At 30.9% G+C, this 72089-nt stretch overlaps 1 long non-coding RNA gene across 1 annotated transcript; it reads left to right on the top strand.

Moving 5' to 3' along the window:
• Nucleotides 1-28259: 28259 nt before the first annotated feature.
• On the top strand, nt 28260-29789 carry LOC110101367. Its single transcript, XR_003701540.1, has 2 exons — nt 28260-28547; nt 28637-29789. It is a non-coding gene; the product is annotated as an uncharacterized LOC110101367 (long non-coding RNA).
• The last annotated feature ends 42300 nt before the right edge of the window (nt 29790-72089 follow it).

The following is a 72089-nucleotide window of genomic DNA, read 5'->3' as shown; positions in this document are numbered from 1 at the left end:
CGAATGGTTGCACTAATAATAATTAAAAAAGACTAAACATAATTTGCAAATCATTGTATTTCTCACTTTGAGAAGTTTCAATTTTTATTGTTTCCATTTCTTCATTTCCTTTCAAGTTCGTTGTTGCTACGCCTTTCGCCTTCATATTCTTCACCTTGTTCGCCATTGAAGAGGTAAACTTATTTGCGCAAATAACTTATCATTTGCTTATTTATACATTAATTTTGCTACAAAGCGGTTCAAGATTAAACATATATTGGTGTCTAATTCAATATGCTAATTTTGCAATTTCGTATGGATTTTTGAACTTCAATTATGTTTATTAAGCTAAAAATTTATGTAAAATAAATATATATTTATTATACAAGTGTGCTAATGAGTCGAACATAAATGTAGTGGAGTTTTATTATAAATATAATTCAGTTTAAACTTAGGGCATCTCCAACCGAACGGCAAACACTTGTTTGCCATTCTTGTTTTGCTCCAACCGATCGCCATTTTTTACGCCATTTGATCGCGGATGAATAGTGCGACGCCAATATTGGCGTCGCACTATTCACTCACGCCATTTTTTGCTCTCAACCGGAAAAACGCGCGAAAGGGAGGGCGATCGTTACCTTCTCAAAAACACCTAAAATGGCGTTCGATTGGAGCATCACCGCGCCATTTTGGAGTTTTGCGTTACTTTGCCGTGAAAAATGAAGTTTTCGGTTGGAGATGCCCTTAAGCATTAAATTTGGATTTATATAAATTACATAATCTAAATATAATTGATATATTTATATATAAATAAGGGTGCTTTTAATTGCAATTTCTTCCCCTATTTTTCTCACTACAGGAAAATAGCCGATTTCCGGCGGTCGTGACCGACGGTTACTGGATCGCCGGTACTACCGGCAGTGTAGCCGGCGGTTTAGCCGCCGGAAATTACCGGCGGGCTAACCGGGGGGTTTGTAACATTAAGCCGTCGGTAATAGCGACGGTCATCAAACCGCCGGATAAACCGCCGGCCGTCAATATGACAGGCGGTGTATCCCGCCGTTGATAAGTGATCCCATTACCAGCGGTCTTGACCGCCGGAAGGCCGCTGGTAATTGCTCTAAAATTAACAGGCCTGGGCCTCACATTTCATTTCTATTCTTTCCTTCTCTCTCGCTTCGGACAACCTCTGCCGTCGCCTCTGCCCGCGTCTCGCTCGATCGACCTCGCTGTCTTGCCGCCAACGACCTCGCTGTCTTTGTATTAGCAAGTCAAGCTATTTAAGTTTGTTTCAGCAAATATCCCAGTGGTCGTAGAGACAAACAAGATTGGCTAGCTGTTATAAAAACAAAAGCACTTTAATTAAAAGAATAAATTTAAATTAATTATTAACTTTAACTTTTATTTAAATTTCTTTTTAATTAATATGTTGTTAAATTAAAAAATAATTAATTTTTAATTTAATAGTTTATTTTACTTATTTTTTTTTTTACCATTTTATTTTATTTTTTAATTTTTTGAATTTGTATAATTTAAATATAAAAGAGAATATTTTATAACAAATTTTATTCCAAAGCAAAGTGGTTGAGTTTTTGAATTCCCAGACACATGCAGGTTTTGGCTCGAATTCCGAGCAACGGGCACTCAATCGGGTAGAATGGGTGGGTGGTTGTCCAGGCAGGTTTTTTTGTTTTTTTAATTAAATTTTCTTTCGGTGGCTTTATTCCTCCAGAAAAGACCACTAGAAATTTTTTTCCTACACTTTAATAATATTCATTGATAAATTTCAAATTCGTCGGAAAATGATCAATTTTCATAAAAAAAAGTTGCTGTTAATAGGAGATTTTTCTAGTGCTAGTTGGCTTGAATGCTCCTTCGCTCTTTTACAGTTGATTTATTTCATTTATTAATGAACTTCATTTTTCCATTTATTTTTGCTTGCTTTTTTTTTCTTACTTACCTAGACTTAATTCAATTTGCTTTATAACTATAATTAATTACCACTACATATCATTGTATCTCAATTCCTGCAACAATATATAGAATTAGCATTCATATAAACATTCAAAAAATTTATATGATCATTCAAGCTACTACTACAAATTAGTGATTATGTTGATCATTCAAGCTACTACAAATTAACTTTGAAGTACAGTAGTTTTGATTCCATTGGAACTCCTCAAATCATTCCAAATTTGTGATAATGTTGATATTTTGGCACTCCATATATAGTGGATACATGGTTTTTTATTGCATAAGTATAACTCAGACAATTTTTGTTCATCAATTTTAGAATGTGAAACTTGTTTTTTCTATTCTTAAAAATTGCAATGTCATTAATTCTGATATTCTCTCCTTATATTGCATTATATCTCTTATCATATAAATTCATTTTTTTATTTAATTCATGATGACAAAACTTCATTTTATTTCTTACTAATGCATGAATTGTTGTTGCATATAAATTTTTTAATATAGAGTTAGTTTCTTTAATTCAACCAGTCTGCTTATCAATTTATAACAAAAAACAAAAGTTATCAAACTGTAGTAGTTGCTATAACCAAAGATTACACATATTATATTCTTGTGGCAAAAATTTAATTCATATCTCATGGTAGAGAATATGTTATGGATCATGCCTTCATGTTACAATATCATCATTGAAAGTTTTATACATATTTCTAACAACCTATACTCATTAATAGAAATATATAACTTTATTCTAATGAATATAAATATATTTATCATTACTTTTAAAGATATCGATGTAATGAATTTCATTTTGTCATTTACTTTTGCTTAATTTTAGATTTTTTTTTTCTTACTTGGCTGCACTTAATTCAATTTGGTTCATAACTATACTTAATTCCTACTACATATCATTGTATTTCAACTCTTGAACCAATACATAGAATTACCGTTCATATAAACATTCAAAATTTGATATGATCATGCAAGTTAGCTTTCAAAATTGAAATTGAAGTTAAAATTATAATGGATATTTTTACAGCAATTTAGATTACAGAAATTTATTATATTTCTTACTAATGCATGAATTATTGATGCATATTATTTTTTTAATCCACTTAGAGTTATTTTTTTAATACAATCAGTCTGCTTATAAATTTATTAAAAAAAAAACAAATAAAAACAGCCCTATATAATTTTGATATTCTCTCCTTATATCACATTATATCTTCTATCATATAAAATTATTTTTTTATTTAATTCATGATAACAAAATTTTATTTTATTTCTTATTAATGCATTAATTGTTGATGCAGATTGCATACTTTTGTGTTTGAACAAAGTGAACGATTATTATCATTTGTGAGTTTGTCTTCTATTCAAATAATTTTACTTATTAAAAAAAAATCTAATTAGGTGGCCGGAATAATTTTGCATGAAAAATAATGAGGGATTTTTTAATTTAATCATTGTTTAGAGCTTACACAATTTTTTGAATTACATACAACATATTTTTTTTCTTTTCCATTTTAAATTTCAATTATTACTCCACTTATTTTTATGTTCATTAAATTTTAATGTATTTTAATTTCTCTTTGGTGAATGCTTATGAGTATTGCTTATTTAATTTGTTTTTCAATTTTTTTAATATCATTTAATCTATTAATATTGATAGAAAATTTTATAAATATATTTAACATGAAGGGTCAAAGGAAAAAAGAAAATCAAAGGCAATAATATGCTAAAATGTCTATTGAAAAAAAATGTGTAGTAATATTACTAGAAAAAGAAAAAAATAGTTCTCTAATTTAGAAATTGCTTGTTTGCAGTCAACATCGAATTCTTCGGGTTTATTTTTACTAAACTAAAATTATTATGTTTTTTTCTATTTTATAATTCTAAATAATTAATATGTTTTATATTTTAATAAACATATATAGAAGCATCAAATATCAACCATGTTAATATTGATTAAGAATCAAGTTTGTCATAATTATATTTTCACAAACAACAATGTTGATGTTGTTATTGCAATGCAAGACTATTTCAATTTGAACCACCAACATTTTATTGTTACAGTGGAGAAGTTGTGCTTGCTCCGACAAATGTTTATGATCAACTATATGAATTATTCACCTCGTGTTCATTTGATTCAAAAGAATTTAGAAGTAAGATTATAGTATATAATATTATTTTTGCATTCACATCTTTCTTAGTCCATACAAATAAAACTTTGACAAATACAAAATAAGGAATTTAAATATTTAGAACTTAATGGCAAATTTATCATAGTCTACCTCTTATTAAAAAAGTTAAAATGTTTCATTCCACTTTCAATTATATATTTATGATACTGATGCTGAAACAAATAATTGAGTGAATGTTATTGAAGATTTAAATCTTTCAAAAAAATTAATAAAGAAATTAATGGATATACTTTCTATAAACTCATATGCAAAATTCTTCAGATATTTGAGTAATAGATCACATATGTTGAAAAACTTCAAATACGCATTATATTTGATGTAAGAATAGATCAAAAAGTTTATAATGCCCCTATAGTGTCACAAGCAGCAGTAATAATGATTGAAGAATAAAGTACATATTTCATTGAACATGATATCATATTAACTTCACATTTTGGGACATATCGTAAAATATTTTAGATGCTATGGCCCTTTGCAATATCCAATTCTATCCACAAATGTAGAAGTTGAATGTCATCAAAATATAAATCAAATTTCCAGATTTGGAAGGAATAAAGAAATAATAATGTCGGTAATAAGATCATCTCTAATAGAAGAAGAATTATTTAGCCAACAAGAAAATGATATATTATTAAATTTTTTATATTGATATATAATAATTAAAACAATTTTTTTAATAATTAACATTAATTATATTTTAATATTACAGGTATCAAGAAGACATCAAAAGAAAGAGTTTCATGCAAAGAATATTATAGTTACAAGCTTTAAATTTGAGAATATAAGAAATCAATTATTTTGTAGACTGGTAGATTATTACATCAATATACTGTTGACATGTACGTGAAGATTGAACTAAATTGGTTAGACTACAAATCAACATACAATACAATTTGATTTGTATAAAGGGATTATTGATAGTGTAGCTACTAAAAAAACATAAAGTAATAATACTGGTAAAAAAATTATACTTTCATCTTTATTTATTGGTGGACCTCATGATATGCGTTAAAGATATTTAGATGTAATAGCTCTTTATCAATGCTTTGGAAAATCAGACATATTCATAGCAATGACATGTAATCCTGATTGGTAAGAAATTCAAAATGAGCTAAAGCCAGATTAATTAGCACAAGACAGACTTGACCTAACAACACATATTTTTATGGCTAAATTATAATATTTAAATGATCAATTATTTAAGAAGTCAATTTTTAGAACTGTAGCTGCTCGTGTATATATTATTGATAAAAAAAGAAGATTTTCACATGCTCATTTTCTCATTATCTTGGATATTTCATCTAAGATAATAATTCTAATACAATTTGATAGAATTATATCTACAGAATTATGAGATCCTTAAAAATATAAGAGTCTACATGAATAAGTTGTAAACTATATGATGCATGATCCATATGAAACTATAAATAAAAATAATGCTTGTATGAAAAATTGATTATGTAAGAATAATGATCTCATATCTTTCTCAAACCAAACTATAATTGGGGATGACTCATATCTAATTTATTTAAGAAGACAAGATGGTCAACAAGTAAAACCAATAAATAGTTTTTAGATAATTGTTGGGTTGTTCCTTATAATCTATTTCTATTATCTAGATATAATTGTCACATAAAAGTTGAGATATATTTCGATATCAAAGTAGTGAAATATATTTATAAGTATATTTACAATGGTCATGATAAAATTTTAGTGGCATTTTCACAAAAAATGGTGAACAAGATTTTGATGAAATTTAATAATATCAAGATGACAGATGAGTATCAACACCAGAATTACTATGGAGAATATTTGAATTTGATTAAAATAAAATATATTCATCAATGTGTAATTTACAACTGTATTTAGAAGACTAGTTATCAGTTTATTATAAAGATAATCAAAATTTACTTGATATATTAAGAACCAACATTAGAAGAAAAAAAACTATGTTGAGTGTGATTTTTAATCTCAATAAAACTGATTTAGAGGCAAAGAAGTACCTGTATAGAGAAATTTCTAAAAAATATGTGTGGGATAAAAAAAAATGTAAGAGGAGAAATAAATATGAGCAGATTAGTCGTGTAAATACAACAAATCCATCAGATAGTGAAAGATATTTTCTCAGAATTTTATAAAATCATGTATATGAACAAGCATCATTTTCTAATTTATTACAAGTTCATGAAACCCAAAGCTCTATTTTTAAAGAAGCTACAAAAATATATGATTTACTAGAAGCATATACTTATATATGAGATTACTTAAATGATGCATCAAATTATCAAATTTCAAATGCGCTCATACAATTATTTTCTATTCTTCTTATCTACTATGAGCCAACTAATATTCTTCAACTATAGAATGATTAATACATGAATTTTTCTCATCATTATCAAACCATTAAGAATATTTCTTATGATAATTGCATGACAAAAATATTATTGGATATTTACTTATTTCTTGAGAGAATGAGAAAGCCTATTGATGATTTTGACTTGCCTAAATTATCATATGTGCAAGAAATATTTCATGATTTAAATGATGAGCTCAATAATAGAGAAATATCTGAAAAGAGAAATGTCATTACTCCAGTTGAAAATATAAATATAATACATACACTCAATTCATATCAGAATAACACATTTGAAGAAATTATCAATAGTGTTAATTAAAAAGGTAATGACATATTTTTCATAGATAGTCCTGGAGGTACATGTAAAACATATCTACATCGTGCTCTTCTTTAAACTTTAAGAAATGATAGTCACATAGCAATTACAATAGCTACCACAGGAGTAGCCGCTTCAATATACTTGGAAGTCAAACAACATATATGGTTCAAAATACATATAAATTCAACATAAATAACTTTATGTGCAATTTCCAAACAAAGTGGACTTGCTCGATCAGTTACATAGACAATCAAGTATTTTACTCTGGATGAAGCTCCTATGATAAAAAAAAAATCTTTAGATAGAATTATAAAAGATATTATGAATGATTCTATTTATTTTGGTGGTAAAGTGATTATATTTGGAGGTGACTTCTAACAAGTATTATCAGTTGTATAATGTGTATCAAGATTAGAAAATATTAGCTATAACATGGTTAAGTCATACTTATGGTCAGATATGAAAGTATTCAAGTTAAAAGAAAATATGCGTGCAGGAACAAATCATTTATTCTTTGATTTTATTTTTAAAATTAGAAATGATGATGAAGAGAAAATCGAAGATGGATTGGTGCATATTTAAAATGAAATGGTGATAGAATATTCAAATTATAAAACTTTAAAAGATTCTTTAATATATACAATTTTTACTTCTCTAAGTGAAAATTTTTCATCATTGGAATACATCATGGAAATATTAATTCTTACTACTAAAAATAAGTATGTTGATAAGCTTAATAAAAAACTTATTAATATTTTTTTAGGGGATGAGTTTACTTATTTAAGCTTTGATAGTATTAATAATGATAGTTGTAATCTTTATTAAGTTGAATTTCTAAATTTATTGACACTAAATAGACTTCCTCCTCATCATCTTGTTCTGAAAATAAATTGTCCAATAATGCTATTAAGAAATTTAGACAATTCAAATGGTTTATGCAATAGAACATGGATGATTAGTAAATCATTTAAAAATAATATGATTATTATACAAATTTCATTGGGATAATTCTAAGGAGAAATAGTTATGACATCTCTATGTATAAATGATGATAAAGCTCTTCCATTTAAACTTCATAAAAAGTAATTTCTAATATGTTTGTGCTTTGTAATGACTATCAATAAAACATAATGTCAAATAATTCCTAATGTTAGCATTTACCTTTCACATAATATTTTTTCACATTGACAATTATATGTAGCATTATCAATAGGCATATTAATGAGCCGAACAAAGTTACTTATTATACCAAATAAATAGAATTCTATTCAAGGTTTATACACAAAAAATATTGTGTATAAAGAGTTTTTACATCTTTTAAATAATCAACAGGTATTTATATACATTTATATTAAATATTATATTATTATCACTTTCATATTATAATAAATTTATATAAAGGTTATTTAATAATTTTTAATGATTAAATGCATAATTCTATTAATATCAGGTAAAGCGTACTGGATCCATCAAATCTTATCAAGAGTTTATCTCTACAACATTAACGTTATTGGAGTATTACTATTATTATAACTCAAATTGATGTTGTCAAAGTGTTCAAACCTAGATAAGGAATGATTCTGAAACTTACTTTAATGGATAAAGAGCTAATTAAATTTTTATAATATTTTATTTCAATGAATGTTACTAATATTATGTTGGATAAAAAATTATTTTTTATATATTTTTTCTTCTTCTAATAAATAATATGAAACATTAATTTTTTTTAGGGTTCAAAAATATATGACATCATGTTTAATGAAATAATTGATATATTTCTTTAAATATTAGAGATTGGAAAGATTTATATTTTTTCGAATTGGCAAATAAAAAAACAAATAAAGATTTTTATAATGTTAATGAATTTTAAGATTATCAGAAATACAACTTGCTATCACCGATAATATATAAACAATATAAAATAGAATTTATCGAAATTGAAGATATTAGCGTAAATCCAACTTTTTTTATTGTATATAATATTTTTAAATATTTAATAGGTGAGAAGTTTGTACTTTTATTTTATGAAAAACACTAGCAATGATAAAAGGAAAACAATTGGAAGAATTAAATAATGAAAAAATAATCATTTTAGCAAAAGTCGTCATTGACAAGTATTTTAATGGTACATTTACCTTTTTTATATATATCATATATATTTCTAATTTTTATTATATGTTCTAATATCAGGTTTCATACTCTCAGCAACGTAATCAATGACTTTATAAATTAATTCAAATATGTCATCATCAAAAGAACTCTTGGATTTATATAAAATTTTTAAATATTTTATTTAATTTTTTAATGTATTTAGTTATTTATTAAATATTTCAAATTGCAGGTCCAATAAAAATATTCATCAACATCATCATATACTTTTGATACATATTTGATAACAAATCTATAAAATATCAATACATTTGAATATTCATTAGGAGAGGTAATGAATATGATCAATTATTATTCTGATTTCCTTTTAACAAATTATTTTTATACATTTCAGATATAGTACTACTTTTATAGAACATGAGTAGTAATAAAATGACTAAATTAAGACGGAAATATATGGCACAATTCATGCAATATGTGTAAATAGAAAGTTTTTATTATTGATGATATTGCAAAATGCTTTTAATGTTCAAATTAAAAAGTTTAATATTTTGAGATAAAATATTTATATATATAATATTATCCTATTTGAATTAAATAATCTAACCTTTATAACATATTTCAAAATTATTTATACATGTATCTTATCAAATTATGTGTTGAGGATAATAATTCAACCGCAATATTTATAATTTTTTATAATGAAGTTGAACAAATTATTGACATGCCAGTTGCAAAGTTAGATAAAATCAAGGTAACTAATTTTTTATGTCGTTCTATTTATATTATAACTTATATATGCATAATCTTATATATTTTTTCCTTTTTAATGTAGACATTTAATATAGAAGATTATAATAACCTCATCACAAATATTTGTGATCGATAAGGAGTTGATATTCTCAGTAAAAGCTCAAGATAAACAATATGGCAATCAAACATTTCATTTAATTATGGTTCAATCTATAAATAAAGATTCTAATCAAGTTATTGAGATTGAACCTAAAATAATCAAATTAGAAGAACTTTAAAAATTCTTCATTATTCATGTTTGACATATACACTACCAAAAAATAACGCTATCGCAATACTATTTTTGAGTTATCCCGGCGATTATAACTGCCACTAAATTTTTCGCGGCGATTTTAAAACTGCCGCATGCCCGTTGTAGTTGTTATGCGCTGCAACAACATTCCACAATGGTTTAATAACAAACGAGTCAAATTTGATGAAGCACTTAATGTACCAGTGGTTATAACCGATGCAAACATAGAGATTTGTAGTGGCCATAACCGCTGCAAATATCATCATAATAAATTGATTCTAGAATTATGGCAATTAACCAACACAATTCTGCTATGTTGTGGCAGTTATAACTGCCACAAAAGCCCAATTTTTTTTTTAAATACAGAACGGGAAATATATACATATACATCCACAACTAATTGATATGTATAAACAAGCACGAATACACGCCAATCATGATCGACTCTTTCAAATATGTAAATTATTAACAAATCAAATAAACATCGATTACGAGATACCCAAATTTCAAATATAAGTAAAATCATCATTCAAACTATTATGATTTTTCACATTTAATAAAGGTATCAGAACAATCAACCTTATTATACTATCCTTAAACGATCATATATTGGAAGACAAAGGCTCTTTGTAACAAATCTATTAGATTTGAGTGCATTACTATAGAAAACTTGCAAATTCTATGAAATTGTTTACACCATTTACATAATCATGACTCTACTTGGCTTTTGTAATCGAACTCTTATCCATGTTAAGTTAAAAATGAGTTTCCAAGACACTGTTAAGAATAAAGATTCATTAGGATTCAACACAACCAATAGAATGATTAATTATTTGATTAATTATTTGATCTACTGTGAATTAAGAATGGTCATTTCCAATATTAATGAGGCCTCAAGTAAGATTAAATATAACCAATAGAATGATTAATTATTTGATTAAAAATGTGCGTGGAGACTCAATCAAATAAACCAATATGATTACGACCTCAATCAAATAAACCAATATGATGCGTGAAGGCCTCTTTTTTATGAATTATAATTTCTATAATTTTTGGCTAAATTTCAAATACACAACAATCTGACTCTATTTCATCACTAGATGTCGGCCCCAATAGGATCCTGACACAACCGGTCACCACCAACATCCACCATTATCGCTCAAGTTATGGAGCTTGTATGAACTCATGTATATGAACTTGTATGTATGTGACTCACGCTTCATCTTTACTCGATGATAACAAAACTAAACAAAATGCATGAGTCATAAATTATATAAAACAATTGATCTAACTCAAATTGTAGACTTTAACATCACCAATTAGAACATAAACAAACTAGAGATCGAAGTTCAACCTAATATATCACTAACTAAACCCATTTTTATCCTAAAAATTGAAGCTATGAGTAAGAGAAAATGATTTAGTATTTTTATAATTATATGCTTTTCATCTAAAAAATGCTTAAAATAATCCTAAAAAATGATTTAAATTATCCTCCAATTATATATGACTAATTATTAGCATATAAGCAAAATAAAAAACATGAAATCAAACTGGTCAAACAAATAGAGATTTTTCATTGTGATACGATTAAAATAGATAGCAATTTTGATATTGTTGATATGAAAAACACGACTTGCAAATCTGTGAAACAATTGTTGATATCAAAATATCTTTTACAAATCTCTTTAGCAATTTTGAACTTCCAATTTAGAAATTTTGAGATTTACACTATCATATATTTTCTATCATGCTGAAAAGACAAACAGTGATTTTCAAAAGAGATTTTCATTGATATTTCTTTTTTATTTAGGGTTAATAGATAACAAGACATAAAATAACATAAAACATGTAAACATAACTAGATCACAAAGAGTATGCTATGTTGATTTATAATGACAACACTCAAGTCTCAACAGAGAATGCTGGTGAGGTGTGCACCAACCGATCGACCTAAAAAAACATCTAGCCCATTTTGATGGGAAATGCCAAAATGAAGTGCAATCTTTTCCATTCAAATGACAAACTAAAGCAGCATCTCATTGACATTTAAAGAGAGACTTGTCAAATGCTTCCATTTAATTTATAATTTTAGGGATTACCGGCCTAAACCCTAAACAAGAAGAAGAATGAGAAGAAGAGGGAGAAGAATATGAAGAAGAAGAATGAGAAGAAAAAAAAAGACAAAGAAGAGGAAGAGACTCACAGTAAGGAAGGGCCGACCGACCAGGATTCGCGTGAGGAGAAGAGTCACGACGTCGCTTGGCCATTCACTCCAAAAGATCGCACGAGCACGGAATGATATAAGAGGGGAATTAGGGATTTAGCTATCTTAAGAGTCACGAGCGGGTTTTACAGGCGAGCGTGCTTTACAGGCAGTTTAAACCGGTGCAAATTGCTCCTTTTAAATATGGTGCAATTTGTATCGGTTAAAATCAATGTAAAAGATGGGTTTAGGCAGCAGTTCCAGAACCGCTACAAACAAACGATGTGAAAAAAGTGGGTTTTTGGTAGTGTTATATATATAATATATATTACTACTCATACTCTACATATGCATTTTTTATCTCTCCCTCTCTCTCTATCTCTATCTCTTTTTTTTTTTTTTCTTTATTGCAGGTTATTGCAGCATTAAGAGTTGATGGCATTCGTTAGATTTGAACATTAAGTTGCATATATTTTTTTAAAATAATTCACTTTTTCTTATACTTGCCACATGTTGCGACTCCTACTAAACTAATTTCTCACTTCGTCTGCTTATGCTTTTAGTTAATAATAAATTTAATTTTTACTATAAGTACACAATAATATACTTATCTTAAACATAATATGATTATTGTATAAAGCTGTATGCTTACGATAGCATGTTTTTTTTTTTTTTTTCATGGTAGCTATATGTTGAGTCTCTCTTCTCTGTTTAGTTAGGAAATTCAATTTTTTTCTAAATTTTGTTCAAAGGGACTTTCAAATGCTAATGTATTACATACTATATAATGATTATTTTGTTGCACAGTCCTCAGAAGTTTTTTTTTGTTATGAACTTGGGAATTGCAAAATTTTTATTTGTGTAAATTGTCTTTGAGATGTTCATGTCAAATTTTCTTTTGCTGTAGGAAAAATGATAAACATTATAAAGCATGGCTCATTTATACTTCCTATTGTTCAATTTATTCTTTAATACATTAAAAGATTCAACTTCTCTCTAAGTTTATTCTTCTAATGTTCTAAATTTTTTTCTTCTTCGCAAGAACAATGCATTTTTTAATGTAAAGGTAATATTATAAAAACATTTTTTTAAAACCGTCAATGCCGGTCCCAAGCTCGGATAAAAAGGGTTGAGGGTAAGATGCTTTACCAATATAGTTGGATTTAAAATTCTTTAAATTTTGTTTTGTAGGTTTTAAGTTGAATTTCCATAAATCTTGCTTAAAATAGGATACCAAAAAACCCATTTAGATTTTGGTTTAATTGGTTTATTCATTTGAGATATTGTTTATTGGCATTATGTGTACGACAGAGCCTAGCAATGATAGGACACTCAACTGGGGGATGATTGTGCGACTCTACATGGAAGAATTTAGATGGTTGTATATCTCTTTGCTGATCACCCTAGGGACCCCTCACATGTATGATTCCATTATGATAGCATGTATGCCTCTCTTCAGTTACACATTAACTGCTTGGCTTTTGACACTGCAAATAACTAACTTGCTACGAAACTTACTAATAATAATTCAAATGGATAAAATTGTATTAAGATGTGTTAACCAAATTTTGTCATTTTTTGTCTCAAAATTGTTGGATTTATTTTGAGGTGATTGCATTATATGAATAAACAATTAAAATATGTATTGCACTCATCTTAAAACAAATTCAATGAATTTTAGAATCTTCTTGACTAAAAAAATTGTCAAAGAATTATGACCCTTTTTTGTTCCTAGTTTAAATGTATTCCTACCAACTGAAATAGAGAGTAGCAGTGATAACTTTTGTTTTTTTATTTAATGCAGCAAATGCTATCCTGCTTAGCATGTGGTCTCTTAGCATCAAATTACTTTAACTTTTTAATACCATATGATAAGATAACTTAAATAATTGAAGGTAATCTCAGTCCACCTTGGTGTTGAGGACCTATTAGTAAGTCAAATTTTACTGTTCATAGCCACCATCCATTATCTTCAAGTTTGCAAGTCAACTACCATGATACCACCTATCTTGCTCCGACTTACTTTAAGATTTGTCTTGCCATATATCTTGCAATCATAATTAATGAAATAAACATGCCCGTTTTGAAGTTATCTTCAGTGACAAGCCATGGATCTTGTGTGTTTGACAAAATGCCTGGTAAGTATTTGGTTAGTTACATGGCACTAAGGATCTATTTTAGATGATGCTTGACTGGGATTTGGTGTTGAAGTGAAGCTTCCAATACGTGCAAGTAAACATACAACAGACAGAAAAACAAAGGAAATAAACTCCATGGAAAAGCTCTGAGTAATGTAGTGAAAGTTCTTTCTCACCGCTCATTTACTGTAGCTCTTACATACATATAGGCAAGAGTATGAAAAGATAGATTAAGACATGAGCAGTTAAGATGAAGCCGTTAGTAGCTAATGGACAGGATTAAGAGTGGCTGTGAGAACGCTTCGGTACAGTCTGCCTGAGTGCCAGTTCTCCTAGCGGGCACATGATATAAAGTATTTGCAGTATTTATTTTATCTCCTTCTCATTACGCCCTCGCAAGCCAACAGCAGGTTCCGAGATGTTGAGCTTGGATCGGAGAAGCAGAAAATGAGGTATGGATAAAGATTTAGTGAAAAAATCTGCTAATTGATCCATAGTATGAACATACGAGACCTGGAGAGTTCCATTTTTGATGCAGTCACGAACAAAATGAACATCAATTTCAATATGCTTGGTTCGTGCATGAAAAATAGGATTATGCGCGAGAGCCATGGCGGAAATGCTGTCACACAGCAAGATCGTTGGTTCAGTACAGGAAATCTAAAATTCCTAAAGCAGTCGCCTTAGCCAGACAATATCAATAGAAGCTGTAGCTAGAGCACGATACGTAGCCTCGGTGGATGAGCGGGCAACAGTCTTATGCTTCCTAACTTGCCAATAAATTAATGTTCTACCGAGAAAGGCACAAAAGCCTGTAGTATATTTTTTATCACTGGGATTGCCAGCCCAGTCTGAATCGGAATAAGCAGAGAGCTTAAGAGAACTAGGAAGAATTGGTAGGCCAAATCGTAGTGTCCCTTGAATGTAACGGAGAAGGAGTTTGAGAAGTTTAAAGTCAGCATCACGCGGTTGATGCATATGCTGACATAATCTATTCACAGTGTAAGCAATACCGGGTCTGGTGAGGGTAAGATATTGTAGAGAGCCAACCAGATGATGAAACATTTGAGCTTGATCCGTCGACAGAGCTGAGGTAGACTCAAATGAAATTTTGGTCGGAGAGGGGGAAGCTATGGGCTTACAATCAGACATACCCGCTTTTTTTAAAATTTGAACTGCATACTGTGATTGAGACATGTGAAATCCATTGAGGACATGTTGAACAGTCATACCGAGAAAGGGGGAAACCTTACCAAGGTTTTTCATGTTGAACCGAACAGATAAAGAAGAAAGTAGATGCTGAAATGTTGGTTCATCACTACCAGTTAGTAGAATGTCATCTATATATACCAAAATATAGATTTGGACAGACTTTTTATGATATAAAAGAAGAGAATGATAAGCCGAACTGTGCTGAAAACCATAAGAAATCATAAAAGTGGAAAATGTTTCAAACCACTTTCTTGGCGACTGCTTTAAGCCATAAATAGATTTCTGAAGCAAACATACATGATCTGGATAGCGGGGATCTTTGAAGCCGGGAGGTTGAGACATAAAGACAATGTCGGTAAGAGATCCATGAAGAAACGCATTTGAAACATCCAATTGTAATACGTTCCATTGAAATGTAACTGCAACGATTAATAGGATTCGAATGGTTTGAAATTTGGCAACGGGACTAAATGTGTCTGTATAATCGATACCAAAGTGCCGATGGCATCCTTGAGCAACAAGACGTGCTCGGTAGCGAGCGACAGAGCCATCCTGATTGAATTTCATTTTGTATATCCATTTAGAACCAACAACATTCTGATCAGGAGTAGGAGGTACCAATCTCCAAGTGCCTTGTTGTTGTAAGGCATCAAATTTTGCAGACATAGCTCGGTGCCAATAAATATCTTTGACAGCTTGTGAATAACACGTAGGGTTCGGTGCCAGTAAAGAGTTACTCATACTAATAATGTGACGAGGCTTCAAATTCCTAGTTTGAAGACGTTTAAGAATTGGATGTTTCAGAGGAAGATATATAGAAGAAGAAGGATCAGGTACTGAGTTTAAAGGAGAATTTGATAATGAAGCTTAAGAGATATTACGAGAAGGGGAATTAGTAGCTTGCTGTATGAAATTTGAAGTAGTGGAAAGAGGTTTATCAGAGGTACGACGATTTGAAGTTGAGAGGGTATTGGTTCGAGCTGGAACAAGTAAAAGAGGTGGAGTATATGTTGGAGGTATATCAGGAGTTGGTACAATTTTGAATGTGGAGAAGGGAAAGACAGTCTCATGAAATTTGACATGGCGGGAAAAAAATATGCGACCAGATTCAATGTGAAAACAGAGATATCCCTTGGTATTCATAGGATATCCTATAAATACACATTGTAGAGATTTATGATGAAACTTTGTATGAAATTGTGATGGCAGAAAAGGATAACAAAGACATCCAAATGTCTTAAAGCTGAAATGATCTGGTTGTTTTTTATAGAGAAGCTGGAATGGGGAGGAAGATTTCCAAGACAAAGAAGGAAGACAGTTAATTAGAGTGACTCCCGTCTGGACAGCATGTACCCAGAAAACGATAGGTAGATTTGCTTCAAACAGCAGAGCTTGAGCGGTTTCTGTTATATGCCTATGTTTTCGTTCGGCAAGTCCATTTTGTTCGGGTGTATGAGGACAAGTTTGTTGATGAATAATTCCAGATTTTTTTAAAAAATAATTGAAACTGATTAGAGTTATATTCTCCTCCACCATCAGAACGTAAGCATTTAATTTTGGCGTCAAATTGGTTTTCAACCAATGTTTTAAAACGAATGAATGTTATGGAAACATCAGACTTAGATTTTAACAGATACAACCAACAGAAACGAGAGAAGTCATCAACGAAAATCACATAGTATTTAAATCCTTGAATTGATAGTTTGGGGGAAGGTCCCCATACATCACTATGTATAAGTTAAAGAACATAACTAGTACGAGATAAAGAAGGAGAGAAGGGAAGCTTGTGCCCTTTTGACGTTGCAGAAGCTTTATAATCTAAAGAAGTAGAAATAGACACGGGTAAAGACGAAATATATTTTCTAAGCTTGAGTAAAACTGGTGACGATGGGTGTCCCAAGCGGCAATGCTAGAGAGTAAATGTTGAAGACGTAGCCACGAGTGCGACAGGAGGAGGCTCGGATGTGAATTTAGAAGGAATTAGGTAGAGACCACGATGAGACGGGCCGCGAAGAAGAGTTTGATTGTTCTTCTGACCCTTAATGGTGTACCCACGAGCGTCAAAAAGAACAGAACAGGAATTGTCACAAGTCAGCTTATTAATAGAAACAAGATTGTGGTGAAGATGAGGAACAAGATGAAGAGAATGAAGATTCAGCTTACGAGTGGGAGTGGGCAATAAGCCTTTACCAGTGTGAGTAATTGGTAGGTGATCACCATTCCCTAGCATTACTTGCTGGTTAACAATGTGGGTTTGAGCTTGCATCTGTTGAGACAGATCACTTATCAGGTGCGAGGTCGCACCAGTGTCTAACAGCCAGTCAGAGGAAGCAGAAGCTATATCTGTCGCATAAGCTTGAACCAGAGGTTGAAAGGAGAAGTCTCCACGATACCAGCATTTAAAGGTGGAATGTCCAGCTTTGTGACATATTTGACATTCGACAGGAGGAGAAGGCACAGAAGATGTGCGTTCGGAGGGGCCGCGTCCTCTTCTAGAACAGGAGGAAAAGCGTCCACGCGATGAGCGACCACGTCCACGACTTCGCTGAGCATACATTGCTGCAATAGTCTCAAGAGTAGAATTTAACGAGAAATCACGAAGTGAATCTGCAGCCAGATTTAGTTCTTCACTGCACAATAGAGAATATCAATCATCCAAGCTAATAGGATTCAAACTTGTCCTGATGGCAGTATTGAACGCCTAGTAAGTATGGGGTAGACCATTCAAGGTATACATTATGATATCTTCGGTCGGTAGTGGAGGTCCAGAAGAGCCTATTGCATCTACTTTACTTTTGATTTCTGATAAATATTGCATCATGGACTTGTCTTTCATTGAAATATGATGCAGTTCGTTCTTCAACTGAAAAATATGCGACCGATTTGTAGACTGCAAACGTCTTTCAATAGTTTTCCAAATGTCGGAGCACGAATCCAGATCCAGCACATATGGTAGAAATGTCGGCGAGATAGTAGAATAAAGAACCGCAACAAGATTCTGATATACTAACAGCTAGACAGAATAATCTGGATTTGATTATAGCTCGCCAATGACGGTGGTGAGCAGTTTCGGAGGTTTAGGATTAGAGCCATCCAAATACCCATCAAAACCGTTTGCCGTAAAAGCTTTTGAATCTGTGACTTCCACAGAGGATAGTTATCTGCAGTGAGTTGAAGATTAAGAATAGACTTAACGTTAGTCATTAGAAATTTCAACTGTGAAGGAATGGTGATATCCGCCATTTTCACTGTAGAACCAGCTGGAGGAGAAGAGGTAGAGGATGAAGCAGAGGACGTCATTCTCAGACCCGTTGGATCAGGCCGTTAGGCACAAAAGAAAGCTCTGATACCATGTTGAAGTGAAGCTTCCAATACCTGCAAGTAAACATACGACAGACAAGAAAACAGAGGAAAGAAACTCCATGGAAAAGCTCAGAGTAATGTAGTAAAAGTTCTTTCTCACCGCTCATTTATTGTAGCTATTACATACATATAGGCAAGAGTATGAAAAGCTAGATTAAGACATGAGCGGTTAAGATGAAGCCGTTAGTAGCTAACGGACAAGATTAAGAGTGACTGTGAGAACGCTTCGGTATAGTATGCTTGAGTGCCAGTTCTCCTAGTGGGCACAAGATATAAAGTATTTGCAGTATTTATTTTATCTCCTTCTCATTATTTGGTGTCCTGTAACAATTTTATTTTTATTTTCATACAATGAAATTTATTGATTTGTAATAATACATCATGTTTGTTACATCCCAGGTTTTCTAATTCTTATAGGTGCAATTAGTTAAAGAACACATTTTAATATTCTTATATATTATATTTAGCTACTTGTTTGATCTATATATCATTGTATTTCGGGGTTTAGGTTTCTTTGTCCGTGTCAATGATGTAGGGCATTTTAATATTCTTAACATGTTTCTTGTTGACTTATCTAAACAAAATTTCTTGAAGTTGTAATGATGTTTATGTTTTTGTTGCAGTGTCTGGCCGAACCTCAAAACTTTGTTGTTGTGTTATACCTAAACTTAAATGTGTAATCTACTCCGATTATATCACTATCTTGGCAAGCTTGTTTTTGGTAGCAGTATAATGCATTAGTATATCTTGAAAGATTTGGAATTCAACCTGAAATGCGATCCAGTGCATTGATGAAACTTTAATAATTGTTTTATTCTTATTATTTTTAACCTTAAAGAATGACACTGATGAAGGTTTTCCTTTCATGTTCTCAATCTAACTCTTTTTTTTTTTTTGGTTTAAAAGTCTTTTACTTCTTAGATTCCCAGAAAGAAATGCGTCTAAGATGAAAGAATATTTTATTTGCTCACATTTTGAGAATTTGAGCCATAAGAAAAATGCTCATTACAATCAGTCATTGCAGTATGCAGTGAACAAGCGAATACTTATTAGTTATTAGAATTATTTTCTGTAGTAATATGCCCTTATTCTCACTATTAAATGGTATTTATTTCTATCTCAATCACATGAATATTATCTTGAATGATTCTTACTGTAATATATTCAGTAAATTTTGTGTTTACTATCTTTCCAAAAAGGAAATCTCATGCAATGCATGGGGAATTTGAAAATACTTTATGTATAATAAATTTAGATATTAAACTTTTCTAAAATAATTATATAAATTTTTTATTCTCTCATTGTTATATGAAGTTTCATTTTCATTGTAATACTAATGATGGTAATGCATATTCTAATTTAGAATAGTAAAATTGATCAATTATATAATTATGATAATACGGCTTTTGCTTTCTTTCATGAATTCACTTATTTAACTATCATCTATCTAAATAAGAGAAAATTATCAAAATGATCCCTCGACTCTTTATGAAGGATCAAAATAGTCCACAATTATATTAATGACCATTTTTGATCCCACAACTCCTTAAAAATGAATCAAAATAGTCTCATGATAGAGCTATTTCGTTCATTTGTCTAAACTTCATACATTAATAATTTGATTTTTTTCATATTCGATTCAATCCCAGCTCATGCATGTAGCATCCTTAGTAATTTAACTCAACACTATTCGTCTCATTTTTTCTTATTTTTAATATTTAACATGTAATGCTCATAGTTTTTCTATTCGTAGTTTTTTTTTGTTCCTAAATTTTCCAAAATGCAATGCTTCATAAGTCATGCAAAATATAATATTTCTTGTTTTTCAAAATTTCAGAAAAAAACTTTGGAACAAATTAAATTTCAGCAAAAAACTTTGGAATAAATTAAATTAATGAGCAAAGAAATTAGTTTTCACAAAATTAGACTTTCTGACGAAAATCAAAATCATTGAATAAACAATAAAAAAATTCTTTAGAAGAAATGGACAAGAAAGAATTTTATAACGAAAGAAAAATTAAACCTCTTGTGAGTATAAGGAGATATGATTTCTCCTGTAATTACATAGTTGCATTTTTATTCATTCAAAGGATATGTATAAATAACTAACACTTGTGAGATCGTACTGAAGCATATAAATTTTATTCTAGTCAATATTTCCTAATTACATGCATGCCGCTGACCATTGGTTGTGAACAAAACCAGGCCAAAAATTTCCATTTACTTTGGCATTATATTTTCATTCTAACAATAGATTATGGCTTCGTTTGAGGCGGCTTTTTTATTGCTTCTTAAAACAGCTTTATAGTACAAAAATTTTAATTTTTATACTAGAAAGCTGCTTTAAGAAGAAGTGAGAAAGCCGTCCCAAATGAAGTCTATATTAATAAGTTATATACAGTCAAACCTTCTTAACGCGGTTTTTGTTATATGTGCAAAATTTTACTTCTTTTTTTATGATCATGAGTTATTCTATCTCTTAAAATGGCGACTATACTATTGTAAATAGTGTATACTATAATGCATTTAAGAACACAATTTAAACACATAGAGATGTGTTTGAGTCTTATTTTGTTCAAAATCAGTCAAAAGATAAAGAAATTTTTTTTTTCATCAGCTTGATATCATTACATATTATTGTTTTGGAAACATATTGCAATTTTTTTAATTATACAGCAATAGTGTCTTAACATCTCCATAATTTTCATCTATGTAATGAGCACTTCAGAGATTTTCTATAGATTTTAGCACTTCAGAGGACTTGAACAATATTAGAAATACTAGAAGAATGGCTCCTAAAAGCTACAATTCACAGAGCCTCCTCAGTAATTGGTTGTTCCTGCAAATATGCACAGATGAGGAAGCAAGTTGTTGTTGTTTAGCGACTAAAATCTCATGCAATGCTTTGTGTGCTTGATAAGACATAGGGGTGTCAATATTTGACATGACATGAAAATCTGACCCGAAAATTACGGGTTGGATTTGACCCGTTTGAAAAACGGGCCGGGTTCGGGTTCTCGGATTCGACCGGTTTGAAAAATGAGTCGGGTTCGGGTTGACCCGACGGGTTGCCCGGTCAACCCGGAAACCCGGTTAGATTGAGCTGCCTGCACTGCCCGAGGCTGCCCGCACCTACTGTAAAGATCATTTTTCTCCCAGTATCATCCGAGACGAAGTTGGATCGTCCCGGGACGATCGGTACAGGTTGTGCTGAAATTTTGGAGACTGAGCAGTTCGTCTTGACGATATTTTGATCGTCTGTACGAAAATCTTACAGAGCCAGATCGTCCAGGGACGATATTTAATTTCGTATGGACGAAATTCGTCCAGAGCCAAATCGTCCTGGGACGAAGTTGCGATCGTCCGGGACGATCCGTCTGGATATATATAGAAATGAGATATTTTGAAGAGAGAGAAAAGCTCAGGAGAGAGAAAATCGAAGGAAAAGAAAGAAAAAGTGATTTTTGGACGACTCCGGTCCGTTTTTGTCCGTTGCTGTAGTTAAAGTAGTTGACCGATTTGAGGTAAGGCACATTCCTCGTTTTTCAATTTTCCGAACTGAGGATTTTGACGAGTTTTCTGTTTTGAATTTTGTTTCCGTTAGCGAATTTCGGGTATTATTTTCTTTTGACAAAGGTTTTACCGCGTAACTTTTGATATGTCTTTGAGATGATAATTGCGCACGTTTTGAGTATTTTTTGAAAGATTTTTACCGGATATTTTGGATTCTGCGGTGTTTTAAGTGAACTGCAAATTATCAGGATGTTGAAAAATGGAGTGGTTTTCAGGTTCTGGGAAAGGGAAGGAAGTCGTGGATTAGCGGTCCAGAGTCTGATCTGTGATTAGGTACTTGATACTTTTGATTTTTGTACAGTCATGGCTTATCTGTTCTGTTCTGCTCTTTCTGTCTGTAAGCCATGCACTATATCTGTATATGATTATTTTGAGAAAAGAAAAGATAGATGAACTGCGCTGTATTTGGATGTTTATAGTAGCTATGTGTTTTTCTGCCTATTTAATCTCTGGAAGAAAGCCGGAAGCAAATTCCAAAACCAGATCCTGGATTTTCAAAGGCTGTGTCGCGACCGATGCCAGCGGGATCCGTCCCGGTCGGGTTGGGTCGTGACACCTACCCCGACTACCCGCGCAGCTGCCCGACCCCTGCCCGAGGCTGCTCGCTCCGCACAGCTGCCTCTCGCGAGTCACACCCGCGGATGTCTGCGCTGCCTGCTTGTGCCCGCACTGCCTGCCTGCTCTCCTGCGTCCGTGTGCCCTAGCTCGAGTCCCCCCTGCGCCCTAGTGTCGGGTCAGGTCAACCCGGCAACTCGACTGGTCGGGTCCGGGTCTGAGTTTCCAACCTTTTTACCTACCCGAGTTGGGTTAGGGTCGACTCGATTGAACCGAGTCAGTTCCGAATTCGACCCAAAACCGACACGTGACCCGAAGTTGACACCTCTAATAAGACGGATGGTATTGGTGAACAAGACTAACAAACCATCTACATCTCAATAACCTCTTGAAAATGGCATATAAAAGGATATGGCCCATCTTTATTCTTCCTGCATTGGTCATCAATCTTGTAATTGAACTCATAATAAAAATACAATATATCAATTCATACTAAATTTATGACATATTTTAAGATGCTCTATTTCAATTAACGGATGACCGAAAAATATCAGATATTCGAATACTATTAAAAGCCTAATTAACATTTTAATTTCCCATAATACTTTAATTACTATCAGTTCAATCATTAATAGTAAAATATTAAAATATCTGTAAATTACTTAATCTTTTAACTTTTATAATTTACCAAGTAATTTTAATTGAACTGTTAATATTAATTTAGTGGTAAATTAACATTAAACTTTAAAATAAGTTTTAAGATATATTTAGTAAATTTTAAAATTTTCATACCTGAAATTTATATTTATATATTTTTTATACAATATTTCTGTGAAAGAAATATAATGTCTCACTAATATATATAATAAATTAAATTTCTTTTATTCATAAAGCACATAAAAACAAATATTTTATCTTTATATGTCATAAAATATTAAATAATTTATGATATTAATTTTTTTTTTCACTCCAAAATAAATATTATACACGTATAAAAAATTATCCATAACTATAAAAAATTATAAATACTATTTTAAGTATTACTTGTGACTCTCATCATACGTTATCCTAATCCTAAAAGGAAAATAATTAAATAAATTTGCACAGTTAATTTTTAACTATTGGTATAATCACATCCCAAACGAAACGAAACTTTGTGTTTTGTTCTGATCTAATATTGTTGACCTAATTATTTGAGGTCAATTTTTTTGGAATCAATCTGTAGTATCTAGGTTTTCGTAACCTAGTGTAGACGCTGCTTTTAGGATTTCCCTTAGGTGGATGCCAACTGAAATAGTATTGACTCGACCCTATTATTCAACCAAAATCAAACTCATTTTAATCTGAATCTAATGTGGATCTGAATATAATAAATCTAATCGAGCATCGTCAAGCCTAATTAAGTTCAATTCGATTGCATTCTGAATTCGACGGGTTCCGCCAACACTATATAATTTTTCTCTATATAATTTGAGAGAATTGGGTATCAATTCAAGCCATTTAAAATCATTATAATAAAATTAAAATAAAATTCAATAAACTTTATATTTAATTCGACAACAACTGTTTTAAATTTGATTAACTCGAACATTTTTAATTCATCATTTAAGTTTGTAATTTTGATTCAAAATTAACCCTTAGATTATTTTTAAGGCATGAGTGATCTTAGCCGTTGATTTGAATTGAGAAGCGGACAGCAGCCCCCACGTTCTCCCATATGCACCCGAAACGATCACCCTCTCCCTCTAATTCGCCAGGCAAATTATTAGGTCAGGTGACCGGAGCCAAAAGATAAGTTCGGACAGCCAATAAAAATTTGCCGCGTCACCTTGCGCTTTAGTTGCGCTTTTTGACTTGCGATTTTTAAGGCATGAGTGATCTTAGCCGTTGATTTGAATTGAGAAGCGGACAGCCCCCACGTTCTCCCCTATGTACCCGAAACGATCACCCTCTCCCTCTAATTCGCGAAACCACCCGAACTCCTCTTCCTCTCATTCGCACTACCCAAAACCGAAGGCCGTCGCCGGATCTCAAGTTCGCAAGAAGCCCCCACTCCTCTCTACCCCAAAATCAACCCAGACGGAGCCTTCGCCGGATCTCCTCCTCATTTTCCCTAACTCTGCCTGTTCTCATTCGCAAGAAGGCCGAACGAAAGCCCTCCCTCCTTCGTCTCTCTTGCCCGACCGAGCCCAGGGAAGTCAAACGAAAGCCCTACCTCTCCGTTTTCCTCTCTGTTCGCAAGAAGTCCAGGTGGAGTCTCCCTTTCCCGTGGACTCTCCATTCGCAAGAACCTTAGCCGACGCTAGCCCTAGCCGAAGCCGACCATAGGTAAATTTTCTTCTTCTTTATATCTTTCCTCTCCATTCTAACCTTCTTCTTCATTATATCAATCATCAAAAGATCAAGAATATATTGATTCCCATTTCTCTTTATGTTTGTAGAAAATGAGGGATTTAGATTATTTCATTCCTTTCGTATGGAAATCTAATGTTGATTTTATAGAAGTTATAAAAGCATTATCTCTAGAATTTCTTCTTGCTTCTAACAGTTATGTGTCTTTGATGTTGTTTCAAGAAAGTTGTTGGTGAAAAATGTGATGAGAATTTGTTGTTGTCTTTAAGAGAAGAGATTAGATATATGCTCTCTTGTTAAAGTGATGAAATTGTAAGTTATTGCATGTGATTTAGTTGTTTTCCTTCATCAATATTGAAGGGTGTAATGTATGCATGCATGTGCAAATTGTTTTAATGACAATCAAACCCTATGTCAAACAAGTTCTTCTTATCAATGATGGTGGCAAATAGGACTTGAAGAAGTATTGTTAAAATGGTTGCTTCATGTGCAAGCATAATATGTGACAAGTGACTAAAGGGTCTTGAGTAAATTAAGGGCTCCATATATACCACTCTTCTCTATGGATGGTTTAAATGTCTTGCTAGTTACTTGAAAGTTCTATGCTAAATCTCAAAGGAAATTTGTGTTAGTTTGCCTGGAGCATGTGATAATTTGGAAAGCCTATCATATAGTGTAACACTATGGGTTCATCACTCAGTTGGGAGCATGCCCCTTAAAGTTCTTTCTTCAATACTATGGTTGTAAACATAATAAAGAGGATGAGTAAGGATTTTAACCATAAATAATCATTGGAGAATTAATCTGTGAATTTACATGGTGATATTATTGTAGCTAGATAAATGCGTGTGTTGTGAAAAAGTAAAATGTGTGTGTCGGGAAGGGTGTCAAGTTTGACTTGAAAGGTTAAATTTGTGTGTATTGAAAGGTGCATTGAATATTGAAGTGTTTAAAAGTATTTTAATAAGGAAATGTGTAGAGTATGCTTTTGGGAAGGGAGAAGTGTGCAAGTGTGAGAGGTAAAATATTTGTTTTGTGGAAATTGTGTGAGTTTTGGAAGAGTCAAAATATATGTTTTGAAAGGAATGTGGAAATTTATTTTGAAAAGTAAAGAGTGCCTTGTGCTTTTGATAATATTAAAAGTGGTTATGTCGAGAGATGAACGTTATGGGTATTGTAGAGTGTGTTGTTGTGTTGAAAAGTGAAAATTATGTGTGAAATTATGTATGTGTATAAAGTAAAGTGTGTGCATATCTAGATGAAAACATATGTGTTTGTGGGAAGTAACTTGTGTGTGTTTTTGAAGGGTGCCATATTTAAATTTGGAAGAGTAAAATGTTTGTTTTTGTGGAAAAGTGTATGTGTGTATATTTTAGAAAGTAAAATAATGGTGAAATGTGTAAATGTGGAATAATGAAATGTATGGAGTAGGAGTGAATTATGGAGTTTATATAATAGGGTAAAGTGTTTTGATAAGTTTATGTTTTGAAAGGTGATTATGCAATCTTTGAAAGGTGGGAATTGTATGTATTTTGACAAAGTGGAAGTGTGTGAGTTTTGGAAAAGGAAGTGAAAGTGGAGTCTATGTGTGGAAAGGTGATTTGTGGTGGAGAGTGATTTAGTTGATGTCTTCTAGAAAATGGAAGCATTGAAAAGCAAAAGTCCTCTCTTTCTCTCTTTACCCCTCTTTTTTTCCCCATATACTCCCCCTTTCTCGTGCCTCAGGATAAATGTTGGAAAAGTATAAATTGTGCTTTCAAAAAGAAAAAGTTCAAAAGACAAGCAACAAATCGATGTCCAAGCTCGAAGAAAGAAACGTTTTTGTTTTTAGTAAATTTCAATTATTTCATTTTTAATTATTAAATGTGCTTCTAATTCATATTTTTTCTTTTTTAGTTGCATGAATCGCAAAGAATGGTATCGGTTGAGTGAACAAAAGGACAAGGGACTAAAGACGTCAGTCGCCTCCATCCAACCAGGTGGAGGTGTTACGGGCGGAACCATCGGGTCGTAGCCACCGATGACTTTAAGTATTCTAAAACTTAGAATGCCCCTAGGAGACCCTTGGTGTGGTTTGTGCGAACCCTTCTCCCTTAGGTCCCTATAATAAATTCAATTTTATTAGGATCATTTTTATTTTATTTTAGATCCTTAAACCCATTTACATGTGCGCAATGTCTTAGGAGTTAGTGATAATAAACTTTTTCATCACATATAACATTAGTGACATTTAAGGATAAAAATTAAGGACTGAGTCTTAGAAAACTTAGACTTATGATGCATGCATATTTTAGGGTAGAAATACAGAATATAGAAAACTTAGTGACACATTATTTTAGGTTTAGTGAATATCTTTAACTTAAATGCAATCAACTCTAAATAATAACTGCTATATTTCATATGCATATTTTTAATGAAAATACTGTATTTTTCCTTTCATCTTCACTTAACAATTGCTATATTTCGTGATTGTTTTATAGTTTTATGGTTTTTGTGCACTTAACCTATTTTTTAATAATATAATTGGTTTAAGGTTTACATTACCTTCGTTCTTCTGTAATTGCTTCAAACATTTGAAAATGGAGAAATGATCTGATGGCTATGCTTCAAACTTGATTAACTTCAATAAAATTCCTTTAACCATTAATAAGAAAACATATTGGTTGGAAATTTTTTTTCAATCCTTTAAAACTTGATTTTTTTTTCTAATAGGAAATTTATTAGCTTTTTTAGCAAAGAAAAATGAAATAAATCTAAATTGGATATTATTATATATAATATCTTATTTAAATTTATCTTAATTCTAGTATAATAAAAATATAAATAATCTATATTTATACAAATTTAATATTTCACATTGATATAAAATTTCTCAGCGGCCGCTCGTCGATCTTTGTCCACAACCTCTAGCGAGAATATCCAACATCAAGAAACTCAAAATCTGTGCTGACTTCGATCTTGTTATGTCCGATGCTGATACTGGCAAAGATTGGTTCGGTCACACGCTCCTTGTATCAATTCCTTCTCCTTACTCTTTTTTCTGAGTATGATTGTTTTTACCTCATATTTCAATATAGTATTTTAAAACGAGGACTTCCATATTCCTTTAGGTTTTAGCGTAGTCATCAAGCGAGTGCCAACGGGAAGAGAGGCGACTAATGATCGGTTAGTTTGTTTTTGTTCGTCATTGCTTCATTGTATTATTTTTCCTACTGTCATACTTTGGGGCATTATAGATGTTCTTTGTTGCATAGGGATGTGATTGCTAGTACTGTTGAAAAATTGGGAGGATGTGTTGGTAGGCTGTAATCTCGACTTCTGAGGTAATGCTTTTCACATTAGTTTTGTAAAAGCAAAGTAAGGTCCTTATATGCCCACCATTTCTTTTATTTTTTAATGGAAAAAATCCCATTTCTTTGTTCTGTATGCATCACTAGATTGGCTGATGGATTCTTTCTTGCATCGTTGAACATTCTCATCATTGACTACATTTAATGATCTTATTGGATTGCATATAAATACATTGTCTACATATTGTTTTCTTGAGTATACTTAGTACTAGAAAGTGGGGATGCTCTATAGTTGGATTGAAATTTAGTCAAATCAAATTATTGAGGAAGGCCTCATCGTATTCACTCTCCTCTATATTAGTCATATCATTAAGATACGTTCAATCATTACTGTCAACTACATTTTCTCAGATTACTTCATTCAAATGCTAAGTAGCTAAATAAGAAAAAATAAAATCGAATTCCTTTGTATAAAAAAATCCTTTAAAGAGTAATCACAATTTATCATATTTTACATCAGAGTTTTTTAAAATTATAATACTAGCCATATAAAACATAAAAGAAACTCTGTTCTAATTTGAATAATATATACGACAAGTGCAGAATTATCAATTCTACAGGAAATTTTTTTTTCTTTTCACAATAAGAAATGCAAAGACAGAACGTTAGCACAACTCTAAAAGATTGAACTTTTTTTAAAAATTAAAACCTGAAGTGATAAACTTTAAATAATCAATAAACAAGCACTAAAATAAAGTAGAAATTCTCTTAATGCTTTTTGAAAATAACTACATATTGTAATATTGCAGCATGATGTATATGATCTTAATTATTGTGGGAGCCAAGAATAGTAAATATCTGAGTAGTGAGGTGAAGGTCTAAGGATTCTTAAGATATGTTTCAAAAAAATTTGTTCTCCGCTGACGCATTCTCTTTTTATAATAGGTATTGAGTTTGCTATTCACACCAACTATGTCATTCATGAGACCCGCCAATGTCGCTTCCTTGATAATCTTATTAAATATTTTAGAAATATTTTCATCATTTCCAACTAGGCCTTTAATAATGTCATCATTTCTCAACAGAGCTACATTATCCACATTATTGATGAAGCCTTTAAAAAAAATATAAGCTGTCACTTCGTTACATGTAGTTGCATGTAAGAGATCAAAGGCCATGAGATTGAGTAACGATGGCTCAGTGATATTATCAACTTTAACCCGAGGAAGAGATAAATTGCTTCCATTGAAATTAATATCTCTGAAGGAATTAATTTCTCTTATAGAATGCTACTCCGACATTTCTGAGTTATGTGGATGACTATACATTCTCCTCGTAGCTTGGCAGGTAGTCTCTCTCATATGTTAATATTTTTCTGTATATATCTAAGATGTGAAAGCATTTGTTGATTATTCGATCTTCTAAGAGATTGTAGAAAGCTTTGATTATAGTATTCATATCTCCAATTTGATTTGGTAAAATTAAGAAAATTATTGATTTGTCTAATATAAATGAATATTAATTAAGATAATTAATTAGAATGTTACTCCTGATCCATCAATGACTACCATTATAGTGAGCAATAAAATTGGGATCTGGTTCTCGAGGAGAAGCATATTTTGCTTCAGATCAGGAATGACATGGATCATTCTCGCAACTTTAAATATCGGATCGTGAGAGTCGTATTCGCTTTGTAACCATGCAGTAAATCTCTTATCAGCGAGCATGATTTTTAAGGCGAAACAGTCGTTGACAATAATAATCTTGAGTAACTCATCATTCTCCTTAAGCCAATCACGACACTAGAATTAGCCACATTTTAAGCACTGCTCGTCGTCCTTCTCGACTTAAAGGAAATCATAAGAAGCGATAAGAAAGGTGGAGCCCTACCTCATCACTTCCAACGATAACCTTTAATTCGAGGAGGATGACGAGAATTGCTTAAAACGTGGTTGATTCTGCCGCCATGATTGACTTAACGAGAAGGACGAGTTCCTCAATATTAGTATCGTGGACGGCTGCTTCGTCTTAAAAATTATGCTTGCTGATAAGAGATCCACTGTCGAGAAGCATCACGATCTAATATTTGGAGTTGTGAGAATGATCTATATCGTTCTCGATATGAAGCGAGATTTGCTTCTCCTTGAGAACCAGCTCTCGTTTTTTAGTGCTCACTATATTGCTAGTCATCGATGGATCAGGAGTAACATTCTAATTAATTATGTTATTTAATATTCATTTTTTAATGGACCAATCAATCATTTCTATTAAATTTACCGAATCCGATTGGAGATATGAATACTCTAATCATAGTTTTTTATAACATCTCTTTAGCTTCACCAAAAGATCAGATAATATATGAATGCTTTCACGTCTTAGACCTATACAAAAAGATATTGACATCTGAGAGAGTATCTGCCAAGCTACGAGGAGAACATATAGTCAGTCACAGAGCTCAGAAATGCTGGAGTATCGTTCTGTAAGAGCAAAACTATTTCCTTTAGAGATATTAGTTTCAACGAAGACATTCATCTCTTCCCAAACTAAAAGCTGATAATACCACTGAGTCATTATTATTCAATCTCACGATCTTCGAGTGTTTACATGAGATTGCATGTAATAAAATGACAGTCTATACTTTCTTTTTGGATGACCTCATTAATGCTATGGATTATATAGTTCTATTGGGAATTGAGAAAATTATTAAGGGTTTGATAGACAGTGATAGAAATATTTTTAAAATATTTAACAAAATTAACAAGGAAACAACATTGGCGGGTTTCATGAATGGTATAATTGGTGTGAATAGTAAGCTAAAAAACTATTGTAAGAAAAGGATGTGCTGTTGGAGAGTAAATTTTATTGAGACACATCTTAAGAATTATTGGATCTTTACCTTATAATTCGAAAGTTTGCTTCTCTTGGCTCTCATAATAATTAAGACTGTAGACCATGCTGTAATATTATAACGCGTAGTTATTATTAAGAAAGTATTGATAGAATTTCTATTTAATTTTAATATTTATTTATTGATTACCTAAAGTTTATCACTTCAGTTTCTAGTTATTGAAAAAAAGTTTGATATTGTAGATTAGTACTAACGTTCTTTCTTTGTATTTTCTTTTGTGAAAAGATGAAAAGTTTTTTCTTGGAGAATTGATAATTCTGTACTTGCCACAGATAGTATTCATATTGGAAAAAATTCATTTTATGTTTATGTGGCTAGTGTTATAATTTTAAGAAATGCTACAAAATTGTGTAAGTTATGGTTACTCTTTGGAGGTTTTTTTTTATAGAAAGGAATTCAATTTTGTTTTTCCTTTTTTAGCTATTCAACAATTGGTGGAAGTAATATGAGGAAAGTTGGCTGACAGTAATTAATTTCTATCAATTTACAAATAAGTTAACATCAAGGTGTACTGGTCAGTGGGAACCATTTTAATTGGTCTATTGTTTTATTATGTTATACTGATCAACAAGGATTTAAAAATTGGATTGTATAGATCGATTGAACCAGTTTAATCATGGATTGGTTCTTTAACTAGTTCGGTCTAGTCCTAAAGCTAATTTTTTTATGTAATTGGTTCAAATTGATTAGATCTGATAGTTGAAATGATGAATTGGTGAATTTGTCAGGTTTTTAATGAATCACTCACTTAGAATTCATGTTAGAAATATTAATTTAGAAAATATTATGAAAATATGGTACTCATCCAGTAAAGAATCCTATCCATTATCTCTCAAAATTATCTCTCAAAATTTACAATTATCTGTATACATACAATAATTTCATTCCATTCAAAATATTTGATCTTTTCCTTATAAGACTTGTTACAATTTATTTATAATCCTTTAAATATCAATTATTATGTGCAATATCAAGACAAATTAAAAACATTTCCAAGCATTTATCAAAACACCAACTTCAATTGATTGTTAATCATGTACCTCATCTTTTCCTTAATAATTTCAAGCAATTCTATCATAGATGCATATATTTTCATTAGACTAATCAAGTTATGAAAATGTAAAATTCACTGGGTGTGACAAGTTCATTATAAAGTAATCTCTTAGTTCAAACCTCAAGCATTACTCAGATCCCTAGTCGTAAGATATAAAGTTATTATTATGCTTAATGGTTTTAAGGTTATCACTTCTTTTACATAAAACTTCAATAGTATTTATAGTTCTTGATGTGATCTCTATAAGTTACTTCACCTACAAATTATTCTTTGCTACAACCACTAAGCACAATTAGAGTTGGTGAGCATGATAATAAACGTAAAATATTTCAGGATTATCAATAAGTGTTGGTGCTTCAAATCATGAAATTCTCCTCAAATAATATATGTCCTATTATATCCTGATTATGTATCATATGTATGCTTTACAAGTATTATTACAATGGATGATTTAAGTGCAACTATATTAGTCGAGAAGACATTTATAATACCTTTAAATCTCTCAATAACTTGGCCTAAGCTATTTTCATATCTCACTGCAAGCTTTGATTTCTTGAATCATAGGATGAAGGGATTTTATTTTATTCGTCCTTGAATGTTTAGGTTATTTGAAATATGAGTATAATGATTCTCTTTGTATTTTCTGGATCATAGGTTAAAGGGCATCAGTTTAATTATATTTCCAAGATTATAGGATACGTTTTTAGAATTTATTTCTAAGGTAATTTAAGTGTTGATGGATAGCTAGCTAGAACTGGGGATGTTTGAGAGACTGTTTGATTAAGTCGAGCATATTTTTTACACTCTACTTATTTAATTTTTTTTTTTAAAATAGTTTAGATTCAGAAAATCTTTAAAATAACATTTAACTATTTTGAAATATATTATAAATAATTTAAGTTTAAAAGATTTAACATATCTTAAACCCATTTAAAATCATTAATTTGATTTTGGAGCCTATGGTGGCATAATTCACCTCAAAGTGAATCATGCACATCAATCATTTTATCTATTTAAAAATATTTAATCATTTAAAATTATAAAATTTGTTAAAACCATTTAAATCCCCTAATTAATTTTCTTAAGTGCTTTGGTGTGTTACCCTGACTTATTGTGTACTAAATGCATCATCAAGACCCTAGGACTTTGGGGTAGATATGATCCACCATAGAATGAATTATATTCATCTACTAGGCTTTATATAATGCCATCAAATCATTTATCTCCTTTTGAATTGTAAAGTTCCTAAAAATTTATCAAACTCATCAACCTTTTTTGGATACTTCATAATGCTACCCCATGTTAGGATAGAGTCCACATATCATTAAGATCTTAGGACCCATGGATGACATAAGTTATCATAGGGTGGATTATGCTTATCCTTTAAGTTCCTGAAAGTGGATTAGTTTATCAATTTTGATGCCTTTAAAAACCTTGATAACATGTTAAATATGAAGTGATCAAGAAAGTAAAATATTCTAGCAGGTACCCCCAAAAAAAAATCCAAGTTTCTTATAACATACTTAACATGTTATATTGGCATAATATAGAGAAATGAATATGACAAAATTTTAACATCATATCCATGTAAAATATTACTTTGAAAATTAACAATGATATACTTATCATCATGAATATAAAATATTTCTCCTTTTGAAATGTAAAGTTCCTAAAAATTTATAAAACTCATCAACCTTTTTTGGATACTTCATAATGCTACCCCATGTTAGGATAGAGTCCACATATCATTAAGATCTTAGGACCCATGGATGACATAAGTTATCATAGGGTGGATTATGCTTATCCTTTAAGTTCCTGAAAGTGGATTAGTTTATCAATTTTGATGCCTTTAAAAACCTTGATAACATGTTAAATATGAAGTGATCAAGAAAGTAAAATATTCTAGCAGGTACCCCCAAAAAAAAATCCAAGTTTCTTATAACATACTTAACATGTTATATTGGCATAATATAGAGAAATGAATATGACAAAATTTTAACATCATATCCATGTAAAATATTACTTTGAAAATTAACAATGATATACTTATCATCATGAATATAAAATAGCTTAAACATTAGTATTTGAAAATTAAAAAAATTGAGTGCAAGTGATATTAAATACTATGCTAAAGTTCGCTCTTATCAACTTATATTCTGATACCAACTGCTATCCATACATACCATCACAATAATTTGCTTAACTCTCTATTTGGCAAATGGAAATGGAAGTGAATATTTAGTTAAAATCTCAATTGGTTTGTAATAAGCTTGTAAATTGCTTACATGTTATTTCATTTTTTACCTTTTCCTCCAATCCAAAAAGAAACTAAAGATAGCAAGAGTTAGAAATTAAAGATTGTAAATCTTACATTGTTGTATGTTGGTATGTCTACCATTGTTGTCATCTCTTTATGTATGATTGCTTATTCTAGCGTGTTGTTAATTGTACAGAAATGTAGATATAGCTGATGATTGTGTATGCGCAGTCTTCTATTGTCAAAAATTTCCAAAGGAGTTGGCAAAGAAATAAAAATCTTCTGATATTGTTTGTGTTGATTTTAATTTTAGTTTATTTTTATTTTGCTGGGGCTGGCTGTACTGGCATTGTACAAGCAAGGCATTCTCATGCTTTCTATGGAGAGCTTTTCTGTATGCATGTTCTGTCTCGAGAAATTTCTTTCTTTTTTTTTTCTCATACGAAGGCATCAGACAAACAGGAAGACAAACAAGTTAAAAAAAATTGCGGTGAGAAAGCCTTTACCTTAAGACAGGTTAATCCTTTATTCTCCAAGTGAATTCACATTGAAAATGGTGTTTGCTTTATTCTTGTGGAAAAAAATTGTGTTTGTATAAGAATTATTTTTGTAGGCCACAAGTTGTGACATGAAAATCATTAAAAAACATTTTAATTCTGAATTTATTTGGGATATATAGCATTTGTAGTATTACTGTAACGTATATTGAAATATCATACTCCTATAACTGTTGCTTCCTCATTATGTCTTCATTTGAGAGGGCTTAATTTTGCATTTTTCTGTTTCAAAACGGTAAAGTTAGGGTTGTTGTTTGTATGTCCCACTTTTATAAAACTGCTTTTATGGAATTTCTTTTTTCTATTGTTTTCAAAAATTTTTTAGTATTGACTTCTCATGTAGAAACTTCCATTCTCTCAAACAAAATTTTTAATACTACCTTTTAAAAAAGACACAAAGGAGAAAAAGGATTCATGTAGCCGACCTCACGTAGTGGGATAAAGGCTTGATGTTGTTGTTGTCGTACCTTTTAAAAAAGACATCGGGTAACTAAATGAAGCCTTGGTATCGTTGTGATTGCCCTTAAGAGCAATGCATCAAATAGTTCGCCACATCTGTCTTACTGATCTGTTTTTGACAATTTTTCTAGAGAATGACATTCTTTGATTGATATGGTTTGTATCAGTGAACTGAAGCACCTTTATGTAGAAATCAAGTTGGCCTACCGATTTAATTGGCCATTGGTGAAATGTTTATAGAAATTCAGCAACAAGCTATGTTTTTTTATGATATGTTTCCTACGATATGATATACGAGAGAAGCTTCCATACTATAAACAGCCTTTTATGCAATGTATAACTCCGAGGATTTATGAGATTATTTTTTAATTTTCTTACAAGTGTAAAAGAATTTATTTTTGCTTAGCGGAATAGAACATTTGTATAGTTGTGCATTAAGAATTGATGATGGATTCGATGAAAGGTTTATAGGTGTATTTTGACCAATGGATTTGATAAACATTCAGGTTTGTATATTAACTTTGTTCTTGTTTGTCGTTGGAGAGTAGTGGATAATGTTAGATTCTGTACTTTTGTCTTAGATTTTCATAGCTGGACATTGCATTTCCTCCACAATGTTGTGCCTCTCAAAACAGAAATGATATTAAGATATAGGTTTCTTTTGAGACGATTCTCTTACTGTTTTCTAAAGCAATTTTTCAAAAGCAGCTTATCAGTACAAATTTTTTTAGTTTAATAAGTTTTTATACTAAACAGTTGCTTTAAAAAATAATAAGAAAACTGTTTCAAATGAAGCCGCCATGGTATGCATGCCAATCAAAATATTATTATTCTCAATAAGGATATGATTTCTAAATACCTAACATAGAAGGACTCAATCATATTAATGAAGTAATCACAAGTTCTAATTAAGGATATCCAAAATCATCACAAGAACTAAAAGATGTCTCATATCATCATAAGAACTAACTAAATATTGACCATCAATCATGAGATGAAGTGGCATATACTTCTAGGTAGGCTTATTTGGTTAACATGGGATATTTGGTTTGACTAGAAAAAAGTTTGAGCCTTCTTCTTATGATTAAATATATAATAAATGACATTCATGTCACACAACTAAGGTTTATTTGTAAGAATTTGATTTGTATTTATTGACAAATCACAACAAGTGTTATCTCACTATTGGTAGGCGAATATGTCAGAAAATAGAAAAAAACCTGCCACTAAATTTGCTTTGCGAAAAAATATAATTTGATGATAAAAGTAGTGTTGGAAAAACATGTGTGTCCGACACAATCCGTCGCAAATATTTTGTAATGAATTCATGGCAGATTTACGATGGATTTTTAACTCCAATAACGACGTGTTTGTTATAGTTATCTGCAACAAAATTGGATGTTATTTGTCGAGGAATTAATCTGCCAGAACAATTTTGGGCCGAAATTGTTGCTAGAGAAAAAAAAAATACTCGAATTATGTTTAAGCATGCCAACCCGTAGCCTTTCGTATTGCTTGGTCGTCCATTCCAACCCTTACAACTCTTCGCCACTATCTGCTAGTACTGGTCAGCCCATCCGCCAACACCTGCACAGCTCATCGAACAATTTGATCCAGCTCACCAGCCAACCTGTGCCCGTTGCACTTATAGTGGGATTCCAATCTCGCCCCCTTTAAAAGGCTACTCTTTTTTATTTATATTTATTTATATTTAACTTATAGAATATTAAAATTAATTTTATTTTTTTTTTAAATCAAATTAGTTTATTAATTTGATAATAAATTATTAAATAAGTTAATTTAATTTAACAATATTTATTTTCAAAATAATTGTAACAGCAGGGGTTGAAAGAGTAAACATTAAAAATTATAATTTTGTTAAAATAAATATTCGCACAAAATATTCACAAATATTTGTGGCAGAAAGTACGGTGCAAAAGTCATATAAAATTTTTCGCAAAATTTTCGTTGCAAACCTGTTCATATTTTTGAAAAAATTAGTCCTTCGTAAAATCTGTTGGAAACAACTAACTTTCTTGTAGTGTCTTCATAAATTCAATGTTGAATTGGCACTATAACCTAGTGTTAGCATAAGTGATGTTGACCAACTTAAAATGATAAAGTTGAGGATATGACTAAATAGTAAATTAGTTAGACCTAATCATCTTACTTATAGCAACCACATTCAAATAACTACCATTATCAATTGTAAGTCAACACTTTTTATACTTATATATACATGGTATACAAGTGAAAAGTATTATTGCTTCCTCAATCACTAAATCATCACTTGAAACATTCATGCTCCTAATATATGATTTATTCTTTTTATTAATGGATGTGCTAGTTTATTTGGAGTGTCATTCAAACTAAACATAAGGGTTGCCATATATCCTAGCTTATGTATATTAATGGCATGTGTGCTGTAAGAATTATTTAATTACCAATTTATTTATTGTTGTATGAAGCCTAGTAGACACTTTTTTTTTTTGAAAAAGAAACATATATTAATAATAATAATAAACGGTTACAATAAGAAAGAACACAAAAATGAAAAGAAAATTACAAAGAAACCGCGGCTCAGTTAGTGGTTGAGGCTTCCAGCACCACCACACCCCACCAGGACCGTCCAAAAGGTGGAGAATAAAAGCCGACCCGAAGCAACCCGAAACTTCCACAGCAATGGTTGCCACCAGCGAAATACAAAATGAAATAAGTTATATCTTCTGTTTTCCTAAGAATATGCAACTATGATAAATAAAATTTCAAATAAACTAATAATAAAATATTGAGCTATAAGGATTGACAATAAGTAAAAAAATAAAGGTTATCCCTTGATGAGCAACACTTTATTAATGTGCCATTGCTAAAGTTCTCAAACCTTCTAGCCTATCCCAAATTTGAGCTCTAATATCAAATGCCATGGTGAGTGGTAAACTTAGGAGTAAGGATTTGATGTGAGTAATTTTATTTGGTTTGAGAGAGTGTAAGGAAACTTAATGCAAGTTATTTGGGGCTATCGGACAGGATTTGGAAAGATGGAGATCCTAGCAGGGTCAAAATCTTCCAAGGGGTAAGAAGTTTTGGGCTAGTTTTTAGTGGAATAATTTTATATGGAGTTTAATGTAGAGTTAATAAGAGAAATATAAAGGGTGTAAGTACATTGATGGATTAATAAAACAAGATTGATGAATTATTTGTGGTTATTATTTGATAATTTTGATGTTTTGAGTTAAAGAAAGGATGAGTGATTGGATTGGAATAAATTTTGGCTAATTTACTTAACTTGGGAAGAATAAAGGGAAGGAAGTATTGGAATATAAAGGAAAAACTATATTCCACTAATGAATGGTGTATGAAAGTAAACCATTCAGATAGATCACACAAAATAGAAGTAAAATATAAATGAGGGCTAATATTTTCTAAAATTGTCAACCCTCTAAAATTAAATCAAAGTAAAAAATTCAGCTTTTTGGTCAATTGTAGTTCAAAATTTGGTCAAAACTTATAAATTTATAACTTAATATAGAAAAATCCAAATCTAACAAACTTAGTGTCTATTACTCATCATAGGGTCTAATATCTAATAAAAGCGTTAAATTTTTAGAAATCATTTTAATTTAAAAAAAGTCAAAATTTGACCCCTTAATTTAATGTATTAAATAATTAAAAAAAATTTAAAAATTCAATAATTAAATCAAATTTCAAAAGATATAAATTTATTATTAAAATCAATAATTGTTGGCCATTAAAAGAGAAGCATAATACTAAGTTAAGTGTGACAGAGATGAGGATGCTTAAGTGGTTGAGTGGCTTAACCCTTGGAGATAGGATACGAAATGAGCATATACGTGAAAAGGTTGGAGTAGCTCCAGTAGAAGATAAGATTAGAGAGAGTCGCCTTAGATGGTTTGGTTACATAAAACGACAGCCTTCCGCCCGGTTAGGAGAGTAGAGGTATTAGATTTGACTTATGTTAAAAAAGGTAGAGGCATACCTTAAAAAACTTTATTAGGAAATATTAGGAATGACCTTTCTTTATTAGATTTAAACAATAATTTGACTTTTAATAGGGCACAATAGAGAAAAAGGTTTCATATAGCCGACCCCACGTAGTGGGTTAAAGGCTTGATATTGTTATTTTTGTTGCATTAAAATCAATAAATAACTAAATTAATTAAAAAATTTTAACTATTAACCTATAATCAACTAAATCAACAAAATAGAATTGATTACTCTTGAGTAACCTAGGGCCTATGAGACTATTAACTTAGCCTTAAAGAAGGTGAAATAAACTTCATGGCTCTTGTGTAAACAAAGGCGATACTCAATTAACCTTTAAAAAATACTATAAAATTAATATTAAAATATTAATACTTAAACTCAAGCTAAAATTTTCCTTCGACCTTTAACAAATCAAAGACATTAGATAACTTTAACAAACTGCCCAGCCTAGGACATATCCAAGCCACACAGCCTATTTCATACACTTTAGATGATTTGCTAGGACAACTAACTCTAGTATTAGGCTAAGTTAGTGTTTTACTTTCCTTATATTATGTGTCGAGGTTTTTCGTTATTTTCATTATATGCTATTTGTAAAATTGATTGATTGATCTTTTTATTTACTTATGTAATATGTGGATTGATGTGATGGGTATTAGAGTACCCATAGGTTAGGAAAAATCTGGATGCTCACAGACTTTTTTGTAGGTGGCAATGCTCATCTACGTCTAAAATAAAGGGGGCAAAAGCAATGCTTTAATTAACATATTTTCTATAAGTGCAAAAAATATTAAGCCCCCTTGAAATTAAAAGAGCATGGCTAAGTGTGTTATTTATTTTTAAATTTGAGTAATGTAAATATATAAATTCTTGGAATGATTTCAATGTTAATTTCTTAGGATAGATGTGTAGGTGTCTAGATTTATATTTTAAATTTAATGTAATTTAATTTAAGTGTCGAGTTATAAGTGTGAAAGCGAGTCTTTGAGTTGGGATACTAGCTTCCAAATTAGAATCCAAAGAGGAGAAAATATCCCGTAGGTAAGAGTTCCCTTCCATTTGAAGATCCAAGTTAGGATGATTTTAATATTTAAGAGAAAAGAAAATACCGCTTTGGGGAGGAGTTTCTTTTATTTGGATATTTGAACCCGATGAATCCTAGGAGCTCAGAGAAGGATGAAAAAGCGAAGAAAAACAGTACCCCACTAAAAGTCACTTTTGTTAGTCATACGATTAGAATTCGGGTTATTGTTAATGGTACCCAACAATTTTTAATTTTTGCAGACCTTGAATTATAAATTAAGTGATACTTATCACATGAAAAATTAATTTATTTAATTAATTTGATTTGATTGATGTATTTAATTTCTTGCATTAGAAATTGACTATTTTTCTATATTTTTTTTCTTGCATGCCGAGTTTATTTGAATTAGATATAATTGGAGGCTCATGAGGGTACGATAAATCTTTTTTACTTAGATTTTAATAAAAATCTTAGGCTCACATAGTAGTTTTAACGATTTAAAAAGTAAGCTCAGGATCGCCGAGCATCACCATTTATGCATATTTTTACTTTATCTTCCTTTTTAGGCACTTCCCTCCTTGCAGGTTCTGGTAGACCACCTAGAATATTATAATGCAGTTCTATTAAAGGGATGTTTTATAATCTCTAGGAAAATAGATCTATTTTCTAAGTTTTTTTTAAACTACTTCATTCATTTTATGCATTCAAGTCAATGATCATACATTACATTAGAAATAAATTAAAAGAGTTTAAAATTTTAATTGCATTCTTTCAAATATAATCACCCTACATGTCAAGGGGCAAATTAGGATATTCTCTACATTGGCTCCAATTTCCCATAACTTAATTAACAGCCCATCAATCTATCATAAATAAATTTGACGCATGAATTTTAAGCTCCTATGTAGTTAAATGGCTCTCCAATCTAGGTAAGGGTAAGTCTAGATTTTAAATCGCATTAATTAGGTTCCGGCCACTTCTTGAATCTTGATTAGGTTGTTAAGCCTAAGATATTGTCCCAAGGCTAACTAAGAGGGGGGGGAGGGAATTGGTAATTTTAAAAATTAACTCTTGGATTTAAAATTTAAAATTTTTTGATTCAATTAGCAAGTTAATTGAGAATTTTAAAAAATAAAATTTTCAACAACAGAATATAACTTGTAGTAAATAAAATGCAAAAACTTAAACGACACAGATTTATAGTAGTTCGGTCAAACATGACCTACATCGACTCCCTAAAGACTCCCTCTTCATGTATTGTATTATTACCAAAGTGTCTCTCCTTTTTCCCCCCACAACAAGGAGGAGAAGCCTTTATAAATCCTCTCTTCCACCAATCCCCAGTGCGGTAGAGAACCATTGTCCTTTCAAACTCTCCAAGTGTCGGCAGAGAACCGTCATCTGTTCACATCCTCTTGAAAGTTCGTTAGGGATGTTAAGCCCGTGAGAACTAGCCCGAGGCTAACCAAGAGGGGGGGGGGTGAATTGGTATTTTTAAAAAAATCTTTTTTAGATCAAATCATAATAAGCACAAACCAAAATCACCACAGATAAATAAGTGCGGAAAATTCAAAATGCGGAAGCAGTAAAAAGAACACAAGGATTTATAGTGGTTCGGTCAACTTAACCTACGTCCACTCCCTGGAGGCGCCCTCCAGGTATTGCACTAAGTAAGTGTCTCTCCTTTAGCTCCCACAGCTAGGCGGAGAAGCCTTTACACCCGACTCCTTTTCACCAACCCTGAGGCGGCAGAGAACCGACTCCTTTTGCTTCCTCCTGAAGTGGGAAGATAACTGACTCCTTTTGCTTCCTCCTGAAGCGGGCAGAGAACTCGAAACTTTTGCTGAAGTAGACCTCCCAAGAACGAAGGATGAAGACCAGAGAAGATGACTTGGAACCTTGCTTGGAGTAACCCTTGTGAACCCTCTCATAAACTCCCCCTCACAATTTCCTCTGTCTCTCTCTGTCTCTCTCTCTCTCCCTCTCCTAAGGCTCTCTTAGGTCAAGACAACATCACTCAAGGTCTCATATATGAGAAAAATTGGATCCTTTAAATAGAATTTCAAGAACTGACATTATCGTTCAAGACGATATGGATATCGTCCTGATCGAACAGTACAAATCGTGGACTATCGTACTGAACATCACCCTGGATGGGGGTCTAGGCGATTCAAAATTAGCTTGATCGTCCCGGAGGATCTCACGATCGTCCCGGACGATTAGTTCAAATCAGAGGTAAATCATCCAGAACATCGCCCTGAATATGATCTGGGAGATGTTGATCGTTAGAAGCAACTAAGGTTTTTTGAACTGATCGTCCAGGACGATATTGAGATCGTCCCGGACGATGTGATCGTATCAATCATCCTTAATTGCTTTCCTTAGTTGTCTGATCAATTTAGGCATAATTGTATCAAATCGTCCAGGACGATACACGATCGTCCTAGCCGATATCCAAAAATAAAGAATGCCTAAATAGATCATGTCGGCAAAATCTTTCTATTTTGAGCATATCGTCCTGGCCGATACATGTATCTTCAGTCCGATATCCTAATGATGGCTTCTTTGACTAAGAGTCCTGATTAGGGTTTCTATTTTAAATCCGATCGTCTAGGATGATATAAATATCATTCGGGACGATGTGAGTAAAAATAAAAATTCTAAATCAGTAAGAAAAGAATCACTCAAGTGTGTGTGTAGGGTTATTGAGCATCAGACACTTCCAAGATTATAATTGACTCAAGAAAGGGAAAAGAAAGTTATAGACTTGACTCAACCCTAATCTACCAAATCTTGAGCTGGTTCCATTTGTCGTTTGATCTCTTGGTCCTGAAATGTTAGTAGAAAAAGACAGTCGTATTGTTTACTATCATCAAAATCATAATTCATGAAATCAAATATGCAACACCTCTAAGTATCAGCATAATACCATCATCCTTTCACACTCTCCAAGTATCGATAGAGAATCATCTTCTATTGAAAAAGATACATAGAGATATGTGGTATCTGATGTATAGTAGAAGTATGGGTTTAGTTTTGGGATTTAATATTTAAAATTGAAAATTTCACCATCTTGCACTTAAAGTAGATGGTAGGGGGAATGATGATGGACCCGATCAAGATCCTATGGTTCTGTCATCCCAGATTATTATAGTCCCTGGTCTATATAATTAGAGGAGCTGAGGATGTAATCGACCCATGAGTTGCGCTGTCTAAGGGAATCTTATAGACATAATAGAAGGATCCTTGTTGGATTCCATGGGTTGCGCTGTCTAAGGGAATCTTATAGACATGGGGTGAATATTTATCTAAGAGGATAAATTTGAATCTACCTTAGCAAGCAGAGGAATTTGTGCCATATCGATTATATCCTATTGATTCATATCTCAAGGATTTAAAGTCATTGAGAAACATATGTGCTATAACTGTAACCGTAATACAGTGGAGTTTTTGGACCAAGCCACTAAGTTAGAGGAACATCATCTATTGACCCCTATACATTAAACCATGCAAAAAAGGATAAAATAAGGGAATCAAGATGCACGTATCGATTTGACACACCACTTGAAGGAGAATTTAGTGGACTACAACTAGAACTTGTCTAGTAAAATAAGCCTTCGTGCTTCTTATAGTTCCTATTGACAGGTTAACAAAATGGGAGTTTTTTTGCTACGACTTTTCTTATGGCGTATTGAATAGACGAAGCTGCCATCGACTCAACCAAGTCTGGGTTTGTTGAATCGGATCTCTTACGCCCATTCAACTCTAATGCCATCAACTAATCTAGTTGGCCTAGTATACCCTTCTTGAATTAGGATCCACTTGCGATAATCCAGTGAATGCAAAAATTTAGACATTCGTGTTTTTCAAAAATCAAAAAGGATGTTGTAAAATAAAGGAGGTCTAGTGATCGAGTAACTTTTTGGTCGGTTTTCAAAAGTAGTCATTATCATTTTTCAAAAAGTAGTCTAAAGTTATAGTTTTGAAACAAAGCTCTGATACCACTTGTTAAATCTTAATTAGGTTGTTAATCTTAAGCTATTGTCCCAAGGCTAACCAAGGGAGGGGGGGAGGTGAATTAGTAATTTTAAAATTTAACTCTTGGATTTAAAATTTGAAAACCTTTGATTCAGTTAGCAAGTTAATTGAGAATTTTTAAAGACAAAATTTTCAATAACAGAATATAACTTGCAGTAAATAAAATGCAAAAATTTAAACGACACAAAGATTTATAGAGGTTCAGTCAAACACGACCTATATCCACTCCTTGAATACTCCATATTCAGATATTGCACTATTACCAAATTATCACTCCTTTTGCCCCCACAACAAGACTGAGAAGCCTTTATAAATCCTCTCTTCCACCAATCCCTGGTGCGGCAGAGAACTGTCGTCCTTTCACACTCTCCAAGTGTCGGTAGAGAACCATCATATGTTCACACCCTGAAAGTGTCGGCAGAGTATGGTCGTCCTTTCACACTCTCCAACTATCGGCTTAGAACCATCGCCTGTTCACACTATCTAAGTGTCAACAGAGAATTGGATCTTCTTCAAAGATCTTCTCACGAGCAATCTAGAAAGATAAGAGGAAGAGTGAAAACAAAAATCATAAATAGATCCTTACCTTTGAGTAATCTTAGGAACCTTTCACACTCAACATGCAAGAAATCTATCTCAAATACTCTCTCACACTCTCTCTTTCAATTTCCCTTAAAAAATCAGGAAGATAAAGATTTTTTACATCAATTTTTTGTGGACCTTTTATACCAAAGACATGAAAAATCATCCAAAAATTTAAAATATTCAATTTTGAGCGTACTCGATTGTATAGTATGATCGTATGTACGAATAGTTCAAAACTGCTATATACGAACATGTTGTGAATTGGTACGAAATGATTTCGTACACGATCATCGTCCGGGATGAACCAAGTTAGTCCGATATGAACAATTAGAATATTTTTCATCTTTGTCGGGACGAAGAGGAACCCTGCAATTTCATACTCTGGACAACGTACGTACGATGAAGACACCATACGGTATAATTAGTTACGAAAATTTTTAAATTTATCGAGAAGAAAAGGGACTCATCCATTTCATACTCTGAACGACGTACGTACGATGACAACATCATACAATACAAATAGTTCTAAAAATTTTCAAATTCGTATGGACAAAAAGTTGGGATGAAGAGGGACCTCACAATTTTGTAGTTTGGAAGGCATGCACGAATTGGATCATACATTACGATTCATACTTAGAAAAAAAGCTTTTTGAACAAAATGGGATCTGTCCATTTCATACTCTGGAAGGTATGTATGAATGGTGATCATACAATATGATTAATACTTAGAAAAATTTTCATTTTTATTCATTTGACTGCTCATCGGGGAAACTAACTAAACAAATCGTCCTGTGTGAAGTGCATTCGTATAGTACGATCAGTTTAAAAAATTTCAAATTTTAAACTCTCTCCCCTGTGTGTGTACACAGTTACTCAATTACAATTATACTCTCTCAGACTCAATAAAATAAAAAACTACAGATTTTATTTACAATAATCTCCAAACTGATATAAATTGAAGTCTTCAACAATCGGGAGTATGATTTTCCTGAAATATTAATACACATGAATAGAAAAATAATGCATCCAAAGTATGTTAGGAGAAATAATAATTAAAGCAATAATATTTGGAATCAACAAAAATAAACATGTTGCAAGAATATCAACAATCAAGAATAAGTTGTAACTATCTCAACAATCTTCCCCTTTTTGATGATGACAAAATAATTATTGTTTGAGTGAACTTATATATCCTAAATTTCTCCTTAGCTCCCCCTAAGGGAATAAACATGTAAATAAAAAGAATTCCTTGAATAACACATTTTTTAATACTCCACAAATAAAAAAAACACTAAACACAAAACACAAAAAAAATGAAAACAAAAATAATCACCAAGCAAACAATATAAAAAATAATCACCAATAAAAATGATAAACAAACAATATTACTCCCCCTTTTGACAACAACAAAAAAGGAAGAAAGAAGTTTGAAATGGAAGAAGTCATATGAGAAATCTTAATAATTGATCTTGAAAGAGATTGAACTATAATTGTAATAACAAAGTTAATGTTCATTAGATGAAAAAGAAAGATTCTAAATATTTAAATTAAAGTATAACATAGATAAGAAAAAGTAATCGAGGTCATGAAGTATTCTAAATAATTAGATAAGGAGAATTATTACAAAAGTGACAAAATGAAGATTAGATAATTTCAATTTTTAACACAAATTATAATTGATCATTAGATTGATTTGAATTTGAAGATTAGATGATAGAGGAAAGAACATATTCAATTGGCGACATTGCATATATTTTCAAATATTTGTGGCACAGTTTATGCATCTTTTTTGAATTTAGACTAATTTTGTGCCTCTTTTCAATTTGCGAATCATTGTGCAATCTCTCGATTTTTATACACATTATATATTTATTTTTTTTATAACATTTTTTTAATTGATATTTTCAAAATAAATAATCTAAAAAGTCAAATGTATCTAATTATAAACATAATTATATTAAAAAGAGAAATAAAAAAATAATAAGTCATCAAAATAATAATAATAATATTGTAAATTATGTTTGCCTAAAAAGAATATGGGATTAAGAGCCTTAACTTGATCAAGTTATAATTTAACTTAAAATTTTTGAAAAATTAGATTTCATAATGAAATTAGTTTTTGTATTGCAGTATAATTTATAACACTTTTTAGATCAATTTAAACATGATTAATGTATAGGCAAACTTATATTTCAAATAACAAGAAAAATCAATTGAGTAAAAAAAAGATAGTTTTTATTAATATCAATAAAGAGTCTAACACATCGAAGCACATTTGATATCAAAAATTTCCCAAATAAAAACATGAAACATCAACAATAATAAGCAATCAATTACACTAAACAAACACAAGTATATAAACATCGAGATCATCACATCTGGATAGGATAGACAAAGACAACACAAAAGAAGTGCATCTAGAACTCTAAAGGGCCCTAGTCTGGAGGAGGAGGCTGGTTGAATACAGAGAAATAGCTATTCATCACAGCTAAATTGGTGTTCACCGAGTTAAACTAACCTCGGGTCCAACCCATGTCTTGCTAGTACTGTGCAGCGTTGGACCACCTTCTAAAAGTCAGGTCCATGAGCAGGTGCAGGTGCTCTCCCCTCTTCCTCAGTATCCTCACTTTAATTATCATTCTTTCCAAAAAGTGCTCAAAATAAAGCATCAGTGAAGTATATTAGCATTTCAAGTGGAACATCAGGATAAATAATATTGTATTTCTTTTCTAAAACATAAGTCATAAGATGTCCTAAGGCAATATTCTTCTTCCTCCTATGAGAAACATGCCCAATTTCAGAAAGTCTATGAATATAACCAAGAATAAATTGAGATTCATCTATTGGTTGTCCAGTCATGATAAGATAGGTAATAATGGATAGAAGAGGAGTAATGTTAATACGATCATCAACCTTAGAAATTATTGAAGTTCTAAGGACATGTTGAATGATCCTTGCATTTTGGTGTAAGGTATAAACCCTAGACAAATGACTTACTTATGCAACCCCTCTAAGAACTTTGTTTATTTCTGACCAGTCAAAATCAGATTTGGAAGTCATTGTGTGTGCTCTGGAAGTCATTGTGTATCCCTTGAGTTCTTAAATGTAGAAAGGTTCTCAAATATTCCTTTGTGATTTCTACCCTTTTCTTTAGGATATAAGATCTTATCCTACTCTCATCAGAATTAAAAGACATAATTTTTTGAAAATAGTGAAAGGTTTCTTTGTTGTAGGCATGAATCAAAGTCAGAATGAAAGCAAATTGGGTGGTCGCAAAAAGAGGCATTAATTGAAAGTGAATGTTATCTTGGATCAAAAGTCTAGATGGATGATTTTAGCAGAGATAAACCTAAAGTAAGAATCATCATTTTCTTTGGATAGAAAAATTTCATCTACACCCCTTGTAACCCTTAGTGACTCTACCTTGCTTACTTGAACTGGCCATTACAAAGATGAAAAGGATTGAAAGAGGCTATTAAAGTGAATGAAAATGAATTCTAACTCCCTCTTATTAAAAAAAAATGATATTTCGTACGTACAAAAAAGGGTTTGTACAATACGATAATTATTTGATACATGAAGAAAATAATTTCATATATACGAATGAATGCTTTCAAAATGAAACGGCTTTTCATAATCATGCAAGTTACGAAGCATGCTTTCGTACAAGTTTTTTTACTACACGATTGTATAGACGAACAGGTGTTTATCCGGGATGATCAGTTATTTAAGATCATTTTAATGACGGTTATGTTCGCCCCCCACATCGAATGACACGTGGTTCATACATACAAAATAAAGTTTCGTACGTACGATCAGTTATAATAACTGATTCTGCCTGGATAACCGTCTATATGCGTACAGATGAATTAATACAAATCATCGAGGACTATTAATATCATACAGTATGATATGTATTGGAAAAAAAACTTTACGGATTCAGTCCAAAATAATGATTGACATGCTACAGAATTCATACAGGATGAAAATAATTTTGTACAGTAGGAATAGAACACTTAGAAAATCAGCACAATCGTTCAAAAATAGGAATTTCCATGTGTGAAAAATATGTTCAAAACACACAAAAATATAAAACAAAATAAATAACAAGAAAATACACACAAAAACAAAGCAGAAACAAACAAAAACATAAAAGACAAACAAAAAATATATCAAGTTTACAGAATATTTTTGTTTAAGCAATAAGATCGATCACACCTAGCTTTATTCTTAATGTGCTAAAAGTATCAAAAGCTAGTGGTTATGTAAAAATATCTGCAAGTTGATTTTTAATTGAAATATGGTTCAATTCAATTTCTCTTTTTTATATGTGATCCCTAATGAAATGATACCTTATGTCTATATGTTTGGTTCTAGAATATTGAATATGATTTTTTAAAATGCAAATGACATTAGTGTTATCATAATAAATTGAAATTGTGCCTATTATAAATCTTAAATTAATTAAATATTATTTCAACGAAAAAAATTTTGCTGCACAACTTCCTAAGGCAATATATTCACCTTTAGTAGTAAATAGGGCTGCGAAATTCTGTTTTCTACTAATAAAGAAACTAAAGAATTTTTTATAAATTGACAAGTTTTAAATGTATTTTTTTGATCAACCCTACAACCTGTAAAGTTTGAATCTGAATATCGAATAATTTCAAATGAAGAGCTGTACTTAAGATACAAAATTCATAAGTTATGAGTTCCAAAGAGATTTCTTAAAATTCTTTTTTGTGCTATTAAATATGATTCTTTTGGATCTGATTGAAATCTAACGCACAAATAAATACTAAACATAATATCAGGTCTGCTAGTAGTCAAATAAAGCAAAGATCAATAATTCCTCTAATTTTTTTTTGATCAGTAGATTTTTCCTTTGGGTCCTTATCCAGCTGAACTAAGGAACTCATAGGTGTACTAGCTAGTTTAACATTATCCATTTCATACTTCTTGAGGATGTCCTTAACATACTTTGACTGACTAAGAAATATTTTTTCCTTAATTTTCTTAATGCTAAAACTTAGAAAGTAACTAAGATCTCTCACTAGACTCATCTCAAATTCACTACTCATTATTTTAAAAAAATCATCACAAAGATTTTTATTAGTAGATCTAAAAATGATATCATCCACATAAATATGAATAATGAGTATATCGCTTCCCAATTTTTTTTAAAAAAGATAGTAGTATTCACACTTCCTTTTTCGAAAAATCTCTCAAGTAGAAAAATCCTCAACCTCTCATACCAAGTCCTAGGGGTATGTTTCAAATCATATAATGTATTTTTCAATTTAAAAATTGATTTGTGTATTTTGATTTTTTAAAACTAGGAGGTTGTTCAACATAAACATCCTCTTGTATCACCCATTCAAATAAACACTTTTAACATTCATTTGATACAATTTAAATCCTCTAAAACAGGTAAAGGCTAATAAAATCCTAAATGCTTTAAGTCTCGTTACAAGGAAAAAAGTCTCTTCAAAATTAATCCCTTCAATTTTATTATACCTCTTAGCCACCAATCTAGTCTTATTTTTAACAATAACACCTGAGTCAATTATTTTATTTTTAAATACCCACTTAGTTTCAACTACACTTTGATCCTTTGGCCTTACAATTAATTCCCAAATATCATTCCTTATAAATTGATTTAATTCTTCTTGCATTGCCAAAATCCAAAATTCATTCAAAAGTGCTTGATTTACATTTGTGGGTTCTATTGTAGAAATAAATGCAGAATGATTGACTTCTTTACTTAGTCCACACCTAGTCCTAACACCCTCACTTGGTTCACCTAAAATCAATTCCTTAGGTTAGTTTTTAAAAAATTTCAAATCTCTAGGCAAAGAGTTTTCTTTCTTCAAAAATTCATCCAAATTAATTTTCTTAATTTTTTGGGAGTTATTTTCTATTTCATCCTCTTCCAAATTTGGCTCTTTCAAAATTCTAGATTTATCAAATATAACATGTGTGGTCTCCTCAACTATCAAAGTTCTTTTGTTAAATACTTTATATGAATTTCCAATATTAGAGTATTCAAGAAAAATTCCTTCATCTGATTTTGAACCAAATTTTCATAAGGTAGATTTTTTATTATTATGTATAAACACATTACATTCAAAAACATGCAAATATGATAAATTAGGTGTTCTACCCTTAAGAAGCTCATAGGGTGTTTTGTTCAATTTTGACCTAATGTTCACCCTATTCAGAACATAACATGCAATACTGACCGCTTCAGCCCAAAAATATTTAGCAAGTGAATATTCTGCCAATATGGCTCTAGCAACTTTAATTAATGTTATATTCTTTCTTTCAATAATCCCATTTTGCTGAGGGGTTCTAGGTGCAGAAAAATTATGATCAATTCTTTTTTCTTTACAAAAATCCTCAAATCTCTCATTTTCAAATTCTCCTGCGTGATCACTTTGAATTGTTAAAATCTCACACCTTAGTTTCCTCTGAATCCAAGTCAAAAAATCTCTAAACTCCTGAAATGATTCACTCTTATAAAATAAGAATTTAACCTATGTGAATCTAGATAAATTATCAATCAATCATAAATTCATATACCTTCCCTCCTAGACTTACAGTGCTAACCGGTCCAAAAATATTCATATGTAAAATTTTCAAAGGTTTACTAGTTCCAAGACCCTTATTGGAATGAATAGAGGACTTCACATTTTTTTTAATTGACATGCATCGCAAAGGTGATCCTTGGTAAAGTCTAATTTTTGTATACCTCTAACTAAATCCTTTTCAATATTTTTTAAAAGATTTTTTATACTAGAGTGATAGAGTCTCCTATGCCATAACCATGATTCTTCAAAAATACTTTTCAAACAAAAAGCATTAGGAGATTTTATACAATTCAAATCTAGAATATAAATATTATTTACCTTTATTCCATGCAAAATATCATTTTTATTTAGGCTTCATATGCAGTTAGTGAAAAAAAAATTTACACTATACCCTTTATCATATAGCTAGCTAATACTTAATAAATTATACTTTAAGCCTTCGACAAGTAACACATTTTCTATGAAAAATTTTTATAAGTTTTCGATCATACCTGTGCCAACCACTTTCCTAGTGGTGTTATATCCTAATGTAATCCTGCCTCCATTCTTGGCTTCCAGTAATATAAAGTGTGTAGTGTCTCCAGTCATATGCTTGGAGCAACCGCTGTCCAGGTCCTAAATGCTCTCACGAGGCATTATAAGAGAGCGTTCCTACAAAATAATCAAATGTTTGACTTGGGAACCCAAACAAGTTTGGGTTCTCCTTTTGGCAAAATAAAACTAGATGCATATATGATATGATTAGGTTTATGCATCTTTGGTCTCTACACAAAATGAGTTTTTTTATGTAAAGTACAAGTGTGTGCAATATGTCCAATCGTCCCACAAGAATAACATTTAACTCCAAGAAATGGCTTTCTCAATTTTCTATAATAACTTTGACTCTTCCTGGGTTTTAAAAATTTTGATCTCAAAATAGGATTAGTAAAATCTTCAAGTGTTGGGGGTTTTCTTTTTTCCTCAAGAGCTTGTACTTTTAATTTAAGAAATATGTTTAAGTCTTCTAACACATTCTTGTCAAAATTTAAATAATGCTCTATACTCTCAGATCCATTCTTAAAATCTTTGAATTCTTTTTTCTAATTGAGCATAAGATGATTTTAAAAGATCATTCTTTTAATTCTAGTCATCGAATTCATCAAGTAATCTCATGTGGTTTTTATCTATCAAAGTGTGATCTTTCCTAAGGATTTCATGTTCTTTTTATAATTCTTGCATTTTTAGGTTTAGATTAGCATGTATTTTCTTAAATTTTCTATATGCATCATGAATTCTTTTAGAAACTTCTAACAATTTAGCATAGGTGAAGTCACATAACTTTTATTGATTTGACCAATAAAATTATATTCCATTAAACACAGGTTGATGACTTCCTCCTTTTTTATTTCTGATGAATCCGAAGTTGAGTCCACCCAAAAAGCTCTCTAAAATCTCTTCTTCCCATTCTTCACATTTACTTTCTCTTCTACCTTCTCCTTGCTAGGAGTGGCTTTTAGATTTAGACAGTCTAATTTTATATGTCCAGGTTTCCTACATTCGTAGCAAATCACATCATTAAAAATCTTAACATTTTTATTAAACTTACCTCTATTCCACTGTTGGCGTCTCCGCTGCTTCCTTTTAAGAAAATTTCTAAATTGCATAGTCATTAGAGCAATGTCATCCTCAACCTCAGGTTGTGACTGATCACACTCCGACTCCTCCACTTTTAGTGCAATGTTCTTCTCCTTTCATTGTTCACCTGTATCATTCTTCCTTTGACTCACTCCTTACTCGTAAGAAATTAGTGATCCAAGAAGATTATCAATAGAGTAAACATTTAAATCTTTAGACTCTATAATAATAGTTATTTTAGCATCATAAGCAGTAGGCAATCAATGAAGAATTTTATTAACCATTTCAGTGTTCATTAGTTCCCTAGCTAATGCATGTAAAAAAGTGACTATTTGAGTAAATCTTGTATACATTTCATAAATGGATTCATTTGATTTCATGCAAAATAATTTATAGTCATGTAACAATATATTTAGTCTAGATTGCTTTACTTCATTAGTCTCTTTATAAGTAATACAAAATCTAACCCATATGCCCTTTCCACTTTTATAAGTAAAAACTCGCATGTAATCTTCTATCTTAAGTGCACAAAAGAAACTATTTAAATATTTTGTATTTAGTTATACTAAGTCACGTTCTTCTATAGTCTAGTCAATAAAGGGTGTTTCAAATCTAATGCCATCAACTAATCTAGTCGGCCTAGTATACCCTTCTTAAACTAGGATCCACATGCGATAATCAAGTGATTGCAAAAATGTAGACATGAGTGTTTTCCAAAAATCAAAAGGTATATTATCAAATAAAGGAGGTCTAATGATTGAGTAACCTTCTGGTGTGTTTCAATTTTTAAAAATAGCCATTCTCAATTTTCAAAAACTAGTCCAAATATATTATTTTGAAACAAAGCTTTGATACCACTTGTTGAAATTAACTCTTGGATGTAAAATTTGAAAATCTTTGATTCAGTTAGCAAGTTAATTTAGAATTTTTAAAAACAAAATTTTTAACCACAAAATATAACTTGCAGTAAAAAAATACAAAAATTTAAACAACACAAAGATTTATAGTAGTTCGGTCAAACACGACCTATATTTACTCCTTGAAGACTCCCTCTTCAGATATTGCACTATTACTAAAGTATCTCTCCTTTTGCCCCCATAACAAAATGGAGAAACCTTTACAAATCCTTTCTTCCACCAATCCCCAGTGCGATAGAGAACTATCATCCTTTCACACTCTCCATGTGTTGGCATAGAACCGTCGTCTGTTCACACCCTTCAAGTGTCGGTAGAGTACCATCATCCTTACATACTCTCCAAGTGTATGTAGAGAACCGTCATCGGTTCACACTCTCTAAGTATCGACAGAGAATCGGATCTTCTTCAAAGATCTTCTCACTAGTAATCTATAAAGATAAGAGAAAGAGTGAAAACAAAAATCACAAAGAGATCCTTACCTTGGAGTAACCTTGTGAACCCTTCACACTCCACTTGTAAGAAATCTCTCTCAAACACTCTCTCACACTCTCTCTTTCAATTGCCCTTGAAAAATCACGAAAACAAAGATTTTTACGTCAATTTTTAGTGGACCTTTTATACCAAAGACACAAAAAATCATCCAGAAAATTAAAATTTTTAATTTTGAGCGTTCTCGATTGTACAGTACGATTGTATGTTCATACATACAAATAGTTCAAAATTGTTGTGTAAGAATATGTTGTGAATTGGTATAAAATTATTTCGTACACGATCATCATCTAGGACGAACCAAGCTCGTTTAGTATGAACAATTAGAAAAATTTTCATCTTCGTTGGGACGAAGAGGGACCTTGCAATTTCGTACTCTAAACGGTGTACGTACGATGAAGACATCGTATGGTACGATCAATTACAAAAAATTTTAAGTTCGTCGGGACGAAAAGGGACTCATCTATTTCATATTCTAAATGACTTACGTACTATAATGACATCGTACAGTATGAATAGTTCAGAAAATTTTCAAATTCATCTTGATGAAAAGTTGGGACAAAGAGGGACCTCGCAATTTCGTACTCTGGTAGGCATGTATGAATTATCATAGTACAGTACAATCCATACTTAGAAAAAATCTTTTTGAATGAAACGGGATCCGTCCATTTCATACTCTGGAAGGTATGTACTAAGGGTGATTGTACATTACAATTAATACTTTGAAAATTTTTTATTTATGTTCGTTTGAACAAATCATCCCGTACGAAGTGTATTCGTACAATACGATCAGTTTAAAAAAATTTCAAATTTTAAATTCTCCCCCGAGTGTGTGTTCATAGTTACTCAATTATAATGACACTCTTAGATTCAATAAAATAAAAAACTACATACTTTATTTACAATAATATCTAAATTGATATGATTTTTAGTCTTCAACAATTGAAAGTATGATTTCCCCTAAATGTTAGTACATACGAACAACAAAATAATGGATCCAAAGTATGTTAGGAGAAATCGTAATCAAAGTAATAATATTTGGAATCATAAAAAATAAACATGTTGCAAGAATATCAATAATAAAAAACTAAGTTACAACTATCTTAACACCACTATGGTTCAGTGCCCAATTTAAACTTAGGATTTGGGGTAGACTCAAAATCATAAGTCTTCAACATCTGAGAATATAATCCCAATTTTTTAATAAATTGATAACTTGAACTAAAATTCTCTTCGATCCAAAACTTAAAGCCTAACACATAGGATAGGTTAAGGCATTTCTGAATTGTTTTAAAATCTCAAAATACCTCCTACTCTTCTTTCTTTAACTTCCAAAAATAAGTGTTTAACTTTAATCTAATCTTGATTGATAATTCTTACCTCACTCCTTTGATATCAATATTTTAAAAAGTCTAAATACAATTTCTTCCATTAGTTTAATCGAGAGATTTCATGGGAAACTCTAGTTTCTTATGACATAATTAACTATGATGGCTTGTGCTCATATGAGATTTAGAACCAACATCATATTTTTAAAGTTCAATTAATTCTTCTTGGGAAAATCAAAATCAATGATGATCATTATCTTCATATTCAAATAATTAATAAGGAATGATATTTTCCTCCTTTGGGGAGATATATCATTTGTTAGTATGAATTCGAATATGAAAGTAATGATAATACACTTGATTATCATAGCTAAATATTTAATAGAGCTTCATTTTAACCATCCGAGGTTATATGCAGTTCCTTCTTAAATTTAGTTACGATATTCCAGAGAAAATTTACAATTCTTAGTTTGAACCCATTAGGAGATTTTTTTTCTCCTTCAGAGGTAATATATTATCTCTAATGGTATGATCGATTTCAAAATTAAAATTAAATGTCAAAATTAAAAATTTCCCAATAAAATTGAATTTTCAAATTGCTTTGTCCCTTTTCAAAGCAATTCCTTTTTTTCAACTGCAAACACCCTTTTCATCATTCATCAAAAAACTCCTTCCTTATTTTGCTTCTCATTAGGCTCTCTAACATTTTAAGACTTGGAGAAAAGTCACCAATGTAACAATCCAAATTTTCTAAAGAATGATTTTAAGTGAATGATGAAAATTTAGGGCTAGAGCGTTGCAGTGATGTGCTTGTGAGCAAAACACCACCGGGAAGCTCCAAGGAAGTGTTGCCACCATGCTGGAGTAACTCTAGGAGTAACATGCAATGTAGGAGCACTAAGCCTTGGGTGCCATAGTGCAAGGTAATAAATCATACGATGCTTTGCAAAAATTACTCTGATAGTAATAAGTGACCTCTACTCTGATATCGGATTTAAATGGTTTTCGGTTGTATATGTTTCTCTCTTCTAAAAATGATAAAAATTATAATATCTCTTATTCTAGCAAACTTTTATTGTGTAACTTTTGATATGTGGTAGATATGGTCATTATAAATGTTTGATTAGCTGTTGTTGAAGTTTCATTAGGTGGTTTGACTTATATGACATTTTATATGAAATGAGTAGGGAAATGTTAGCTGTAAAATAATCTGGGGCTAATGTATTGAATCTGAATATGAGATACAAAACATGCATTTGATTATTCTTCTTTTATCCTGACTGGCATGAAATACATTTTAGGCATAATACATGCATATTGATGTGCATATTAGATAAATCTAAATGTACTAATAATTTCATATGATTTGCACAAGATGTTTATTATTATGATATACATGATATGAAATGTACGTGCAAGTTATCCTATATGAAAGTGTGGATCGATAATCTTTCTTTAAAATAAAAGGGGATGTTAGGTTGTAATCAATTGGCCTAATTATGTCGACGGACATATTGTGACGACTCTTTATTTACTAGTTAATTGATGATATATTTTGATTGATTGATAGATGTGACCAATGATAGATAAGATTGCTGATAAATGAAATATAATATATATGAAAATTATTAGATGTGATCGATTCTAGGTGACATGTAAGATAGAAGATATATGATAAATGATATATAAGAAAGATGATAGATATGATAGATGATTAATTGGTATGATGATTGAATATATGATATACTCTACTTTATTTTGATTATTAATGAACTATATGCTATTAACACTATACTCTATTTTGGTACAATTTTGATTAAATGATCAAATGATATCACATATATGACTTATAATTTATATGTAACAAGATTAATATCATACTGATGCAAATATGATATACGATTCGTATGAAATAATTGATGTCGTGTATTGATTTTAGTTGTAGATATTGGTGGTTTTCTTGGCTTTTTAGTTCATTATGTGATTTCTATATGTTTTCAAGAAAGGGTAAGGGACTAGGGGAGTGAAGAGGATCTGAGTCTGTTAGCTTAAGTTTCTTTTTGCATCTATTGGTTTCTTCTCTTTTGTTGTAGTCATGTTGAATTATCAGTTATAGATTATTTTTAAGTGATCATCATGTTAATTGTATATGTTATTTTAGGTTTGGATTAAGTTGTAAATATTACATGAATATAAATGTATTTATGTTTTTTGTTATTTTATAAAAATCGGCCAGCTTTGATTGATGATGAGATGTTCAGAGTGATGCAATTTTTCCGACTTAGACCAAGACATAGGCACTAAATAATCTCTCAACAAATTTTTATTACATGAGACTACTATCACCAAGTTGTATGATAAAAATGACTATTTAGATATAGAAGTTAGACGAGATAGAGGCTGATAAGGTTGATCACATGCGGCTCATTTAAATCACGTAGGAGTGGATCCATCCCAAGATTAGAGCTCTTTAAGAATATGAAAATATATTTATTTTTAAAAATTAAAGTTAAAATTTATTTTTATTTTATAGTAGTTTTTCTACACTAGAACCTTAGTATGTTTAAATCCTAAATTCCATGTTTGTTGAATGTAAAGTTTTTTTATTACATGTGTTGGATGATTGATGCATCAATGTTATCATGATTGTGTAGGATAATTTGAATTATTATGGTTAGTATTTAAGATGTATTATATGCAACTATAATAAATGAATTGTGGTTAAATTATAGGTGTGTTAAATAGTAAGTTGAGGATACAATATTATCTTTTTTAATTCTTCATTAGATGAACATGTTATAATGTTAAAATGGATTAATACAAACGTGTTTGATTTGAAATGGATTAGTAATGAAATAATTTGAATGTACATACATTAAAATAAAATGATAATAATTTTGTAATGGAACATCAAGTTTGCATATTAGTTAAGTCAACAAAGCCTTGATGATTTTGATCATCACATTTCTTTCAGAAGTTTGTAACAATTTTTTGTGCAAAGTTTTTGATGCAAATGGTTCAGAAACCATGACATGGATTTGATTTAATCTAGCCACAAAATTTGTAATGGAGGTTTTAATCAATTTCAAAATTAATTTATAATGATAGTTTTCTTAGGTGGATTACTTACAATGAAAAATTAGTTGCAATAGGCAAATATGTTGCCCATATATTTAATGCTAGTAAATGTGTCATGACATATGTTATTTTGATAATAAATTTGTCACAATGTATGTTTTATGATGGAAAATTCATTTTTATATATATTTTACTAAATTGTTCTATGTTTTCAACAAATTTTCTTCCTCATAGTTTTAATATTGTTATATTATAAAAAATATACTTAATTGAGCATTTGTTTTGATTCGTAGTTGAAATATATATATATTTTTTAAATTAAACTTAGGATCATCCAAATTCTGATTTTAACAAACTTATAGTCAAAATGAATGCCACGATGGGATGAATCAAATGAAACCAAAAGTGATCCTATCTGACTCCAAATGTGCTAAAATTTAGCACTTTTAAGTGTAATTGGAAACTTTGAAACATCAATTGGAGGATCATCTAATATCCTTTACAACAGAGTTCTGTCCTGGTCTGGTAAGATTAGTGTAAGGGAAGTTCTTCATTTTTCATTTTGCATGAGTCTGTGAGTATCTAAGAGTGTATAAATGTGTGACATTTGTTCTGAAGCGGGGCACTAGAGTCTTTATGCATGAAAACCAAAACTTGTAAATTTTCCCTTGGGAGCGTTGTTGAGGTAGATTAGGGCATTGTGACGCTAAGCTCTCGGGGTTTTGGTGTAGTAATGTCACTGTTTGGAGCAATGTGCCGCTATGCCACTATTTTAAAAAAAATATCAATTTCCAATAATTTTCTTTTTAGTAAAATAAAAAATCCCTCAGCTATATTTTAGAGAGAGGGAGGGAGTGGTTTAAGAGAGAGAAAGTTCATTATGGGTGGCTTTTATCTATTTTCTTATGTTCGTTCAATTTAGGAAGTTTCCCAAATCGAGGTAGATTTCATTCTACTTATGTAAATTTTTAATAATGTCAATATTTGGTAATTTTTTAAAATTTAAATTATAAATATGTAGTGTATAAATGGGGATAACTTTGTATCAGCTAAATTTTTTTTTGTATAACATTTTGTACATTATAGATATGAGTATTTTAGATAGTTTTTTCTTTTAAAAATTTTGTTGGGTAAATTGAATAGCCCGCAATTTCAAATAAATTTAAAAAATAATTTTGACCTCATGAAATAAGGCTATAAAACATTTAAAAGTTCAAAATAGTATTCTTAATCTTTCTAATAATCTTGTGAAATTCTATTTAATCATTGAATTTGTTGGCTACTAATAGAGCACACATTTTGAGAATTTCTACCAATGGGTCATTTTTATTTATTTCATTGAAATATAATTATATTTGTGCTTATCTTCTTGAAATGTATGATTTTGAGAAGTTTTGATGTTCGAGAAAGATTTGCTGTATTAAATGCACTATGAGATATAATGGTTCAGATTTTAAAATATCTAGTGTGTTAAGCATTTTGGATTCATAAGGATTTATTTTCTGATTTACTAGGACAGAGAGTCATAAGGGCTTGAATTCTAATATATATATATATTTGACGGAAGGTATAAGGGCCCAAACAAAACTCTATTATTTCTACTATGATAGAAGAAATTATTATTTATTTATTTTCAATATAAAATTTGGTTAATGTTTATTATTTGTTAGCATTGCTCTTTTCCATAACATAGCATGCTATTAACTATTTTAATTATGTAAATGTATAACAAGTTAATTATTAAAATTAACATCAGTCGGTGTGACCTGCTGAGTCGTGTTTGTTCGCACCTACTATGTATTCTATTTCAAGTTAGGAAATGAGTAAGGATTTAGTTGAGTAGCTAAGATTATAGGTTTTGATCTTCTAAGTTTGTATATATGTATTTTTTTTTTTGTTTTAGATTTTATGCGGTCATGGTTACTCTCTATACTATTTTCTTTTGATTTGTAGTAAAGTATTGTAGTGTAAAGATTTTCTTATTTATACATTTTGAAGGTAAATGAAATTAAAAAGAGTTCGTAGGTGAGTTTAAATCCTATTCTGTGCATGTCAATTAGTAGCTTTTTTTTCTCATTATTTAAAAGAAATATGAATAGTTATTCAAAACTAGATCTTAAGCTTGGTTTGTCACCATCAAACATGATGTGACCTGTTATATATGTGGGTTAAAATAGGTTGGGTTGTGACACATCCAATGACCACCAAATCTCACATTCCTATAATTAAAAATATATTCTCAACAAGTTGAATCCAATAAGCCTAAATTCTCTAAATTCTAATAATGTAAAGCCACCAAATGCAAAGGAAATTATTTACGATCAAGAGAAGCAATATAGGCCATCCAATGGAGGATTCCAAATTTTGGTTGTATTTATAGTCATACCATACTCAATATTATATAAATATGCTCCCACTCTTTACATGAGTGGAGAATAAAACCCTTAGCTTGAGATTCAAGAAAGCTCAGAGGCTTGAAGAATCCATGGGATTCATTAGAATATTGCTCGACTGCCACAATTAGATCAGTGCCTCCACCAACATCAAATCACCATCACTCAACTATGGACCACTTACCACCGTCACCCTACTAAGGACCAATTAGTAGCATCGCTTGATTATAGTTCTTTGAGCTTTTCCACTTGACTATAATCCTCCAAACAACATCGATAGACTACGATCCTCCAACCACCATTGATCTATTATGATCCTTTGACCACTATTTTCCAAATATATACCTCCAATTATCATTCCCAAGTACAATCCTTTAACCACCATCACTTCGCTATGGTCCTACAACTACCATTGCTTATTTACTATCCTTCAACCATTGTTTACCGATTATGACCATCCATCCATCACCAACCACCTATTAGTCCTTCATTTATATTTACTCAATTATGTTCCTTTTACTATCAATGCTTGAATATTATATCATCATCACTTGAATATAATATGACTATCTTCGTCCAATTACGAGCCTTTAATCATTGTCCCTTGAAAACAGTTCTTCAAACACTACCACTTGACTACAATCTTGTGATATTTGTTGGTTAAATATGATCCTCCAATCATTGTTGCCTTGTTATAATCTTCTATCAATCATCACCCAACCATGATTCTTCATCTATAATTTATTGATTATGGTACTTCGAACATTATTACTTGACAACGATCCTTGAACCATCGTTGCCTAACTATGCTACTTCAAACATTACCTGATTATAGTCTTCTGACCTCCATCAACCCACTTACAATTCTTTATTAATAATCAACCTACTATGATCCTCTGACTATTATAACCCTATTATAGTCCTACGACCATTATCACTCACTATAGTCCTTGATCGCCATCGCCAAACTATAATCCTATGACCAATTTCTCCCAAATATGATGATCCAACCATTATCACTAGACTCTGAACCTATAACCACCATCATCCAACTACAATCCTATGACCATAGTTTCCCAATGATTATCCTTTGATTACCTTTATTTGATTATGATCCTCCATCCATTATTACTAAACTACAATTCTTCCATCCATTTCTTGACTACCACCATAGTCCATCTATGATCATTTGACCATCAATGCTCGAGCACAGTCTTCATACCACTAGTACCCAACTATGATCCTTCTGCCACTATCATTTGATAATAATCATCTAACCACCAAAGCCTAAAAATGGTCCTTCAACAACTATGATTTGGCTTGGAGCCTTTAACCATTGGCACCTAGCTTTAGTAACATCATCTAACTTCATCATCTGTTTCCACAAATAACATTAACATACTAAGTGCTCATAAGTTTGATGAACTTCATAAACACCAACACTGACTCTAGTGTTAATACAAAATTTATATTAGAAATCTTTGTATTTGGTTTCCCCTCCTCAAATGAGAATGAATAAATAAACAATAAATGATTTATTGAAGATAACTCCATGCCATAATTGGATGTTCTATACATTATATATCTACTTTATTATATCAAAAAATTTTCCAATCATGGGAAAGGGCATCATTGAATTCATTTTAATTTGGCCAAGTATTTTTTTCCCTTTCTAAAAAATTTTTAAGTAAAAATTTATGTTGCTTGTAACCCTCTTTTATCCTTATATGTATAAGATCTTCGCACAATGCTAAGATGTGAACATTTTCTTTTTATCACGTGATTATTATAGGATGTAATTATTTGGTGCTATTTTTGAGAAATGATTGTATGCTGGGGCAACCCTTATTTGAACCTTAAAAGTTCATTCAAGTCAATGTCTCAAGCATGATTATCATCTCAAATGTCTCAAAAATTCTTAGTGAATTTCTTTGAAGCTTTTCCACAATAGTTAATACACTTTGAAAAATATGCTTAGATATGATAAATATTATTGGTGGATTTCTTTTAACTTCTTTCATACATATTAATATCATTAAATAATACTCTAATAAATAACCTCGAATGGTTAAAAAATCCTTAATGGATTTTTTATTTTTTTCACACACATTAATATTATTGAGTGATATTTTGAAAAATAGCCTCATACAACTTAAAAATATTTGTGGATATCGTTAGATGTTTCCCATCACATGTTAAGGTTTAAGATGGTATTCCATTCTAGCAACCAAAGCAAGGTACAATTATTCATTATCCTCAGCACATATAAGGAGCTTGGTTAAAATAGTTTCATTAATAAAGCTTATCATTATAATAAAAAAATTTCAATCGAGCTCAAAGAAATAGGCATCCAAAAGGGTTCAGTCTTCTATAGGGTGCAAGATCCTAAAAATTTGGATTACTATTACACAAAAAATTGAGATTTCATTAGCTATTACCATTAGTTCTAGCCCCTTGCTTGTAAACAATAATTAAACTTGCATAATATAGGAAGAAATATATATTTATGGGTTATATAGTAATAACTCTTATTTCATGAACACATATAGAATTAAATATATATGATATCAACACATTCTTTATCAACATCATAAGTGATTTTAAGAAGTTTTCTGCGCTCTTCAAGTTCTTATCCTAGTTTTCAAGGTGGCCTCTTCTCCCATAAAATTTGTTGTAGCTTTGAAAAAAGTGTGCTTTATCCATAATATGTCTAAAATGATTCCAATAGTATTAAATCTAACACTAATACTTGGTATCATTAGTGTTAACATTTTTCTTTTCAATAAAAGATCAAATCATTACATTGGAAATTATGATCCATAAGACCTTTAAACCCTATTCATCCAATGATGACAATTAAAACCTTTTGCAAGGAAATAAAAGAGCCTCATCGTAGTGATTGCAAGCCTTGACTGCCTCTAAACTTGATTTGTTTAATGAAGCCTATCAACACATTTTTAAAGGGATCCTAAAGTGTATATTTATGTACTATATGCCTGGATCACTTCTAAATTTTATTTATCTGATAATGAGGAAAAGGCCATTTTCAAGCGAAGGCTAGGGTCTCACCAAAGGGACTATGGGACCGCCTCCACACCCTATTCATTCAATGAGGACAGTTGGCATCCTTTTTAAGGGATGATAGCCTTTATGTAGTATCTACTATCCTTGTCCACATCAAAACCTAATTTGTCTGATGAGGATAATAAAAACCTTTTTTAAAGGAAAATCAGATCCTCATAATAAGGATTATTGACATTGATCACTTCTAAACTCTAATTTTCTAAGGATAACTATCAGCACATTTTTAAAAGGAAGAGTAGAGTCTAACCATAAGGATTATGAGCATTGGTCACCTCTGGTAGCTTTTAAACTTTGTAGGATAATTTTCCCTTCATAAAGAAAAAAAATAGGGCTTACTAAGAGAGCCAAGGCTCTTATCTAGCCCTAAGTGGGATATCTATAAACTCAAGAGGGGGGAAATTAGAATTTTTTTAATAATTTTTTAGATTTTTAAAATGCTTTTGAAGTAAGAAATAATATTCTTATCTTTTTTTTTTTTATGTAATTTTAAAATAATTAAATTAAGAATCTTTTTTTCATGTGCTTGAAGATGTGCACTACGCTTGTGAATATGCCTATAAAAGGAGTAGGAAAAAAAAAACTAGCACTGATTTGGTGATGTACAAATGCCTTATGAGCACAATTTTGATGCTACGGGACCCAAATGAGCCTCTATAACCAATTTTATGTAACTTTTAATAATTTGGTAGAGACATTTTACCAATCTTTGCTCCTATCAATGCATCAACATCAACAAATGCTAAGTTTATATATAGTTTGAGATATTTTACTTAGTTCATTCCTCTAAGTGGGGGTCTACACCAACATTTAATGAGTGGTCGTGCCTCTTAATTTTTCTTAAAATTATAATTTCATGCAATGGATTTTTCAAAGTCTAAACTTATATTTTCAGATGACATAAGCTTTAACTTTCAGATATTGGGGGCAATTCATATATCATAAAATTTATTTTTGATTAGGCATGAATTTCGATGACTATTTGAGTTAGAAACTTTTGAAATTAAAAATTGATGACTCTTTGAACTCTAATTTGAGCAAACTTATTGTCAAACTAAACTTCTCGATGCGATGAATCTCTTGACACTAAAAGCTGTTTGACTTAATTCCAAATGAATATAAATAAACTATTTTTAGCATATTCAAAACTTTAGAAAATAAATTAAAGGACCTAACTACCTCCAAATCTCACATGCATATGATCAAATTGAACATCTCAATGAGATAAATCCAATAAGTTTAAAATTGCTTAATATTGTCGATATTAAAACACTTAACTATTGATGGAATAATCTATGATCGAGGGAATTAATATGGACTATTTGATGGGTGTTTGGGATTTTGGATATATTTATGGGACATGATACTCAAAAAAATTATAAATAGGAATCTACTGTATACCTAAATCAAGCATGTTACTTTAATCTCCTAAACAAGGACCTTTGATTGTCATCTCTTAATTACGATCCTCTAAGTAACCTTTCCCGAATATACTTATCTGACAATTATTGCTTGACTAAGGTCCTTGGACCTCCATCGTCTGATTACTGCTCTTTAAGCTCTATCACTAGATTATAACTCTCTGATAATTATCACATAACTACGAACCTCTAACCATCTTATCCTGAATATGTTCCTTTGATCACCACCACCCAGATATGTTCCTCTAATTATCGTTACTTGGCTATGATCCTTTTACCACTACTCCCAAATACGATTCTCCAATTGTTGTTGCTATACTAAAATCCACCCACTATGTTTTTCATTTTTTAGCTATTCAATAATTGGTGAAAATAATCTGAGAAAAGATAGTTGACAATAATTAATTTCTATCAATTTATAAAAATGTTGACATGAAGGTGTACTGGTTAGTGGTAACCACTTTAATTGGTCTATTGTTTTATTATGTTATACTGATCGACGAGTTTTTAAAAATTGGATTGTATAGATCAATTGAATCAGTTTAATCGTGGGTCGGTTCTTTAACTATTTCGGTCTAGTAGTAAAGCTAATTTTTTATGTAATTGGTTCAAATTGGTTAGATCTGATAGTTGAAATGGTGAATTGATGAATTTGTCAGGTTTTTGATGAATCACCCACTTCTAATATCGCTTAATTTGTCCATTTTCTTTTGATCAGATAAGTAGAAATGAAAGGTTTAAATTAAAAAAACTACTAAAATCTATATATATCCAAATTTTGTAAACTCTCAACTCTTTAAAGTTAATAGTAACTTTAAGTAGAGGAAGACGTGGTGAAATTTTGTCTAAATTTTACTGTTATTGAGATTATATTTTAATGTTAATGATTTACACAATTTTACAAATATTTGTATAAGTGTATAACTATATATAGAGTATCATGAAAATAATTAAAATATTATATATAGATTCATGTTTGGAATATTAATTTAGAAAATATTATGAAAATATGGTACTCTTCTAGTAAGGAATCTTATCCATTATCTCTCAAAATTTACAATCGTTATCTGGATACATACACTAATTTTATTCTATTCAAAATATTTTGATCTTTTCCTTATAAGACTTGTTACAATTTATTTTAATCCTTTAAATCAATTATTATGTGCATTATCAAGACAAAATTAAAAGATTTCCAAGCATTTATCAAACACCAACTTTAATTAATTGTTAAACATGTACCTCATCTTCCTTAATAATTTCAAGCAATTCTATCATAGATACATATATTTTCATTAGACTAATCAAGTTATGAAAATGTAAAATTTACTGGGTGTTACATGTTCATTATAAAGTAATCTCTTAGTTCAAACCTCAACCATTACTCAGATCCCTAGTCGTAAGGTATAAAGTTATTATCATGCTTAATGGCTTTAAGGGTATCACTCCTTTTACATAAAACTTCAATAATATAATATTTATAGTTCTTGATGTGATCTTCATAAGTTACTTCACCTACAAATTATTCTTAGCTACATATATTTTCATTAGACTAATCAAGTTATGAAAATGTAAAATTTACTGGGTGTTACATGTTCATTATAAAGTAATCTCTTAGTTCAAACCTCAACCATTACTCAGATCCCTAGTCGTAAGGTATAAAGTTATTATCATGCTTAATGGCTTTAAGGGTATCACTCCTTTTACATAAAACTTCAATAATATAATATTTATAGTTCTTGATGTGATCTTCATAAGTTACTTCACCTACAAATTATTCTTAGCTACATATATTTTCATTAGACTAATCAAGTTATGAAAATGTAAAATTTACTGGGTGTTACATGTTCATTATAAAGTAATCTCTTAGTTCAAACCTCAACCATTACTCAGATCCCTAGTCGTAAGGTATAAAGTTATTATCATGCTTAATGGCTTTAAGGGTATCACTCCTTTTACATAAAACTTCAATAATATAATATTTATAGTTCTTGATGTGATCTTCATAAGTTACTTCACCTACAAATTATTCTTAGCTACATATATTTTCATTAGACTAATCAAGTTATGAAAATGTAAAATTTACTGGGTGTTACATGTTCATTATAAAGTAATCTCTTAGTTCAAACCTCAACCATTACTCAGATCCCTAGTCGTAAGGTATAAAGTTATTATCATGCTTAATGGCTTTAAGGGTATCACTCCTTTTACATAAAACTTCAATAATATAATATTTATAGTTCTTGATGTGATCTTCATAAGTTACTTCACCTACAAATTATTCTTAGCTACATATATTTTCATTAGACTAATCAAGTTATGAAAATGTAAAATTTACTGGGTGTTACATGTTCATTATAAAGTAATCTCTTAGTTCAAACCTCAACCATTACTCAGATCCCTAGTCGTAAGGTATAAAGTTATTATCATGCTTAATGGCTTTAAGGGTATCACTCCTTTTACATAAAACTTCAATAATATAATATTTATAGTTCTTGATGTGATCTTCATAAGTTACTTCACCTACAAATTATTCTTAGCTACATATATTTTCATTAGACTAATCAAGTTATGAAAATGTAAAATTTACTGGATATATATATATATAATGAGAATTAATCTTAAATAAAATTAGGTTGAAGTATGGATGATTTGTTTGCAAAAAAAATCAAATTGGTGTAATTGGTTAATCATTCAATTTCTACCAAATGTATGTTGGAGTTGCCTTGAATTTGGCTCGACCTCTATTTATTCATATCTTTGATCTTTGTACGCTTCTCAGATATGTCGGGGGTCCAAAGAGGTAGCACCCCGTGATGGGGTTCAACCTGCCCGGTCAGGTCGAGGGGGCAAGGGGGGTCAAGGGGCAGCGCCCTGCCGGAGTTGCCCCCTGAACAAATTTTGTTTGTAAGGATATTTTTGGATTCTCTTTACTATTTCTCTTTGTATTTGACAATTGCCTAAAAACCATAGTATTTTAAAATGTTTATAGAGTCAATTTCCTAAAAACCCTTATAATAACACCTCCACACAATGTGTATAATTTTTCTTGGGGGGCAATCACCTAAACATCATTGTATTTTATTTTTTTAGGGGGGGCAATTGCGTAAAAACTCTTATAAAAAATCTAAAAAGCCATATAATAAAAAAAAATTAATTTTTTTAGGGGGGGCAATTGCCCCCCTCAATACCATGGGGTTCCGCCCCTGATTTAACTGTTGATTGATAGCTAGCTAGAACTTGGGGGTGTTTGGAGAATGTTTGATTAAGTCGAACATATTTTTTACACTCTACTTATTAAAAAAAAAAAAAACATTTTTAAATAGTTTAGATTTAGAAAATCTTTAAAATAACATTTAAGTATTTTGAAATATATTATAAATAATTTAAGCTTAAATATTTTTAAATAGATTTGACATATCTTAAACCCATTTAAAATCATTAATTTTATTTTGGAGCCTATTGTGGCATAATTCACCTCAAAGTGACTCATGTACATCAATCATTTTATTTATTTAAAAATATTTAATCATTTAAAATTATAAACTTTGTTAAAACTATTTAAATCCCCTAATTTAATTTTCTTGAGTGCTTTGGTGTGTTACCCTGACTTATTGTGGACTAAATGCATCATCAAGACCCTAAGACTTTGGGGTAGATATGATCCACCACCACAACAACAACAACAACATCAAGCCTTTATCCCACTACGTGGGGTCGGCTACATGAATCCTTTTTCTCCATTGTGTCCTATTAAAAGTCAAATTCTCGTTTAAATCTAATAAAGAAAGGTCATTCCTAATATTTTCTAACCAAGTCTTTTTTAGGTCTACCCCTGCCTATGATCCACCATAAAGTGAATTATATTCCTCTACTAGGCTTTATATAATGTCATCAAATCATTTATCTCCTTTTGAAATGTAAAGTTCCTAAAATCTATAAAACTCATCAACCTTTTTTGGATAATACATAATGCTACTCCATGTTAGGATAGAGTCCACATATCATTAAGATTTTTGGCTTGATTTTTGGCATGCCTTTGCCTCAAATGAAATTTCACTTGAAGCTTCCATTCAAATTTTGTTTCATTTCCTGTAATATGTGTAGATATATTTGGCAGTCAATTTCTCTGAGAATTTCACTTGTTATAGTTAGGAATTTCTAGATTCAAGCAGTCCAGAAATTTTCCTTATTTCCATAAAGTTAACCAAGTTGTGTTTAATTTGATAGTTGGATACTTTTAAATGATGTTTGCATTCTAAGGGCCATGCATTTTGTTATCTTTTTGTTCATTTCAAACAATGGACAGCTTCATTGTAGAATATTGTTTCACTCAGTATATGGCCTTCAGTGTTTGATTTTGTATCGAGTTACAATACTTTATAGACTAAAGTGGAAATTTTTGTATTAGTATCGTCATATTCTTTATTGAAATTGTACTAGGCTTTGTTAACCACATGTTGTATGCCATTGCTTGTGCACCATGGTTTATGGTGGCAAAAAATGGTAAAGAATATAGGCATGATAAGGCTAGCATTACTTGCTACATATAAAATATAAAATTTGAAGTAGAATTAGTAGCCATCTAGATTTATATTATTATTTTTTATAATGTTTTTAATAACTTTTTTTAAGGTGGCTATATAATTTGGCTGGTTTTGAACTTTTGAACATGACATAAATTAATCATGTGTATTTACTATTCTGCTAAAAGGCTAAAAGGAGATTAATGTTTTTAAAAGAAAAGATAAAATAAATAAGAAAATTAAAATAAAAACTTAAACATTTTTGATGTCTAAAAATATAGTTATGATAGTATGAAGCAAATGTGAGGATCTATTAACTATATAAAGCTTATAAAGCTTTGTTATTTGAGACATTTGACAACAATCTAAGATGATAGCTAATGGTAAGCAATGGTTGAGGAACATTGAATGTTTGTCAACCAAAATGATTAAATTTCCTTGTAGATGTCTATGAATAAAGCAAAAAATATCGGCTTAAGGTTGATATCTTTTTGCTTTAGTCACGGATGTTCTCACCAGACATTCCAAGAGGTTGTACAATGGTGTATGCTTTTTGTTGATAATATTCTTCTTGTTGTTAAGACTAGAGAGGGAGTTGAAGGTAAACTTGACTTATGGAGGTCAACCTTAGAGCCTAAAGCTTTTCGTTTGAGTACATCTAAAATCGAATATATGGAATGTACTTTTTTGTGGTAATATTGGGCTGATTATGACTTTGAGTGATCAAGTTATTAATAAGAGTATATGTTTTAGATATCTTTGGTTTATTGTTTCGAGTGATGGTGAAATAGATGATGATTTTATTAGTAGAATTCAAGTTGGATGGTTGAAGCGGAGGAATGTATCAGGGCTTGTGGTGTAAAATGTTGCCATCAAAGGTGAAATATAATATTAAGTTAAGTGTTCCAAAGATGAGAATGCTCAGGTGGATAAGTGTCTTTACTCTTAAGGACGTGATACGAATAAAGTATATATGTGAAAGGTTTGAGAGTTCCAGTGGAAGATAAGATTAGAGATAGTCGTCTTAGATGGTTTGATCACATAAAATGGTGGCCTCCTGATAATCTAAATAGGAGAGATGTATTCAATTTGA

This window comes from Dendrobium catenatum, unplaced genomic scaffold (assembly GCF_001605985.2).
Source record: "Dendrobium catenatum unplaced genomic scaffold, ASM160598v2 fragScaff_scaffold_853, whole genome shotgun sequence".
NCBI classification, from domain to species: Eukaryota; Viridiplantae; Streptophyta; class Magnoliopsida; order Asparagales; family Orchidaceae; genus Dendrobium; species Dendrobium catenatum.
This window is presented reverse-complemented; position numbering and strand designations above follow the sequence as displayed.